General features: G+C 41.5%; 2 protein-coding genes across 3 annotated transcripts in view; one reads left to right on the plus strand and one right to left on the minus strand.

Moving 5' to 3' along the window:
* Positions 1-2,691: 2,691 nt before the first annotated feature.
* On the plus strand, positions 2,692-55,152 carry HSPA12A (heat shock protein family A (Hsp70) member 12A). 2 transcript variants are annotated; one of them, XM_033065714.1, is made up of 13 exons: positions 2,692-2,773; positions 14,581-14,731; positions 16,514-16,599; positions 18,432-18,559; positions 24,741-24,927; positions 25,777-25,881; positions 27,726-27,842; positions 42,616-42,787; positions 45,769-45,855; positions 46,382-46,486; positions 46,883-47,141; positions 48,752-48,855; positions 50,041-55,152. In XM_033065714.1, exons 2-13 carry the CDS (start codon positions 14,716-14,718, stop codon positions 50,673-50,675), a joined length of 2,001 nt encoding a protein of 666 aa, XP_032921605.1. In that variant the 5' UTR covers positions 2,692-2,773; positions 14,581-14,715; the 3' UTR covers positions 50,676-55,152. The 2 variants fall into 2 exon arrangements, with proteins under 2 accessions (XP_032921605.1, XP_032921606.1); XM_033065715.2 differs by lacking the exon at positions 2,692-2,773 and adding an exon at positions 3,568-3,826.
* A 10,120-nt stretch (positions 55,153-65,272) lies between these two features.
* LOC116999535 (inactive pancreatic lipase-related protein 1-like) overlaps positions 65,273-67,886 on the minus strand; it is a 10,931-nt gene continuing 8,317 nt past the window's right edge. Inside the window, exons 10-12 of the mRNA XM_033066341.1 lie at positions 67,027-67,138; positions 66,545-66,712; positions 65,273-65,336 (exon numbers count right to left, since the gene is read on the minus strand). Of these exons, the coding sequence (XP_032922232.1) occupies positions 65,273-65,336; positions 66,545-66,712; positions 67,027-67,138 (344 nt within the window). The remainder of the gene's footprint in view (positions 65,337-66,544; positions 66,713-67,026; positions 67,139-67,886) is intronic.

A 67,886-nucleotide genomic window follows, 5' to 3' on the forward strand; every position in this document is an offset into this window, starting at 1 on the left:
ACACTTGGTTGTCTGACACAAAACCACTTTGATGTTTCAGGGTCAAAAAAGGTTCTTCCTTTCTGCTGCTGCTCCCCTGGAGTGCACTAAGACAGCTGATGTCAGTTCCCTGAGAAGGAAAGAAATTCTTTGCAGACCCACTCTAAAACTGACTCTTGAGCAAGGGACAAGCTAAGGTTTGTAAGGACAGGTGTTCAGACGATGCAGATGCCTACTTGTGGCATCCTTTTCAAAATTTGACCATCCATTTCTACATTTTGATCACGATATTTTGACTCCTTTTCTGTGATGCTTATAGGATAACCTTTAAAACCATGGATTCCTTGGAAACAACCTTGCAAAATGACCATAAGAATGACAAACTTCCTATCGAGTAAGAAACAAAAATGAAGCCTCTTCAGCCCCAGAGCAGGCTCACTTGAGACCTTTTCATAAAGTCTTTCACATTAAATGTGTTTATTTTTTTATTTCCAAGGCAGAGAGAGATGACAAGAGAAAAAAAATGCAATATTGTATTATTCTATAATTTATTTTTCTATTATTTTTTGCCTTTATAAAACAAAATTAAATTTAAGGGGCTTTAGTTCTTAACTTTGTATTTCAGATTGAGAATCTAATTTTACTACACATGTGTGGGTTTTTTGTTTTGTTTAGTTTTTTTTTTTTTTTTTTTCATGTGGTTCATCTCATTAGGATTTAAAAGGACATACTAACTCTCTGGAAAAGGGCCTAATTTCTGAAACTAGCAGTCAGTCACATGCCTTCAAATATTCTCCTTCTGCATTATTCAAAACACCTACAGATGAGTGTGTAGCTTAGGCAACCTGGCTTGATATTGAAAAATGTAGTCACTGCCGTGGCATTCGGAAAGATGTCTGCACCCAGAAAATGTTATTTTTGTGTGTTGTCCTGTTGCTTGATGGAACATGAAAAACTAGCCTGAGTACTATATGTTTTTTCCCAGAAAGTCGATGATTTGGATATGTGTTTACGAGTTTCTTGGTTGCTTCTTTTCTTTCCCTCAGCCTTTGTTAATTACCTCAATAGATGTTTAAAGCCTAGCATTAATTGCTATTGAAGTGCATTTAATCTGAAGCAAAAGTTTCTGCTATTTAAGTCTCTTGTCAGGAAACCAAGTATTAGAGTTGTTTGGTTTCTTATTTCCGAGGCTGTTTAATGACAGCATAAATATTCAGCCTGACTCTGAATAGGTAATTAAAGCTGACTCTTGGCCAGATGTTCCCCTTTGTTGCCTGGCGTGGAGCTGAGGGAAGAGCAGGAAGCGGCAATTCCAGTGCCCTCTGTCCCACTGCCCGGCTTTGGAGGCTGCAGGAGGGATCCCCACGTTACTGAGTGTCCCCAAAACCAGAAGGTTACTCCGTGAGCAGAGGAATGAGCTGCTGTCCCACCATCCCAGTGTGCTCCTTCCCTCTCTCCTCCTCAGTAGTTCAGAAAATCCCTTTGTGCAGCGGATTTTGGGAGGTGGAGAAATGAGATTTTCCCTGGATTTCAGGGTAAGACAGTCTTTTAAGGGTGTACAGTGTGAAGGCTTTTGAGTCAGGTGTGCAGATGTGGAGGAATTTACTGCTTTAACTTTTGTGCCACACCTTGGGGCTGCAGAGGTGATAAAGCTTACAGGGAACGGAGCAAATGCCATGAGAGCAAGAAACCAGGGAACAAACGGAGGGAGGTGCTGAGCAAACACCTGCACTGTCAGGGGCTTTGCTTCAAAATTCCCTGGTCCTCAGGGGTTTCACAGGGATCCCACCTTGTGTGAGCAAAGCTTTGGGGAGGGGACTTGGGAGAACTTTGGGAGATTTTACACTGCCATGAGTATCAGTGACCTCCTGAGCCCAGGAGTCAGCAAGGAGCTGAGGCTGTGCCTGGAGTGAATGCCATTATTTATTTCATGTCAAATGCTAGCACTGCTTTCAAAGTATGAATGGCTGAGGCTGGAAAGTAAAGGAGAATTACACCATGAAGCACGAGTGGACAAGAGGAAAAACCTTTTCTGGGTTCAGGATTGTTCATGGGAGGATACAAGCCTTATTTTTATTCTCTTGTGTTTGCAATGGCTTCTTACTTAGTTTGTAAAACTCTTAAACTTCATCATGGATCAAGTGACAGTAGAGGTGTCTCTCTCCCAGGTCCTGGAGAGAAGTAGCTGAAAATCACTGGAAGCACGAAGTTCTTGGCCTGACAGCACTGCAGAACCATGCGGGAGAGTTCACTTCGAAGACAAATATAAGGAATACCACGCCGTATAAGCCACCCCGTAACACATGATGTCCATGATTGCTGACTGTCCCCTGACACCCGGGGAACAGCCGGGGTAACCCTGGCAGCCTTCTCACGCTCCGTCTCCGCAGGACTCCAGCACCCTTGGCCGGCGCATGGGGCTGAGCCGGGGTGTCACTCCGCCCGCAGAGAGGGGTCCCTTTCTCTGGCTGTCACCGCCGAGGGGTTTCCGCTTCAGTGGCCGTGAAATCCGCATGTGGGGCCGGCCCCCCTCGAGCGGCCCCCCCGCCGGTGCGCTCCTTGTGCGGCTGCGGGAGCGGGCGGGGAGGGGCGGCGCAGCCCCGCAGCCGGCGCGGGCAGCCAGCCCGACAGCGCCGGGCGCTGCGCCTCGCTCCGCACCGGCAGGAAGGCGCGGCGGGGCGGGGCTGAGCCACAGCGGAGCCTCCCCCGGCTGGGCAGCAGCTCCGCCGCCGGCCCGTGCCCCGGCGAGCGCGGCGGCACCGGGCCATGCCGCAGGCGGAGAGCGGTGCCGCAGGTGAGGGGGCCCCGCCGCAATGCAGGAGCGCTGCCCCCGCGGGCGCGGCTTACGGGGAACCCATCGGGAACCGGAGGGAGCCCCGTCCGGAGCAGGAGGAGGCGGGAGGCGACACACAATGTCCCGGCTGTGGCCGGCGGGCGGGGCGGGGCAGGGCAGGGCCCCGCGGTGCCGCGGCTCGGGGGGATGCCCCGCGGGCCGGGCTGGCGGCGGCGGTGCGGAGCGCAGCGGGATGCGGAGCGCTGCGCGGTGCGGAGCGGGGCGCGGTGGGATGCGGAGTGCTGCTCGGTGCGGGTGCGGAGCGCAGCGCGGTGCGGAGCGGGGACTGATGGGGGAGCTTGGCCCGGTGCGGAGCTTGGCGCGATGCAGAGCACTGCTCGGCGCAGAGCGCGGCTCGGTGCGTAGCGCAGTCCGGTGGGGAGCGCGGTGCGGAGCTTGGCCCGGTGGGGAGCGGGGCTCTCTGCGGAGCGGAGCTCGGTGCGGAGCTCGGCCCGCGGAACCCCCGCCCGCCGGCCGCTCCTCCATCGCGGGCGGTCCCCGGGGAGCCGGTGCCGCACCGCGGGGGGACCCAGGTGACCGAACAATGCGGCGCTGGGCCGGGCGGGGGCGAGGCGGGGCGGGCGCCCTGCCCGGCGCCGGGCGCTGCGGCGGGCGCGGCATCCCCGCCGGCCCGGCCTTTGTGGCTCCGCTCTCCCCGCGGGTCGGGGTCTCTCCCTCCCCTGAGCGGCCGCAGGGAGGAGGGCTGGGACTGGAGCTCGGCTGCTGGCATAGAGGCAGCACCCCTGTGTGTGTACTGGAAAAGAAAGACCTGGCAGCCGGGTGGGAGAGACAGCGCTGCGTGGGCTGAGCCTGCCTGAGCATCCTGGCGAGCCCCGGGGACCAGGGAGCCCCAGCGAGGTGTAGGGGTGGGGGATCCCCCTCCGGGGCCGTTTTACCACGTTAAGGGGTAAAACATCTCCGATTCTGCAAACTTGACTCGAGCTGAGCTGAATCTTGTTTCGCCTGAACCAAGGATGCTGTGGGTTCGATCCCTTCGGGGTTACACCGTGCCTGGTGGTCTCTGCTTGTGTGGGAACGGAGCTGGGGGAGGGAAGAGGGTTCCTAGGATACAAATGATATGGGTGAATAACCCTAAGGGAAATGCAGACTCAGCCTGATCTCATTCGATCTCTCCATGCCTTCTTCCTCACTGCATGCTGCAAAGGCTTCAGGAAACCAATGCTGAGCAGAAATGTATGGGGAAACTTAACCTTCTAAGTTTGGTTATAGTAGGGTTTGGGGAACATTTCAAGTGACATAGCTTAATTTCAGTGTAAATGGAATAAAAGAGTCATAAAGTGTGCATTAAAAAACCCCAAACTAAACCAGAAAGCACTACTTAGAAAATAGTTGAATCTTCAGGATGCTCTGCTGGGTTCTTCCCCATCACCACATCTAAATGTTTTCTCAGTGCTTCTTAAATGAAGTCTCAAATGTCTGCTTGGTTTGAAGTAACCTGTAACAATTTTCTAGCATGCAGCTGACAAAGGGAAGAATAGACTGACAGATTGATTTGTCTTGCAGATGACAGGGTATCACGTTTTGTTTTCTGCTGAGTTGCAAGGTTGGTGCAATGCAATACTGAAATGAAGTAACTTGTGACACAGGGACAATCTGTGCAGGAGGGGTTTGGTTAGAAGACAGAAGACCAGGTAGTAAAGCAATGATTTGTGATGCCAGAAATCTTTATGTTCTTTCCATGCACTGGAATGCTGAGGCTGTCAGAGGAAAAAAAGGCTTCAGGGATGGGCTGTGATTTAGTGTGTGTTACATTGACAGTATTGAAGCTGCAGCCACTTCTTGCAGCACTGTACAATGTGTAAAAGAAATGTCTGTATGTAAAATAGCTGAATGCTGTATGCAGTGCCTGCCCATCATCTTTATAGCTTCACTTAGCACAGCACTGCGGTATCTGCAGCTTGCTTAGTGAAATTGTTCATACCCGGGAGCTATTGCATGTAAAGCTTCTAATTATACTGATTTTTGGCATTTTTAAAGCCTTTGGCTTGTAATTGGGTGATGCTGGTTGAGCTGACAAGTTTTCCTTTATGATAGGCACCCTGTAAAATTTCAGAACGTTTAGTTCATTCCCATGGGGACAGCAGTTGGTGTTCAACAGATCTGCCCTGCTCTATGCCTGCAAAGTCTCCCCAAAGCTTCAGTCAGCTGTGGAGAGGCCCCAAGAGGTCTGTTCTGTCCAGAGGCATTTTCAGCTGATGCATTTCTGCATCTGTAAAGGGGCTTTGTCCTGGTCCACAGGGAGTGACCAGGGTTTCTCTCGAATGCAGCTGTCACCAGGAGCTGGAAGAGGATGCTGCAGCCTTGGATGTCAGCTCAAGGCAGAGCAGCCTCTGGGTGGCCAGTTCTGTGCAGCAAGACCAGAATGCTGCCTCAGCTGTAAAAGACCTGATCCCTTCATGAACATGTCAGGGTTTAGGATAGGTTTTGCTTTCTGACTGTGCCACTGGTGGTGGGGGTTATATGGGACTTGACTGGTGTCTCATCTTGTGCTTTTTTCTGCCAAATGCACCTTTTGTTGGCTGAGTTGATGTGTCCTGCCATGGCCAACTTCTCCCACTTTCATGGCAATGCAGTTGAAAGTTTTTAGGCCCCTTCAATTAAGTCCAGATTTATTTTTTTTTTCCTTTTAAAGTTACAAATCTGGTCAAATATTTTAAAATTTCCAGTTACGTACTTATTCTTCTAAGATGTTCCAGGGGATTAATTCCTTTTTGCTCCCCTGTACTAAGATTTCACCTGTTCTCTCTATAAATGCACAAAGCAACCATCCCTTTCTTTAAAAAATCTTAAGAATATACTTTTTACTTTAAAACAATAGTATTGAAAGTGTCCCATTGTGTCAGTTTTCTCTACCTGAATTGGTTCTGCCTTTTGACAATGTGTCAGATGGGATTTCACAAGTATTTGACTTCAAAGAGCACACCATTTATGGTTTTAGAAACTTCTCCCTGTGGCTGTTTTAGTCTGTAGGTATTGTGAAGAAGCAAATTGGCTTTTTTTATATTTAAAGAAGCTGTGCTGGCTCCCAGTACATGATAATGGAGAATGTGAAAGGAATAAAAAACAATGCACGAAACAATGCTACTTTCAATTAGGAGAATGAGAACAGACATGACCTTAATTTGGTATGAAGCAACGTGACCTTTTGGGGGAGTTTGCATCTATTCCTTTTAAAATTTCCCTGAAGTGTTGATATTTCCTTAAGCTGTTGTTATTTTCCTTATGCAGCTTTAGTGAAATCTTTGTCCACCCATAGATAACTTCTTACTTAATTACTCACTTTCTGTATGGCACTTGTCACGTTTCTATTAAACAGCTGGTTGAAAACAAGGATGAGTGAAGCTCCAGGTTGCATCAGGTTGATGTTTCTGCAGTGGTGAGAGGTGCCAGGAGGACTTGGAGATGCTTCAGGGGTGAGCTCTCAAGTCCATGGGCTGTGGCTGTGAATGGTGCACTTGCTTCACAGATGTTGCTCTGCAGAGTGTGCAGCTGTTTGGTGCTGTAAGGTCACAGATGTTGGTGTTGCACTGAGGGAATGCTGCTGCCAGGGCTGAGCCTGGTGATCTGAAGTGCCTGTGACAGATCTGCAGGCTTCATCTTCCTCGCTGTGACAAGTGTCCTGGCTGCTGGGTCATTACATCCAATCTGCCTTTCCTCAGTGACCAGGCATGTTTTTGATATTGAAAGAACATTCCACAGCTCTCATTATTCAGAATGTGTCAGCTCTGGCCCATGTGCTGTGCTGTTAAGAATCACAGTGATATGCATTTAAAATAAATAAATGCAAGTTTAAAATTTTGCCATAGTTGCTATTAAAACAGTAACTTTACAGTGTTTTAAAATTAGTGTGGCAGTGGTGATCTGTGTCAGTAATCAGTATTAAAACAGGAAATTCCTGCAAAGGCTGTCTCAGAGGGATTTGAGAAACGTTTTCATGTAAATGAAGAGGAAAACACGTTCAGTTCTAAGAAGTAAGCAAATAAATAAACAAAACTCCTCAGAATATGATGGCCAGAAAGCCTAGAATGCCTTTGTTCTTCACTCAGGGCTGCAGGAGGGTGTGTCAAGGACAGCAGAGTGGCTCTGTGAGCTGTGCTGGTGCTCCCCAGCCCTGGCTCACTGCTCTCCACTCCCCTGTGAGTCACTGGGTGCTCCCTGGCCCAGATCTGGAGCTCTGTTACAGATTTGCACACTCTAGGCACATGGATCAGTTCCAAGGGCACCTACATTTGCAAGAATGGGAGACCTGGCGAGGATTTTGCTGTCAGCTTTTAACTCAACACTCTCAGACTGTGCTCTGCAGATGCAGTTCCTGAGGAATACTGAGAGAGATTTCTGGTAATCATTACCAGTTGGAGTCCAGAAAAGTGTGGATGTGAGTGTAGTTCAATAATAGCAATTCCATGTCATCTAAGGGAGTTAATCCACATTCTCTCTGTGAAGAAAATCAGTTCCTATAGCAGGAGCCTGCCCAACCTGCTCTAGTTTCCTTGGGGAAGGAAGCAGAGATAAGTTATTCTCCCTCTGCTACTTCCTTCTCCCAGAGGGAATAATCTGGGAATACAACTTCAGTTTGTCCATTTCTGGATACATCTCTAATTCTCAGGGCTGTTCAGGACCAGTCTCTAGGTTTGAAGCAGTTTCTTTCAAAGGGTTTTACAGTCCTGTGTACTCCATATCCATGAGATTCTGTGCATTCTGTGCATGCTTTCTTTTTCCCCCTGTTCCCTGTGACGTTGGAAGAGTATTTGGGTGTCTCTTTCTTCTTTACAGGGATGGGGATATTCTTCTCTCTCAAGAGATAATAACACCATTAAAATAAAAGTTCTTCAGTACATCCTTGCCTCCTCCTTTTGTCATTGTTTTGTAAATGTGACCATTTCACACAGTTTCATCATCAATTGAGGACTCTTGATTCCATCCCCATGATTAAGGATCAAAATACCTGTGGTTGGACTGGGCTGACTGGCAACTAGTCCCATTCCCTGGTGCCAAACAGATCCAACAAATTTAACATCTATTTCTCAAGTTTCCATGGATACCTGAGTGGAGCACTCTCAGTAATCAGAATGGCAGGGCATGCCATTTACAAAAGCTTTCAGCATTGTCACTGTGGAAGTGCTGCATTCAAAAACCAACCTTTTGTAGGAGCTCTCTTGCTTACTCAGCTGCACTCCTGTTATGATTTTAGCCACAGGGACCCCTTTGAAGGTTGTGGCAGGGGCTTGTCATTGTGGCAGTGGAAATTTGCAGTTGGTTTTCTGGCTGGTCACGGTGGTCTCTGTGGATGAACCATCCTGGCATTTAAATGCAACCCTGGGTGTTAGTATAAAAACCTCTGAAAAGTGGATTTTGGTTGGTGGTGGCTTGATTTTGTGATCTACTCTACTAGTACTAATCAGGTAATGTCTTCTTTTCTCATAAGGTATTTTTTCTTTAAGCTTTCCTTTAAGCCTGGTAACTGTGTTTTTTCAAGACCATCAAATAGAAAGAAAATCTGGTTTTTGATATAGCAATGAAATGTTGCTCAGAAGCTAAACCAGTAGCCATAGACTATGGTTTCATGGATGAGTTTGCTAATGACTTGTCAAATGTGATACCAATTTTTGCAGTTTTGTCACAGTTACTATTCTTTTAGTTTTCCATCTTTGAACAAAATTGGGTTTAATAGTCTTGAAGAATATGAAGGGATTTAAATACAGCATCAATCATGCTGACTACTACAAGTAATGGCAGTTCTAGTTTGGCTTTTCTTTTTACCCTGCCCCCTGCTTATCCTTTTTTGTTTTTCCTGTAAATTGATGAGAGTGGTTGGTTTTCTCTTGTCAAGACTGTAAATGTGTGAATCATGTTAAGCCTTCCAGAAGATTGTCAAAATGAAGACAAGCATATTCAAATTTTTTTCCGGATTCATTTTTTAAGAAAAAGGTGTCACTACATTCATCCAGCTTGATGCACTGCAAGATACTCTTTAAATCTAGGAGTGCTCAAAAACTAAATAACCTTTTTGCCTTCTAAGCAAACAAATGCCCCTCAAATGTTCTTATTCTGTGTACTGGATGCATAGTCTGAAAAGCTGAACATTCTTTGAGTAATGTTCCTTTGAATATCTTGATTGAGGAAGGTAGGATTGCATTCTTTTCAGGATGCAATTGCATCTTGAGATGGTTCTTAAATAGAAACTTGTAGTAAAACAGGGGTTTATGCTGTAATATTTTGATCTTATTTTTTATTTTTTGATCTTATTTTTTTAAAAGGCAGTGAACCTGTCCAGCCTGAGCTGGGAAATGATGTTTTTCTCAAAGAGAGTGATTAACATCACAAATGTTCTGTTTTATGAGTGTGGTCCTGGGAATTAGAGCATAATCTCAGTAGTGCCATTCCTGACAACCTTGCAGTGAGCCAAGCAGAGGAGGTAGATGAGGACAGGGATGATGATGAAGGAGAGGCAGCAGGAAGCCTTTTCCAGAAGGTATATTTTCACAGGACCTGAGTTCTGTACAACTTGTGTTTTGTTTTCTGTTCCTTACGTGTTCCTGGAAGCAGCGAGGGAGGAGGTGAGAGATCCAGGAAGACAATTCTTGCTCAGAGGCAAACGGGGCAAGGAAGAGTGAAGGGAGCAGGTTCAGAGAGGAGCTTGTTGAAGGAAGAGAAGTTCAGTTAGTGTGCACTGAAGGTGTGTCCTACAGAACTGTGTTGGGGAATATTTAGGAAGATCACAGAAATTGTCTTTGACCCCTCTCAGCTGGCAGATGAGTTGTTAACCCACCTTTAGGACAACATGTTGCCTGCCTTTTGCAACAGGTAAAGCAGGATCAGAGTTGTCTCTCCTGGCAGTAGTGCATGGCTGTGGAAGAGCTGGAATGTGGGAAGAGAGGGATCACTGCAGGGCATTCCTGGTGAGATCCCCATACCCCATGAGCAGGTTTGAGCACACTGGACTTACATCAGGGCATGGGGGAGGGAAAAAGGACTGATCACAGAATCTGGAAAACTCTCAGGGTGGAGCTGGATTTGAGACCTTAGGGTGTGGGTAGTGGAAGGGTTTGAGTTGAAGGCAGACTGAGCTGTTGGTGAGGATCTGCTGGGGCACTACAGACCTGGTGAGCAGGGAAGTGTGATTGCTCAGCTTTAGTCCATCCTACCAAGCATTACTGAGCTCAGGTCAAATGCAGGTAAAGTACTTTAGCCTATGTCCTGTCAAGTAGAGGAGAAGTGAGCATAACCCATGTGGCATTTTCAGAAGGTTGTTGTGAGTTCTCGTGTGTTTCTTTCATCTCAACTTAAGTTCACAAAAATTGGTGGCGTCTTTTGGTCTCCCTTTGCTGCTGAGGCTCAGGAAAATGAATATTGTCCACAGGGTGAGTGATAGGATGAAACTAGGGTTGTTTGTTGATACTCTTAACAATAATGGTAAAATCCTGAAGTTACCTTAGGGTATTTATAGTGTAGTAAAAGTGTAATTCCTCTAGTGAAAGCATAATCGTGATGGGAGACAATATAAAAGCAATACATGGAAAAGGCCAAAGTTGTAATGACAAACATGACTTATTTTTAGAGTTTTATGAAAGTATTGGGAGATTATTTTTTTTTTTTTACTTAGGAAATCCTTGTGCTCTAATTAGTATCAATGCAATGAACTCCAATTCTTCAGATATTATGAAAGGGTATCAGGAAACTTGGATTTGTATCAGAGATTAGCTATGGCTGTATTCATGGGAGAGAAGTGTACTGCTGTCTTCAGCAAACCAGCTGGATGCCTACTGGCATTTTAAAACAAAGAACTCTAATTCCACTGATGGTCATAACAGTGGTGCCATTGGTTTCAGTAGAAACAGAAGGTTCTTCTGATATGAAATATGGGATCTTTTTATTATGCATAAGAATGTTTTATGATTTTTTTTTATTTGCTTCCCTCCATCTCTTTTTTTTATTGTTCTGTAATTGTTTTAAAAGGCCATCTTTGTATTTACAGTAAAATGCTCTAGGTTGTCACGTTACATTTGGAAGCTCTGACATTTTGTTCTTAATGCAAAGGAAAATCTCAGCAACAGGAAAAGCTGAACAAGGTTTTCTTCATCTCTGCAGCAGTTGCCAGCTAATAGCAATATGGTAAACCCTTCTTTTCTTTTGCAAACAACATTAGGAAGGTTTGCTTGTGTCAAAATTATTTTGATGCTCAAAAGGTTATAATCGTTTCAATGAAAAATAGTGGGTTTATTCAATTCTTTTGTTTCCTATGTTTGGTTCAATACATCCTCCTTTTTCCGTTTTTTTTCCCCTTCTTTTTTCCTAAATTTTAAATCCAGATATAGTGCCTGAATGGGAAATAAAGAATTTGGCTAAGATTTTGTTATTACCAGCAACCTGACTGAGAGCAGAGCAGTGTATACACACATAGCAGCAGTCTCTTTTACCACATGCTGGATGGCTGGAAATTCCAGGAAAGTGGCCAGAGATGTGTGCAGGTGTTTGATTTGTGAAATGTTCCATGTGTCCATGGTGAATTCAGTTAACATGGGTTTATTGGAGCCACAAGGATCAGCTGCAATAGTGACATTTTTAGTAGGTTTAATGCATCCCAACTTCCCCTGTGCACCTGGTTCATCAGCTACAAATAGCTGAGCACTCAGGTGATTTGGCATTTGGAACAGTGGATGTGCATTACACAAATGAAAAAGAGTTATTGCAGCTCTTTTGAGCCAGGGTGGTGTCCTGCAGCCATTCTCAGCTGGGAGTTTGGGAGAGCCTGGAAAAGGCTGTGCTGGGACCCACTGGTGTCTGTGTTGTGAAAGCACTTATTAAAATAATGGAACTATGATTGGAAATGGGGAATGGTCTTGATCCTGTTGTTGATTCAGAAAACTGTGGGAAGAGTGTGTGTTGGGTTTGTGGCCACTCTGTCAGGATAGAAATATAAATTAACTTGTGTTGGTTGGGATATAACACACACTGGTGTTGAGGCATGTTCTTACAGAGGTGATACCATTGAGATGCCCCTTTGCTTTTTCTTTGATTTGTGAAAGAGCTGCAGGGGAGAGATCCAGTCACATGGGAGTGAGGTCTGGGAAGGTTTGGAAAGTGCAGCTCCTGCTCTAAAGTAGTGCAGAATGTGCCTGAAATGGTTTCTGATGGCAGACTTGGGGCTTGAATCCTTATTCTTCTTCCTTAAAAATTTGTTTCTTTTCCACACACAGAGCTGGTGACATGAGGCACGTTCAGAAATGTCCCCCCTTCCCTGGTGTGACAGCATTTCTGGGCATTATGCTGCAAAGCCCCACACCCTGATCCCAGGTTCCTGATTTACTTGTCCTGATAATTCTAACTGGAGAAAACCCACTTTAGCTTATCCATTGTTTATGGCATTTGGGTTGCAGGGAACCTTCTGTTGGACAGAATCACTGCTCTGGCATCTGCTTCGCTGGGGAGATGAACAAGTTCCATAATATGTGAAGCAGAAAATTTTACTGATGGCTTATGGAGCTGAATTGTATACAGATGAAATATTTAATAGAGAAGATTTTGTGTGGCTGCTGAATTTTTTTGTTAGTTTGTTTGAGTACCACCTTATGGCTTGTGACTGGGAGGTCCAGCAGTCACCCTTCTCTAAAGGTGACTTGGAACTGATTATCTGAGACTGTATTGGTCCATGTCTGGCTTTTTTAGTAGTTCCCTAAAGTTCATTTATCCAGTCCTGAACAGGAATGTGTGGCAGGGGCTCTCAAATATTCAGAACAGACTGATGGCCTTCCAGCTGCCATTAACTGATCTTTCTAATTAAATAATGAGCTTGGTCCTGCTCTCCAGATCTGTCAGAAAATCAGATTCAGCTGAACACACAGTTAGTGAAATATCCACACTGCATCAACAAAGTTTTTACAAATGTTCTGGCCTTTGCTTTTAGTCTGCATTCTTTGACACTTAAAGGTTAATCCTTCATTGCATTTTGTCAAAATCTACAATCTAGAATCATTTACTGAAAGACTGAAAGAGCTAAACAGATTAGGCATTGCAGGAAACCACAGAAAAAACTCTTGCATCTGTTTAGATGAAAAGAAGGAATAATTTAAATGAAATCTGCTAAACCAGCAATTTGAGCTAATGTGATAATGGACATGATTTCATTATTAATACAATATCTTCTGATCTCATGATTTCACCAATTCTGAATTGTTTGGGAATCTGCAAATCAGGGTCCTTTGAATTGTTAAAAAAACCTCCAAAGTCTGAAAATGGGAACCTTCTCTCTTTTCCCTTCAGCTTCTGATCACCTTAAAAGTGCACAAGATGTTCTTTGGCAATTGCTTAGGTTAGGACTAAAGTCAGAAATCCTCATTTGTTCAAGTTTAGTCTGTACACATTTATTGAAATTACCCAAGCCATATTCCAGGTTAATACTCATATCAGAGGTAAATACAAGAATTTTTATTCAAGAAGTTTAGATCTTATTTGGAAGACTGCTTTAAATGCTGGTATGTTTGAGGACTTATTTAATTTGGATTCTAAATCAGGTTCCTCCATTTAATTTGGTTTTTAAATTGGCAAGAATTTCAATGTTTATTTAAAGCATACTGTTTACCTGTGTTTTTGTCATAGGATGTAGTTTGACAGAGATAAAGATCCTTAGTAAACACAGAGATAAAGCTGGAACTTGAGCTATGTAGAACATTACTTGATTATGTTTTTCTGCTGCAGAAGCCATAATAAGTCATTCTAAGTCATTCTGCTTTTAAGAACTGTTCCAAAACCTCTGATCCCATCCAGGACAGTCTAGGCACCATTTTTCAATTTTGTGATTGCAAATCAGGTTCCTTGCAATCCTTTTCCCATTCTCTGGCTTGGAACAGATGCTTTTGTTTCTGTCAGATCAACCAATCACAGTGCTTTAGAGATAAGGGATTTTTAAAGATGCTGGAATATCCATGCATTTACTGCTCTTCAGAGCACAGCTGTAAAAATTGTTGCACATGCACATTTTTTTCACCACGGAAACACTAACTCAACAAAATATGAAAGCTCCCACATGGACAAATACGTTTTAACACCTTGCAGTTCAGATGGGGTAGATTGTATAATGTTACAAACATCCTAATTTCAATTGCTTTTAACAGTTATTTCCCAGTTTTGGCATTAGATCCACGATGCCTTGTAGAATTATTTTATTTAGCTAGGTGTTTGCAGGAGGAACCATGAATGCAGTGCAGGATAGTCATGGGTTGGGAAGGGTCTTTTTTATTAATTACCTTGAATCAGTTCTTGGTAGGACACCACCCAAGTCAGTGGTTTCATTGGATGGATGTCAGTGTTGCTCTGGATATTTATTCACTGCTCTCTGAGATACAAAAATGTGTATCCTGTCACACAGAATTTTCTGAGTTGCACACAGAGGTATAAATAACTTTTCAAGGCTGATAGCTGAAGACAGGTTGGAAAATGCATCTTAGAAACACAGAATAGTTTGTGGGGTTGGAAAGGACCTTAAAGATCATCTTGTTTCAGCTCCCTGCCATGGGCAGGGACACCTTCCACTATGCCAGGCTGGTCCAAGCCCCATCCAGCCTGGCTTTGGGCACTGGCAGGGATGGGGCACCCACAGCTTCTCTAGGCACTCTGTGCCAGTGCGTCTCCACTGGCACAGTGAAGAATTTCATCCTGATGTCTAATGGAAATCTGCCCTTTTTCATTTTAAAGCCTTTGTCCTGTTGTTACATGCCCTCGTACAATGCCCTTCTCTGACTCTTTTGTAGGTCTCCCTTAGGTCCTGGAAGGTGCACTGAGGTCTCCCTGGAGCCTTCTCTGCCAGCCTGTCTCCAGAGCAGAGGTGTTGCAGCCCTCTGATCATCTCTGTGGCCTCTGGAGCTGCTCCAGCACATCTCTGAAACATGAGTGCCGAAACAGGTAACCAAAAGAGCTAGAGGCAGAGTGAAACACTGAAAACACATGGTTTGATGTCTGCATTTTGTGCTTCAGCTCAGCATCCTGAGTGTGGGTAAAGTGCTGTTTTCCCAAGGTGTTGAGTCAGTGTTGTAATGTCCTGGTCTGCTCAGGAAGTCCTGGTTCAGATCCAGCCAGGAATGACAGCAAGATGCAAGGAATGTATTTTGTTAGTAATTTTCTTTTTTTTTTCTGCATTGAAATAATGTTCTTCAGTTCTAAAATACCATGTTGCTGGTGCAAAAATGAAGAGGCAAAAAATTGCACAAAGGAGGCTGATAACAGCATCTGTTCCAAAGATATCTTAATGAACCGAGCAGATTCTGTGCTTGTCGCATTTGACCTGTGACTTTTTGTACTTCACTGCAAGAGGAGTAACTTAATATATTCCTGGAGAACTTATGCAGAAAATGCAAATGCCGTGCTTCTGCAAATGCTACTGAAAATCAGGCTGAACATGCATGTTATAACTTCAGGAAATAAATGAAGTTACAAGAGTAATATTAAGATTTGGAGGAAGATTTTTTTTCCTGCAGGGAAATTATGTCATACTTGTCCACTGCAGGGTTTTTGAATCTTCCCTGGGAACCAACACATACTTGATTACCATTCTTCCCTAGTAATTCTAAGGTCTTGGAGAGCAGCTCCAGAGTCATCTTGGTGTGATGCTCTGAATTGTCAGTCATGTCTAGGAATTACATGCTATGAATAAATGTGTGATACATCCAAGTAAGTGATAAAAATACACTGACATGTATTACTTATTATTTAATTATTAATATTAATGTTCAGAGACCTATTACATCATTCTGCTTTACATCTAATTATAGCTTGCATTCTGTGGAAGAGAATTCAGTAAGTGCTCAGGGCTTAAATTTTGGAGGAGAGGATTATGAGCATGGATGGAGTGTGTGGTACCTTTTCTATATTCTATTTTGATAAATTATTGCATTCTTCATAAGAGTACAGATTATATATCAATCTGTCTAAAGCCATCAGTGCTTAATTGTTTTAAGCCATTTCCTTTTCTGTCATCAATGATGTAAACTAAAAAATGAAAAATAAAAAATTGTGCATTACAGTGTTTGTCACTCATTTGGTCTGTGCCTTTAAATGAAGTTTTGGTATTGTATGCTGGGTAGAAATATTTCTTTGATGACTTGTTAATAATGCTTTCCTTTTTCCCAGCTGGATTCTGTCCTGCAGTAGTATTAACAGCTGCAAGATGTTCCAGTGCAGAGTGTAGTGAAGGATAAAAACAGAGACAGTATTGGGAAAGTTTCAGAATAAAGGCTCAGGATGGATGAATTGCAGCTTACTCTTCCTGCTTTCTCCGATTGCTCTCAACTCCTTTTCTTGTAAATGAGTCTGCCTTTCTGGATCTCATGGCTTGTGTTTAGTTTCTGCATTCATACATTTAAGTCCTAGGCAGTGTGTGGTGCTCAAGCTGCTTGTACCAGCTATGATTTCTGAATATATTTAGGAAGACTTTTAAGATTGTACATGACAGTGTAATAAAAGATTGGTAATAGTCATGAAGGTCAGACAAACATTTTAAAACCGAAACAGCAGTTGTGTCTTAGCATGCTTTAAAGGCAAAACATGTGTTTTACATGGCAGCTGTGGAATTTGCTTTGTGTTTTAGCAGATTCTTTACAACTGGAAAACAGTTTAGCAGTATGCAAAGTAACTGTTGTATCCACTCATTCTGCTTGCTGACACTGCTGGGTGTTTGTTTCCTTTTAGATGCAGTTTCCACATCTGCTTACTCATCACCAGCCAAAAGTTTGGGAGACCCTGGAATAACTCCACTGTCTCCATCACACATTGTGGTAAGAAATGCACTCTGAACATATACTGCATGCTTACATTACTTTCTCCTGCCTGTTGAGTGGGACATAATTTCTTTAGAGTTGCCATTTCCTCCATACTGATCCCCTTTATGCTATCCATAGTATTAGGTGAGATTTTGGTCTCACTGGAGTTGACAGAGCTCTGATTCCTTTCCTTGAGATCCTGGTTTTGCTGTTTTTTCATTTGCTAAACTCATAGACTTGCTCCTGCATATTTTTATATCAAACATAGGGACTTCTTGATCCTCAGGGTTCCCACAGTCAATCCCTGTCTTTATCACTGATTGGTTTAGGCAGCCCCTGGAAAGCTGTCCTGCTTTCAGAAAAAAAAGAAGGATATATGAGGTACTCAACAATAAAGCCCAAATTCTCAGAGAAAAGATTCTTCTCTGAGAGAGAGAGAGGTAGAAGCTCAAATTAAAACTAGCAGGTTTTATTTCTTAAGGAACACAGCCACTTCTGCAAGCTTTTAGAACCAAGAGCATGTCCCATAGGTAGTGTGTTATAATTTCTTGTAGTAATTTTATTGATAAACTCCTATTAAAACTAAGTCCCACCCCTTTTTAAGATCACCTGTATGAATTGTGACACAGTACATGCACAGTGTATTTTATGTTATTGCTGGGGATTATGTTCAGAACACATTTTTATCCTTGTCAACCTTCTGCCTTAGCTTTCTGATTCAAGTTCAGAATTGTGCAAAAACCCATCTCCAGGATTTCCAGTGCTCTCTCTCTTAGTTTTTGGCTCTTTTTGCCTTCTTTCTCTATATACTCTTGAAATTGCTCTTTTACTTCTATCATGCTGATGAATTACATCATATTTCAGTTAGATTTGCTCCTTAAACTCTTTGAGGAAGACACTGTCCTAGCTGAAAACTTTTTTAGGAGAATTTGAACAAGTATTTTATAATTGGAGATCAAAACTTGCTGCTTTTGTTTCTCCATTTGAAGTAGCAGGTATATGGAGTGATCTTGGAAAATGCAGGGATGCAGTAGAAATGTGGGAGGTGTGGAATTAACAGAGATCTGTGGTGGAACACTGCCCATAGAGTGACCATGTGGAACACAACAATTGCTTCAAAGAGTTTCTGGGGGTACAGGCTGAGCAGCCCTGGTGGATTTGGGGCAGCAAGGCTGGTGAAGGGTGGTGAAGGGTCTGGAGCATACTGCCCTTGGCTGTGCTTTTCAGGGATTGCAGGATTACAGGTAAAAAGCAGGGACTAGGATTCAAATTCATAATTTGATGAACAGCTGAACAGCTTCCCACATTCTAGCACAGGCAGGAGGAATGCAGCATGTAGCATTGGCTAAAGAAGTGTTGGATAAATTTTTCTTTATAACATGGGATATAAAACTTACTGCTGTATTTTGGTGTTTTTGAATGGAATAGTATTTCATATTCATATTGATGACATAGTTCACTCCTAAAACCACCAAGTCCCAAATATATCACACTGATGCACATATTTTTCACTTGATCAGTTTAAGAAAAAAAAAGCAACAAAACCAAACCCCAAACCCATAAGTTTTAATAATACAGGATAAGAAATATTCAAAACATGAGTATGAAGGAAACTTTGATTAGAAAATGAGGTATAAAAGGCTCTAGCATATATGTTGAGTCATGTACTGAATTTCCAATTCCATTGGAACGTGCAGTTTTCTGGTGTCAACTTCAGCCACAAATTAATTACAGGAAGTGCTCATTTTCACTGAAGAGATTTGCAGGTCTTGCAGAGCAGAACTTGTGACAGGTTCCAATGATTCTGACCAGTGACCCTGTGTCTGTTTTGCTTCTGCTGTTAACAGAAGGACTCTGATGCAGACGATGCTGTAGAACAGTTATTTCTTGTTGTTGTGGCTATTGATTTTGGCACCACATCCAGTGGCTACGCCTACAGCTTCACCAAGGAGCCAGAATGTATTCATGTAATGAGGTAAGGGCTGCAATGCAGTGGTTTGTGACTGTGATACCATGGGTTGCCTGCAGTAGCCATAGATATTTTCTGCAGGAGCCTGAAGTGTCTGGGTTTGTCTGGCATTAACAGTGTGCAGATTTCTCATGGTTATGACTTTTTGTTGCACCTTATTGTATTCTGATTTGCTTTAGTAGTCAATGGGAGCACATCCCCTCTCTTATTTTGCTGAGTTTACAAGATGACAGAGTGAAAGGAGGAATCTGAGGATTCAGAATTGTTCAGGGAGTTAATTCAGCATGGCCTTGTCTCTGAGACTGATTTTCTAAGGGTCATGGCATCCAGGAGCTGCCCATCCCCTGGAATCACACTGTGGGTAGTTGGGTGTACAACGCCTGGTTACTTGCACTGGGAGTTGGTTTGGCTGATTTAAGCTTTGTGGCATTAAATCTGAATCAAATCTATGATAATGATCCATTGATATTGGGAAATGAGCAATCAGAAGGCATGAATGTGAAAATGAAGGTTTGATGTGAAATCTGCCTGTGTTATATGTGTGTCAAAGACAGGCTTTAGATGCTGTGATGTAGAGAGGGGTTATTTAATTTTTTAAATTTCTTGATTAAATCAACACAATATAAGTCTCTGCAATAACAAATGCAAAAACTGTTATGGCAGCTACCTGAAAGGTTTGCCCTACAAACCATTGTTATAATATTTTATAGTCTTTTTAAAAAAGTTACAAATAACTTCAAACATATTCAATTCTCATTAAAGTATATTTAAAATGACTATATTGTAATGAGAGCAAGATACAGATAATTTTAGACATAAATAAAGTATATATGAAAAGCTCAGCCATAGATGTTCTTCTAAACAACCTTGCTGTTGCAGAAGTAGGTACTGTGCTGTAACACTGAGAAGAAAAGGTCACAAAGCCTGATTTGCTGCAGTCCACTGTGATGTGCTGCATTTTTTCCAAGAAAGGTGGTAGCTGAATGCAGCTCCCTAAATCCCAGCAGACACTATTGATTGTGCAGTCAGCCTGCATAGCTGGTTTGTGTATGGCTGCAAACTAATGCAGCTGAGGGATTTAAAATACTGACTAAAGGAAAGGAAATTCAGAAATATAAAAGATAGCTACCATCTGCAGGATGGACAAGTAATGCTTTCCAGGTCTTTTCTGCATTTCAGCCATCTCTTGTTCTCTGAGCAGCACAGGAAGGTGCACAAGGCTGGAGGTCAAAGGACAGGTGCTGTGTTGCTGTCTCAGACATCTCTCAGGGTGGGCAGGTTGGAACCCATGATTATCAATTCCTATTCTCTTTTGGCAGCAAGTAATTAATATAAGTTCTCAAAGAAGTTGGATGGAATGAGGGGAAACATCTCTGAAGCTGTATCTGGGCACGCCTAAAATGTGTTCAGAACAGCTCTGTGTTGTTCCTGTACATGCTGGAGATTTTACTGTGTGAAATCACTGCTGTTTCTGGGGAATCCTTAAAGTGCCTTGGACTCGAGTTTTACCTTAGGACCAGGTTTTGCTGCTGGATTCACATTACAGATTAGATTCTCCTTCCCTGGAGAAATCCCTTCTCCTTACCAGGCTTCCTGCTGTCAGTCACTGGGACACTGAAATCCAGGTGCTGAGTATATTCCAAATCTTAATTGACATTTTGCTACTTGTGGTTCAAAACATGACATTTTCCTCCTTATGCAATAATGGCAGCATGACTGTGGTTTCAGAGCTATGTAGCTATGATGTGAGACACTGATGTTGAAAGAAATGAAATAAATTACTTTGTGTGTTTCCAACCAAAGGGGAGGACCTTTTTTTTTTTTTTGAGGAATGTGTTCATATTTCCAACAGGTATTTCAAGCAATGGAAAATATTTTAATACCAAGAATTATTTTAATTTTTTAAAAATAGCTATTTCTATCTGGAAAGGATTTTGGCAAGATATAATTGAAACAGACTTATCAAATAATATGTGTCATATTTTTATTATATATTTATATATCAATACTCATGAAATCATGAAATTCAATTAAAAGAATGGTGTATTTATTAAGATAAGTCTTCAGTAGTTCAGAAGGTATTAAGGGGCTCAAACTCTGTATATAATGAGGCTTACATGCAGGATAACTTACAAATATTTCAGCAGAGTAAATGTAACTTCCCGCCGGCACTCGAGAATGTTTACATTAAAATAAAGCATACCAGTGATGCATGGTCCTCTCTACTTCCTAACATTTTTTCCACCTTCCATCCTTAGTGTTGATCCTTTCCAGATACTTAGGTTTCTGACTGCCTTGTAACAAAGCTGCTTTTCTCTAAAAGGGTGAGATGGGTTTATTTAGAAGGTCCTGCTTTGGGAAAGAGTGAGCACACGGGGCTTTAGCACCAGGTTGGAGTGTAGTGCCAGCAGTGCCACGATTCTTGTTGTGTCATTAGGAGCAAACAATTTTGACTGTGTGTGTTTATTAGCTCTGATGCTCAGTGCTAAATAAAAAAAAAAGGTAGTTTATAAGCATTGACTGAACACAGTTCTTTACACATATATTTATCTTAAAATGTATGAGTGGCCTCACGCAGCATATTTGGAGTTGGGTGTGGGTTTGTAAATGTTCAATGAATGACTTCACTTTGATTGTAAAACACTGGTTACTGTTTTATCATTTTTAGTAATACTGCCAGCTCTTGGTAGTTGCTTCCAGTTCTGTTACAGGTAGCTGTGGCTCAGATGCTTTTTGCAGAGTGGATGTGTTACCATGAGTGCTGCTTGCAGCATAACTTGAGATGGGGTAAAGGCATCTGAGCTGCCATGAGCTCTGCACTTCAGTGAGCAGGGCAGTGCCAGAGCCACGTGGAAAATTTACTGCTGAACAATGAGTTAATAACATCTCACTGGGAGGGAATACATGAGGTATTACAGTTCTGAAAAACTCCTCTTGATATGCACTTACATGAAGTTACAGATGTTTTGGCTACTGGCTAGATAGCATCCAACTGAATGGGAGTATTTAAAAAATGGAGAATAATAAATGAAAAAATGCATGTGACTGTGAAACAAATTGCAGTCTGTCTTTGGAAGGAGGGAGAATGTGGTCTCTTTTCAGTGCAACTTCAACCTTCAGGTTTTCCCCCTTTCCCTCTCTTCCTGTATGACTGTAATTTTTGGGAAACACACACTTGCCTTTTCTCTGCATATACACACTGCTGGTGGCATTCAGCTGCATTTTGATGACCCCAGTGTTTCATTTCCTTGACTGTGGTGCTGCAGCTCTGGATCAAATTTTCATCACTCTGCACAAAGTCACTCTTAGGTCTGTTTTAGCCAGACTGAAGTGTGAGTAAGGGCATTTCTCTAACCTTCCTATAACCTCCTGCTTCTTTCTGCACTGACTTCTACTATAAGTTAGATGCTCTGTGGCTGTAAACAAGTCTATGTTATTTATATTTCTGTTCAGATACTCCACATCAGCCTAGGAACTCCTATGTCTGCATTGGGAAACTTCTGTTGGGAAGTTTTTTAAACTGTGATTCTGTACTGCAAAAATAATCCCCCACATGGATATAGGGCAGTTGTGGCTTGTTTAGATTTATGCTTTTGATAGGCATTTCCTTTTTATTTTTATTTTTCCTAATTATTGCCATTATTTTGCCAGTATTGGTATCATGAAAGGAAACTGCAAACAAAAGTATTGCAGTACTACTCCTACTGACTAAAATCCTTCCCTAACTGGAGTGAGGCCAGGGCCCCACCTGGCAAGGGTGCTGCAGCCAGGAGTTGAAATTCCTGTGCTTTTGCATCTGCTTCTCTCTAGCAAAACATCACACAGGAGTATTTTTAAATCTCTGATTGCAAATGGTGGAGTCATACTTCCCCTTCTCTTCCTTACTGTGCTTTCTGTGGTAATACAAGCTAGGGGCTTTAGAACATGCTGAGTAATTACTGTGTCCAGTTTCCATCAGAATCTCATCAGGAGGCGAACATCCAATTCTCCAGGTGGCTTTGAAACTTTCATCCTGCAGCACTGAACATAAATTTGTCTCCATTTAAGCTGCACCTTGAGCGTGCTTGTTCCGGAAAGAGAAAATGTGCCTGGCCATAATGAAAAACAAAGAGGCATTGTTATTAGCCACAGCCTATTTATGGCATTTCCCACCAGTGACTCAGAATGAATCATTAATGATTCCAGGCAAAACCCATATCAGTCTGTCTCCTCTCTGCCTGCAGCGGGTGTGTGGGATTTAGCAATCTGGTGGAATATCAGTGTTTTCTGCTCATGAGCTGTGAGATCCCAGCTTCCTCACATTGCAACCATATGTTTGCTGTAACACCTACTCAAGGATTTTGGAGTTGACCAAGTGCATTTCTAGCAGCAGGTTAGAAGAAATGACCTGGAGCAGAGCCCTTGCTAGCTGATCATAGCTCAGGGGCTGAGCAGCTGAGCTAGGCAGATTTAGGAAATTTGATTTCAAGTGGATGAATGTGGAAATCATTCCACTCTTCATCTTGCTGTGTCTGCTTTCAGGGCAGGGGAATTGTCCACTGCACTGAAGCAAGTTCAGACATGTTATTCTCTGCTGCTTGTGCAAAATAGAGATTTTGCTCTGTTTGATCCAGTTGAATGGTCTGAAGGGGTCCCAGCTCTTCAGAAGATCCCATTGCTTGTTACTTTGCCAAGTAAAGACCAGCCCCTTAGATTGCAGTTTTCTGCCTTGGTCTGGAGGTCAATTAATTTTCAGTGGATTCAGCAATTTCTGAGAGTGAAATGAAAATTATTTTTTCTACATACTCTTCCTATGTCACATAAACAGCTACCACAGAGCAAGGCAGACTTTTTTTTATGCTTCAGAATGAGTGCTTTGGCAGGAGAATGTTCTGCAAGTGCGTTTTGCTATCTTTAGAAAAAGCAATCGACATGTAGTTTAATAATGAATGCAGTTGCCTGTGTGATCTTAACTTGGCTCCTGGTTGAGCTGTGTTATGATTATGTCTGGGAGCATAAACAGATTTTCCACTGATGCCTTTTTAAGAAAATGTTTTCTGGTAAATGTTTGTTTCTCATACAGAAAGTACTTGTGTATGGTGGGGGAAGGAGCAGTAATGTGAGTTTCTTCCATTCTGCCTTTTTTTTTGTGAAGGAGAAATGAGGGGCCAGGAATGCTCACAGCTGTTTCTACAACTTTCCACTGTTTGACCTTTTTGTCCTGCCATGCCCCCTTTCAGTTCCTGCTGCTGGGTGTTCCCATATTCAATGTTCTTATTTATTTCCTTATTTATTTCCTCATCCGTTCTGTGAAAGCAGCTTTGGATTACTTTTGCCTTAATACTTTCATAGATATTCCCCAAAGATACATTCACAATCTTGATGAGTTAGGATAGTTTTATTCACCAGTGCAGAAATATTTTGGTGCCTTTAAGATCTTTGGAGGTCAGGGAAGTCTGCTTCATTTTTGACAGTTTAAGACTTGTACAGGATTTTGGGCATTTGAAACATAAAATCCATCAACTTCACACGAATGGAAAGTGCAGTGCAGAGAGCTCAGCATCTGCAGGCACGGATGCCTTCAGAGTTTCAGGTGTCTAGGAAATGAAGCACATGATCAGATGTTGGTTGAACTGGCTTGTCTTGTTTCACAGAATATTCTGGGACAGAAATGGTGATTTAATCAACCTCCCGATGGTGAGGTTGGATGACTTAAACAGATCCCTAATTAAAAATGGGAAAAATATTCCATGCAAGTAACCATTCATGAAGTCTGAATCACAGTTGGAAAGGCCGTATTTGAGTTTTTATTAATAGTGTTCTCAGATAATAACTGATTTATTTTTTCTCTACAATATTTATTACATGTGTTGGCTTAGGTAGAAATTTTAAGTACAAAACTATTTCCTTAATTGTGTTTGGCTTACTTCAGGGAACCTGTGTTCTTACCTGAGTGTGATATATCCTTAAAAATTACACACTAACCACAAAAATGTGTTGAATGACCTGAAATGAAAATTGCACTCCTTTTTTCTTAGGTGGGAATAAAACCACTTGATTTTGGTATTATAAGGTTTGAAATGACTGTCTTTGGAGGGAAAAGCAATCTGTGCAATTTGCCAGGTGGCTTTTTCTCGTGATACACCTGTTTTTCCCTGCTGCTCTAACCTTGGGCATCACTTATTGGAGCTGTTTCCCTTTTTGCCAGACGATGGGAAGGTGGAGATCCAGGTGTTTCCAACCAGAAGACCCCAACCACTATCCTGCTAACCCCAGAGAGAAAGTTCCACAGCTTTGGCTATGCAGCAAGAGACTTCTACCATGACCTGGATCCCACTGAATCAAAGCACTGGTTGTATTTTGAAAAGTTTAAGATGAAGCTGCATACCACTGGGGTAAGTAATACCCAAACTGTGTTTGCCACTCAGGTTGTTTTCCTCTGAGCACTACTAAATTTTTGTCAACTAGAAGTGAGGCATCTCTACGTTTAGAGGGTAAATTGAATAAATGAAACTCTTCAGCTAGCATTGTGATTCATGTTGTTTCTCACTGCATTTGGCAATTGTGTCTTGCCAGCCTTCCTTGTAGATCTTAAAAGTTCAGCATCTGCTTTGCTTAGATCTTCATGTCCTGTCTGGGGAGTGTGCATGAGATTGGTTTGTTCAGTAAATCTGGTCAGCAGAAATAGAATATAAGAACCTGACTTAGCTCTAGAGCAGCTGAGCAAGTTCTCCCAGAATTTGTTGCCAGAACTGCAAGTGCCAGTTGGGCTGTTAATTTGGTATTATTCCTGTGATTGTGGTTTTGTCTTTAATCCATTCTGGAGCTTTGGGAATTGGCCAGTACTTTCTGTTTTGAGGTGTTTTCTGGTTTCATCTGTTGGTGGGGAACCAAAAATCTGTACTTTTAACTCTTAACTTGGATTAAATATCCTGCATGTGCAACTTTATTGCAGTTATTTACAGATGCATCTCTTGCAATTGTTTTAATATTTAGTCCATATTTCTTTCTCTGCCTGCAGTTATCTGTAGGCATGGTAAGTGTTTAAAAACAAAGTCTAAAATAAGCAGCATAATGTCATGCTCCAGGAAATTTAAGTGATGAGTTAAATCCTCTTCAGAATAGTTTTGTCACTTTTTCCTAATCAGGTGAATAATGAAGAGTTTGCTGTCCTCAAGCAGTGGGAATTAATTTGATGTTTGCCTTTTTCTTTAAATAACTTCCAGTTATTTTCTCTCTTGTAGAATCTTACCATGGAGACAGACCTGACAGCTGCAAATGGCAAAAAAGTCAAAGCACTTGAGATATTTGCTTATGCTCTGCAATTCTTCAAGGAACAGGCATTAAAGGTGGGGTAATACTTTCTTATCAAGATTTTCTGTATTTATAAGTAGGATAAATATGAGTTTAATATTTTTAGCCTTGCTTTGACCTGAGTTGTATTTGATGTAAACAAAACAAGGCAGGTGTAGAAACTCTGGGCAGGCTGTGGGCTCTGGAGAGCTCAGAATAGCCTGAAGTAATTTCCCCTTGCACAGGTCAAGCTTGATTCACTAATAGCATCACTGTGATGCAGAGTTCTGAATACTGGCTTAGGTATTTTCTATTGTATTTTTAATGGGGGAAAAAAAAGGTAGATAAGGTAGATTTGACAAGAAAATTTAAAAGCTTATTATTTTTCATTTCTGATTTGAAATGTTGCAGTGCTCATTTCTTGCAGTGTTCTTGGATCACAAGATTGTTTTTCTTACTCTCCAGTGGAATACATGGCCCCAGTAAACAGGTTTTGAGATTTTAAAATCTTGTGTAAACAGTCAATTGTGAGTTAAGTAAACATTGGCTTCCAGTGTGTCACTATAATGTCAGTGTGAGCAGAGCAGTTCCTGGGTCAAATCAGAGTATCCATCCAAGCAAGTGTTGTTTAAAATAGCCTTGTGGTTGAAAGCTAACCTACTTTTTTTGAATGGGTTAATTTATTTTCTCTGAGATCCCAGTCTGTTCCTCATGGCTGCAGAGAAACAATCCTGCCACTACAACTCAAATGCCTCACCTTGTCAGAGACATTTTTAACTCTGCTTTTTTGGGGTTGGTTGTGGAGTCACAGACTTGGACCTGTGCACACACTGGGGATATTCTTAGCAAATATGAATGTTGGATAAAATCCCATATATTTGCTGTGCTGCCTGCTCAGGGCTACATCCTTTTCCTGATGTTAATAACTAAATCCCTGGCATTTGTGAGTGAATCCTGGAACTAATTAGACAAGCCATGTAAGTGAGCTGTTACTTTGGACTGTGCTGTGTCTGTCTGTGCCCTGTGCAGTATAAAGGTGCTACTTTTCCAGCAGGGATTTTTGAACTGCAGCATAGCTAAATAAACACAACACATGGCTCAGCACATGCAGAAACTTTTTTTTTTATATTCTAAAGGCCTGTTGTCCACCTTTCTGAACCTTTCTCTGTTTGGATGGAGATTTAGGTAGGACATATGGTAATGACATTTTACTTGGAACCTTGCCCAAAATATGTCAGTATATCACCTAATTTGCAAATGCAGTACAGGCTTTCCTCTTTTTTAAGGGGAGAAGTAAAAGGACAATAAAAGTACTAAACTAGTCTTGAATGTTTGCTTAAAGCAAAATTTTGAAGGACCAATCAGTCATTTTTTAAAAGGGGTTAACTGTAACTTCCCCTTGTTAACTGCATTATAAAAATTTGATTTAAAGGTAATTGGTGTATAGAGAAGTCATTGAAAAATCCAGGTTGTAAAACATAAATGTTCATCAGTGATACTCCAAATATTTTTCTGTGTATTAATCAAGATGTAAGTGTGAATTCTTCAGGCTAACAGTAAATCACACACCATGGCTAAGAATGTACATAAAGGTGCTGTAATATTCTGTAAATTGCTGCTTTTGCAAAAACTAACGTTTCTACTGTATTTTGTGCAGTAAACTTTTCTATAGGCTTCCTTGAGAAAGCTTCAGCTGTAATCCCACCTTTTGGCCTAGTAAAGCATTCTTGGCAGGTTGGAAGTAATTCTGATTTGTAGCATGGATGTAACAGGAAAAAAAATTGAAAAGAGGGTTACTGTTATCAGAGCCAGCAGAAAATAATGTTTTCCTGTAGACACCCATCATTTTATACTAATCTCTATTTTCCTTTTTTTGTTTTTGTTTTTTTTTTTTTTTTAGGAGCTCAGTGACCAAGGAGGCTCAGACTTTGAAAACACTGAAGTAAGATGGGTCATTACAGTGCCTGCTATTTGGAAGCAGCCTGCAAAGCAGTTTATGAGACAAGCTGCCTACAAGGTAGTATTACAGGCTAAATGTAGAAATGCCCCTTTAAAGCCCTAGTTCATAAGCTAAATGATAAAATGTATTTGGGGCAATTTAGTATAAACTCTATAAATACAGTCTAGAAATCCTGAAAGAGGAGTTAGCTTTACCAAGCAGTAGCTGTAAGTTGTATGTATTTACCTCTTAAATGCCTTTTTCTTACTATTTACTTTCATATATTGGTGTCCCTCACTGCAGACTCTGATATTTTAGTCATCTTGGACAGTGTATTATTCCTGCACATGGAGCAGATGCAGTTGTGAGACCCAGGGAAAGTTGAGTTTAAAATACTGGACACAGCTTTGTTTTGTTACTTTCTTTAGGACAGACTTTTAAAGTTAAAAAAAAAAAAAAAAAGGAAAAAGGAGGGAAAGAAAAGAGCCTCCTTGGTGGGACTTCTTTTCCAGTGCCCATTTTCCCACAGTAGGAATGAAAGGACTGTGAACTGGATAGTCTGGATATAAAATTAAATTCAAATGTTATTTTCGCCAGTAAGAGGTTTAACTGCATTTAACTCTTTCCACTCCTCAGCTATGTGCACTTTCCATATGCATGTCCTTTATTTCAGATTCAGTTTGTGTCTCTAATACATGAGATGTACACATTCTTCTTTTCATCAGGATTTTCATTTTTAGTTTGGGGTTTTTTTTCCATTTTTGGTCAGAGACTTGCGTAACCCATTGGCAGCAGCTATGCAATGCACAGTTTGTAAAATACCTTCTAGTTCATGAGTAACTTGCAGAGTGCTCCTGGGAAGCACCCAGATTTTTCTAACTCTGTTTCTAACTATCTCTAATGTTGAGCAACGTTTTTCTTAACAGTCTGTATTGTGGGATTGCTAATGCTAGTGCCAGAAGTTAAAGTTCTGATGGAAGGACACGGTTGTAGGTAAATCTGAAACACTAGAGACCCATTCATTCTCTCTGTATATTGTTGTCTGCCTGCTGTCTGTGTGCATGTGTGCTCGTGAAGTGGGAGCTGTGCAAGGAGCAGGGCAGGGTTCAGGTAGATCTCTTGGCATTTCTCATTTGTGGCACAATGGAATGTTGTTAATTAGTGTCTGTGTCTGTGGTTGTGTCTGTGGTTGTGTACTTCTATGGGCAAGCTTGACAAACAGCAAGGTCTGACAAGGCTTTTAACTTGGGGTGTGTGATCCTCTGCAGGAAAACTCGAGTTCAGGGAAATAGTTCATGTCAACTTCACACATGGCTGATTTTTTTCAAAGCAGTGGGGATGAAGAAACAAGTGCAGGAAACAGAATTCTGAATTGTCATTCAGTCTTTCAGATTCCATTGCTGGACCCAAATGTTCCACATGGATGGATCAGAAGTTGCAGCTCTTGTTGTTAGCCATTGGAAGATGGATGCACCTTGAAAATGAGGGACATCATGTAGAGAAAAGTTTGAAAAGGCAGTGGTAGAAACCTTGTAACAGGAGACACACTAAAGTACAACCATCAGTCTGAGCTGAGAGTTAACTTGCAGAAAATATTAATGAGCTGTGGAAATGTGCTGAGCAATCTGTGTCAAAGGAGGTAGCTCCAAGACAGCTAAAATGCTAAAACAGCTTCAGTCACAGGTTCACAGTGTAAAGCCCAGCCTTTCTGGAATGGTTAAGTGGTTGTCTAGGCAAAGCTAACAGAATTAATAAAGTGAGAAGTGTTGGAAATCTGCTGCTGTGTTCAACACCCATCACTTTTGACCAGCCTATGGTCTCAGTGCATCTCTGATGTCCCCTCATCTCTGCTTTGCCTTAAACAAAACATTGCCAGCCTGGAACTCCTCATCTGCCCAAGGGCTCCTGCATTGTCCCCTTCCAGCTGCTGTGCTGCTTTCTCACTGAATGAGTAATCTGTGTTCCCTTCAGCTCACAGTTCTTCCTCTCTTTCCATGCAGCCTATCAAAACCCTGCTAATTCTGTCTGCATGACAGCTTTGCCTGTCTCTGCACACTGCTGAGCTTTCATCCAAGCTGTCAGGGATTTTGCATCTTGCAACATCATTTCCTGGGCTTCAGCAGCTGTAGTGTGGCCTGGTTTGTATATTCAGAATATTGGCTCTAAAGAGTTCTGTAGCCTCTCATTTGACAGGGAATCAGCTCACATTTGACTCCATCTGTGTCATCTCAGACAATGAGCTGCATGTCCTGAACATGAACATCTGTATTGCTCACCCATTTTCCTCTTCTGAAACCCTTTTGAAAATGCTGGGTTTTTTCATGCCTACAAAAACTTCACTGTGATTAAACCACTTACATAGGAAAATTACTCCTCATTGCTTCTTGCTGTTACTGTGCCTGCCCTATCTGTATTCATCTTCTGTGCTTTTGTATCCTGAACAATTTTATAGCTGAGTTATTACCTCTTTGAAGCTGGTATTTGTTTATTCTCTCTGGGGCCTTCTGAGGAACCACATCTGGCAGGTTTTAGAGAGTTCCATATCTTTACAGAATATTTTGCTGAATCAAAATTACTTTATTTCTGAATAAGAGTTTACAAATGCTTTTTCCTGTCTCTCATGCTTAATTCCCATGTGTCCAGAGATGGTTCTAAAGCTCTGAGACACTTGTTGAGGTCTGGTCAGAACTGGAGTGTCAACTCTGTAGAACTCACTTAGCTTTAAGTTTCCTTTCCCAAAACATGTCTGCTGGGATTAGTGTGCATTGCATCAGTGTTCTCTACATCCTTAGTAATTACTTTTAGGGTTTATAGTCATATTTGCCATTCTCCCCACTGGTAAAATGTGGGACATCATAAATAGAATCAGCTTTTCTTGTTTCTGTGCCCCAGTTGTTCTCCTTCACATTCTTTGTGCACAGGAAGTGCAGATTAGAATCTGCAGGCTGGGATTCCTTGAATAGGAATAAAGTGTTAAGGGCCAATAGGAGTAAAGTGTTAAGGGAGAGTTTGGAGTGGGACAGGAACATGTGAAAGCAGAAGCTGTCAGATAAAAATGTTATACATGGCATAACAAATGCACTCAGGGCAGGGTGAAGGAAAGGGAAGGCTGGTGCATTTTGTGCCCAAAATACCCTGGGCTTTCAGACATCAGTCAGTTGGTCTAGTCTTAGATACTGAGGGTTTCTTTTTCATATGAACTCTTGAATTCTGAAATTGAGCCCTAGAGCTCTAAAGTAGATTTATTTTTCAAATTTATTTTTCAATTACAAATAGCACATAAAGTAGTCTGCATGGTAAGCTCATATAAACAAAAAGAGAGGCAGTCTAGGTTATAGGATTAAAGCATGTGAGCCTAAAATTCAGAGGCTTTATTTATCCAGCTCCTATGCTGAACATTTATTGCTGTTTACACATCAGTTTTGTCATGGAATGTGCACAATGAGAATTATTTAACATGTTCTGGGGTCAATGACATTACATTGATCAATACTGCTTTGCTCTGGAGAAACCTTTGGAGAAAAATAAACAAACTTGGTAAAAGAATAATGTGACAGCACAAGAAATTCCATGCTAATAAAAATGTGATATGAAATATGCTTGATATTTAAAAAGATGGCTTGGGAGGTTTAACCAGATTGAAATTTGTGAAGCTGAGCTGCTCTTATTCCCTCATAAGTCTGTTCTTCTGTACATAAAGCACATGGAACTGAAATTTATTTCTGTAGAGACAATGTGACAGGCTTCTGCTGTAAACTGCATAATAAGGTGTAAGCTGGTTATTTTTCTGAAAGAGTACTTTTTGGAGAGGCAGATGAGGCAGAAGTGTGTTAATACATCAACCACCCTGATTATTTGTAGCTTGTTGTAGTCTGTTGAGTCTCTGATTTCACTTTTGTGATATTAAGATCCTTTTAATCAGGCGGATTAAATTGTTTTATCGAGTGATGTTGGGGAGGATTCTGCATCTCACAGCGATGTTTAATTAGGAAATAACTAAGTGAGGGGTGAAGATTACAGAGTGGAAAATGTGTACTAATTGATCTCTACTCACACATTTAAGTTCCTCAGCCAGGTTCTCATGAAGCAGAGGCATCTCCCAATCCAGTTCTGTACATTTGTGTTTGTCCACTTTTGTGGCAAAAGTTGGGGCATTTAGAGTTTTTCCTTTTGTTAAGCAAGTAAAACAAGAGGATTTCAGAGCATTCTGTGTAAGAGTGAATCTGTGCCCGCTTTACCAAGTTTTGAAACATTTTCAGGTTCTTAGAAATTGCCTGAAAGCAATAGAGATAGCCAAAACATAAAATCTTCATTCTGCCTGGTGGAAAGGCTGTGCTAGATGGCATTTACCAGCCCAAAAGGAAAATAATTGTCTGAAAGGCTGTAAACTACAATGATTAGGAAGTGATAGAAATCCAAAAATGTAACTCAGTGTGGACAGGGTCTAAAACTAATGGGTTTGATTGTAATAAATTCATAGAAAAGGTCAATAGATTGGTCTAAAAGGCATCTTAGATGCCAATATTCAGTTACAGAGAAAAGAAACACGAACTGAAATTGGAACTGTGGTGAAAAATATTAAGGGAAAATCAGAAAGCCCAAGATACAGAACAAGATATAACTTAGAGAAAATAGCAAGCAAGTATTTTTCTCAGTGCAAATCCTTCTCAGTCAGGGCCACTTGTGTCTTTTTACTAAAATCAGCCTGAGCCATAAGGACCCACAATGAGGATGTTTCTAAATTAAGGGAGGGAGAAAGCCTGAGACATTAGGAAGAGACCTAAATGGGAAGAGTCAGGCTTTGCTGTTGTGGTAACTGGTGCCTGCTCCAGGTACAAAAAGCATTTCTAGAGTATTATAACATGAAAAATTGAAAAGCTTATGAGAATTTAATGGCTTCATTTTTCTAATGCACGCTACTCATCAGACTTGCAAGTAATGTTCTCCTGCACCTTGGGGGATATAATGTAATGCAGCAAAAAAATTCTTGGTTATGCCACTTGGAGCTAAACTTTCAGTTAGTGCCCAAATGTGATCTGTGACAAGAGTCCCTTGGGAAGGAGCTGCAGCAACATCACCCTGGAGAAATATGGACCAAATGCCACTGTGGTCCCATTTATCTTCAACTTGTCAAAAAACATGAGGTCTACTTGTTATTATTCAGCAATATGTGACTCAGCTTAAATAATGCTGATTTGGATTTTTTGTGGTCCCAGTACCTGAGAAACTTTTTGAGGAATGAGAGGGCAGAGGCACAACAAAACAAGCAAACTGTGCAAAGAAAAATGTTGGTGATTTCAGTCTCTTGTGGTTATCCCTTACCTAATAAATGATCCAAGATTCTTCTCCTTGGGAAATTCTGTCTGGGATTACTTCTGAGACTAAAATGTGATAGACTGGATCTAATGTCCTAAGTGAGGGCTGCTGCAATTACTGTATTCTTTCATGTCTCACAAATACAAGAAATACTTTTCTCTCTCATGATGACCCAGAAATCTCCTGCCTTGCCTGTGTGTAGCAAGAAATTATCTTTCTTATAAGCAGTTAATAAAAGCTTTTTGTCAAATAGGCATAGGTAAACTCCAGAACCTTCTCCATGAATTGTAAACAAAAGTGCTGCTTCATGATTGGTAGCCAGTGGTCATAATTCAAATATTTCCTGCCTTATGTTCCACCTTTCTTCCTTAAAAAAAATAGTTTTGTAAATTAAAAAGGGGAAATTGTAATGCAAAATCCAAAAGACCTGGTAAGTATAAATTTTATTCATAGAGTCAAACAGTGTCTACAGTTCCAAAGAATTCCAAGCTCATGTTGAAAATAGAAGAATAGATAATAAAAGTAATGTATAAAATACGAAGTTTAGAAATGCGAAGGTAAAGCAATTTGTACTCTTAGCTTTGTAATAGCAACACCAGAAGAATAAATTGAGGCAGTCTGACTGTGCTTAGCAAAGGCATTTATCTCAATCACACAGCCTAGCTGTCTGTAACAAGCTGGTTCATCTAATCAGTGGCCCCACAAATGCAGCAGTTCTGGCTGTAGCCAGTGCAGCTCCACACATTCATTATTTTAAGTGTGCTGAAAATAAAAGTCACACTTCATTATGGTTCCAGGTGCCTCATTTGTTTTCTTGCTTTTCAGAATGAGATAATGCCATGGTTTCTAGGCAGCCATTAAGAGGGAGAAATATTCCATGTTATTTTTTATCACAGGAATAGCTTTACTGACAGGTTAGTGAACAGAAGTGAAGTATCAAATGGGTTCTGCTTTGGCCCAAAGCAACTTGTTAAGTAGCAGGATCAGGTATTTGCATGCACAGACAGCCAGAGTGATTATTGAGAGCCTGAGCACCCCTCATTCCAAAAAAATCCAGCAACAGCTCCACTGAAAACCTTAGTATTGATTTGGGTTCTCAGAAGTTGGTGCTTTTTCATAAGTAGGTTGTTTCTCAAAATTTGTTCTTAGTGATTTACAAAATGTTGTATAGGAAGCTTGTGGCAGAGCTGAATGCAAAAGTTGGTTTCAGGTCCCTGTCTGCTATTTGTATCCTTGTGTTTTTAAGCATAAAGACCATTTTTTCCTCTACAACCAATGAATGAATTAATTAGGAACTGAATTTACTTCTCTGACAAGACACTGGACTGAGGCAGATAATTTTTTTGAGTGCAGATTGCATTAGTGTTGTAAACTCATCCCTGATGCATTGAACCAATTGCTTTCCATATGCTGCATCACTTTTTAACGTGGCTCTTGGCTGATGTTTAGGATTACAGGACTGCTGGAGGCTGTTGTGCCCTATATATTTTTAGCTTTAAAAAAAAAAAATATGCTGTGGCAAATGTTTTTTTTTTTTTTATTTCAAGACACTTGAACAAAAGTTCTGATTACAATCCATACAGAGACCTATGAGGAGCTGTCACTGCAGGCTTGCAGCATTGGGGCTGGTGCTGCTGTCAGACACAGTGGGCTCCCTCTCACTGATACATGCAAGGTTTTGACACAGGAGTCACAAAAACAAGGAAAGAGAAGGTGTGTGGGTCCTTAGCCTTTGGAAGGATTCCTTCCTGCAGTTCTGTAGCATACCTGCAGCATCTCAGAGTCATGGGAGCATTAATTGGGAGTGCTGGTTGTAGATCACCCAGCTGAAGCAGGGTTATTGCCAGCAGTGGGTCAGAAGTGGCTTTATTGAGACAACTTTTAAAACTCTCCAAGGACAGAGATGCCTCTCTGAGCAGCTGTTCATGTGCTGCATCAGCATCTTAGTAAAAATGGGGTTTTAGTACCCAATGTGGACCCCACAAGCTGCAGTATGAGGCTTTTGTCCCTCCTTGTATCTCCTTGCAAGACTGAGAAAAATTGTGTTCTGCTGTCTTTGGACAGAGAGCTGCAGGCAGCTGTTCCATGGCCTGCAAGAGTTTTGTTCCACCATAAAACTAATTCTAAATGTAAGTAAAATGCCAATCTAAACCTCTTGGTCCTTCAGCATGCATGGTCATGCACAGCTGTTAAAGGGGGAGTAGCATAACTGTTAAATGGAATTAATTTCTGTGTTGTCTGGTGAGGTTCACCAAACATCAGGTGCCAGTGTGAGGTGCTTATCATCCATCCTGACTGGCTGCAGGTGAGAGGATTTCACCCAAAAACCCTTCCCAGGAGCTTGTGGGTTCCCTACTGAAGTGGGAGCAGCAGTAGGCTCAGCCCAGGTTAAAACAGTGGGAAATTTGTGAGTTTTCTGTGGGTTAAGATCCTTTATACAGGCTTCTGGTATGGGCAAGCCCTGGAAATTCAGAAAGCACTGCCAAGCCTACACCATGGTATTTTAAAAGTAGGGAAACAGTGCATAAATACATAGTGACAGTGTCTGCTTCCTCATGGCAGGAGGGAAAATGTCTGAGGCCCCAAAAGAGTCCTCAGGATAAACCCAAAAATCCTTAGGAAGGTTTAAAGGCTGACTTCTACTTTAGATATCATCCTTTTATGTCTTTCATATTATTTTATCATTTATGTTTGTGCTAAGTGAGTACATGAAAACTATTACAGGGGTCTCTTAGCTTCCAGTTTGTGCCCCTCCAGTAGTGGCTTTTTCATCCTCCATAGCTTGTATTCCCCTTGTCTGCAAAATGAAGTTACTACTATTTTCCCATAGCCTGAGATGTCCTTTGTGCTTTCTCAAGCAGTTTTCTCACAGAGAGATGAGTATCTTTGTCTTGTCCCTGAGCTGTACGGATGGGGAAGCTGACACTGAAAGAATTCTGCAGCTGTGGTGATTACCCACAATGTTCTCACTTGTGAAATGCAAAGTACCAGTGGCACCTGGTCAGACTAGGACAGCCTGTGCCACAAGTCTGATTTTAGTTCAACCAGCAATAACAGTGTGAAAATGTTTGCATTCATGTGTATCTGTTAGGTGTATTCATGTGTGTGTAGTGAATATTATGAGAAAGCAAAATGCTCTTGGGTTCTGTAAAGCAAAAAGTGCCTCTGTGACACTGTAGGTGTCGGATCTTTGCAGGATCAACCACCCAAACATTCTGTTGAGTTTTAATAAAAAGTCAATATTCAATTTCCATCTAGGCTCTTATATCCAGAGCATGTATTTTTGAGAGGAGGGAAGCACCCAGCAGCTCTTCCTGCTGCCTTTGGCAAACCAGCCTCTTTACTGTGCTCACTGAGAGGAATCTTTGAGAATCCTGTTTATTTTGTGGCTATTGAGTAATTTTAAGAATCTGTCTTTGAAGAGATAAGTGGGCAGAGCTAACTGGGCTGTCTGACCTCAGTCTATTCTATTTACCCACAATGTTTCCTGTACTGCAGCACTCTGCATCACTCTGAAGTCTAAGGGCAAAGCATCAGGGTATATGATGGTGTAGCGAGTTTCAAACATTTTTTTTGAAAGCTTCTCCAGGCTGAAGATCTGTACTTTTCCTGCAGCTTTGTGGTACCCACTTGCCCCACTCCCTGCCAGCCCTGCTTCCCCTCAAGTGCCTCTTTGGGAAAATGCTGGGACCCTTTTCCCATGTTGCTTGTCTTCTTTCCTGGCACGCTCTGCCTCCGTAATTAGATCTCAGTCGTTTATTTGTGACATCCCAGACTGATGCTGTAGGACTGGAGAAAGTGCTGGCTAGTGAAAAAGGAGGAGGATTAGAGGAGCTCACTTACCAAGGCACTAAGTGGATGGTGTTATCATGAATCCCTTAACACAATGAACTGATTAGTTTAAACAGTGGAAGTTTCACAAGGCACTTCATTTCCAGCCACTGTTTTGTCTTGCCTTGATTCAGCCCAACAATTCTTTCTTCGTGCTTAACTTGCAATCATGCCTTTCCTGTTGTTACTAATTATAATAAGTATCTTGGAAAATAGAAAAATGTTGATGTTAACTCTTGGCTTCTCTTGTTTTGGCTGAATGATGTTGTCCTGCAGAGCTTCGTTTCCTGATGAACCCCAACATCTTTACAGAGCTGTTTCATGGGATCCAACTTCTCAGTTTTATCTCTGGTGCTTACAAATGGGGCTTTAGTGGGATAAAACAGGTTTAAAGGGTTTTTCTTACCAATGGATCATTGCACTTGTCTGGTCTGCAGCATGGCTTCAGAAGTGATTAAAGTAGAGCAGTTGCTGGAGGTGACAAACTGGGAGAGAAGATTGGGGACCCAGGGCTGTGGTGGAGCTGAGATGAAGCTGTTCCTGCAGCTCCATGTGCTCCATGTGCCATGGGCAGGAGTGGAACATTGCTGCTTGGGGAAGAGTGGGACTTGGCTGTGACACTGAACTGGAGTTCTGGGTTGTGGAGGGAATTCCCACCTTGCTGTGGGTTCCTTTGCAACCTTAAGGAAAGCCTTTTAGTCTCTGTGTCCTGTTTCTCCAACTGTGTGATAAGGTGGCTCTTTCTCACGTGTTTATCTGTTTATTTTATTTATGCTACATTTTTTTATCTGGAAATACTTTATTAATTGTAAGTGCAGTGCTTACAGCCCTGCAGCAGTACGGAATTAGGTCTTAGATGACTACAAAATATATTAAAGCAGAAAAAGTAGAATTCATCCCATCAGTTCTTTTCATAAGTTTTATAACTCAACAGGTGCACTCCATGTAAGGCATGTTCCTTGTGTTACAAATCAGTGGTCAGGCTTTTTTTTCCCCCTTTAAAAGTATATGTGTTGTATCTTTCTGAAAAACAAGAAAAAAAGGAACTTTACCTGCTGCTTTCAGTAATTTGCAAGGATAGGAATAGGAAGCAGGTATCTTGTCAATGATGGTGTATTTCCTAACATGTACTTCTTTTGAAGTCACTGTGGTGTAATAAATAAAGAACACACTGGTGTTCTATCTGCCTGTGGAGAACTGCAGCTAAATGCTGATGCTTCTAATTACAGCAGCATTCAGACAGGACATTTTCATCTAGGCCTACCTTAAAAAGACTGACTGCATGAAATATTCTATTAGAATGCTGTCTTTAAAGTCATATACATTACAATTCTAAAAAAAATAAAAGTGCATTGATTTTTATTTTTTTCTCTGTGTTGTGGCATGTGAGACTGGGTTTTAAAAGCAGTGTCTTTAAATCTGTAGTAATGATGATTCTGCATGTGGAATGAGTGAAAACAGTTCTCTGGAGTGCTCAGACTGCTGTAGTGAGCTGCAGTCCAAACCTCAATATTTGCCAGTGGGGAGTCAGTCTGAGAGCTGGCAGCTGATGCTGCTCTGGGAGTCAGGAATGTGTTGTGGTCAGCTGGGGCTCTCTGCTGGTGACACCTCCCTGGCTGTAAAAACAGAGCTGGTGGCCAGGGTGAGAATTCACCTGCATCTGCATGGTAAAGTTATTTATCTTCAGTACCTGAGACTTTGAAACACTTTGAAGTTTGCTGTTGATGATGCATCTTGGCAAATGAACAGCAATGCACTGGCACCAGCACACAGACCTGTGCTACTGGAGGGAGTGAAGTCTGGGAGCTCTCTTGTCAAAACATGAAATCCTAGTCCTCAGGCATATGAGTAAAGTTGAATTTTAGAGCAGTTCTTTTCATAGTGTTCTTTGCTTCTTCCAGGTGTATAAATGCAGCAATATCTTGCAAATTAATTTAAGAGTTTTTTTGTGCTCAAAGAATTTTTGTAATCCCATGATGAGTTTTCCATTTCTCTGTTCTTGGGGGAAACTGCTGTCTGCTTCCTTCATGTTCCATAAGTGATGACTGCTAGTGAGTGTTATGGGAGCAAGAAAATCTCCTTAGCAGGCTGGAGTCAAGACACTGCTCTGTTCTAAAGTCTGCTGAAAGCTGCCCTGGGCAAAAGCAAATTGGTGTGTCTGTCCCAGTGCCAGAATGATCTCTAGAATGCTGAATATTGAGACATTGTTTAGATCTGTCTTGTTCAGGCCTATTAACTTGTGAATCCCTGGTCTTTATTACAGCAGTGGGCAAGAACAGGGAGGGAGGCAGCCAGAAAGCAGAAAGTGTAAAATGCAGCAAATTCCCAAATGCCTGCAATTAATAATTTTAACAAATGCATTACTGTTTCTTCATGTTGACTGCCTGCTTTTTCCACTCCTCTTTCTCTGCATGCTCAATATTTTTCTCCCATCTGTCCCTTGGCTGTAATGATGGGACAGATGTACTGCCTAAGTCTTCCTCTTGGAGCTTGTATTAAAACAACCTCATTGCTCCATTCCTCCCCAGCAGTATTTATGTGCTCATCTTTCCTTATCATCTCTCCTCCCCCCATTTTCTCTGTGCCCTGTATAGATATATATGTAATGTGTTCTCTTTCATGGTCTGGGTAGAAATAATATATACACAAGGTATGAAATATTGATTGCTACATATGCTTATATATATTTTTATATATAAATATGTATGTGTGTATATATGTACATATGTTTGTGTGTCTACATGTAAAAATATGTGTTGGATGCCTTGTACCTTTCACTGTAGAAGATTCTCTGTATGGTCTTTTTATGATGTGAAACAACACATTCTTCACTTTAACTAGCCCTTCAAACTCTGTAAGAAAAGCTTTTAAACTAAAAACCTCAGCATTTTCTTCATGAGGTTCTGTTAGGATCAGCTGTGCTTTGAACTGTTAAAAACTGTCATTTCTGCTGGATGTTTTCCTCAGGAGATATTTTGGGTATGTTAAAATCATAGCTAGAGAGAAAAAGGAGCAGGAATAGCATCTGCTGTGCACGGAGGGTCTGGGAGCACAGATCCGAGTCCATCCGCTGCAGGTCACTGCCTCCACAATGTGAAAAGTTCATGGTACAGGCTGCTGCTGGAGGAGGGGAGGAAGCAAATGTTATTGTTAATGGTTTACTGTTTGCTTTTAGCAGGACCAGCCTTGGGAGTTTGGGTTAAAATTCCCCCTAGAACAGATGATTTGGCAATTAATACAATCTTCTCCCCACCACCACCTCCAGTTAGGAAATACCAGTGCATTCCACCTGTGTGCAACTCAGTTCTTGTAACCTCTGCAAATGCTTTGTGTTGTAACCTTTAGATTTTAATATCCTTAGCAACAAACAATTTTTTCCCTAAAATACAATTTTGTCTTTAGAGCGTAGGTTGGACTGACTAAGAATTGTCTGTGCTGATGACACATGCCCAGCACAAGGAGCAGAGCACTCTTGGGCTCATCCACATTCCTGGATAGTGAAAAAAAACCCACTTGATGCTCAGATTCAGAGCTCTCAACAGCATGATAATGGATTTAATACAAGTGAAAACTGAAGCAGGGTAGTCAGGAGCTATTTTTTCTCCAAGCCTTTGTTGGATAGAGCAGGAAGTGCTGCCCTCAGAATTGCAGCAAGGTCCAGATCAGGCTTTTAGCTAAACTCTCCAAAGGCAAAGACAGTTTGTGTGCAGAGACCATACATTTTTGGAATTCTTCAACAGATTAGACAAATCTGTTTGTCAGGGACCCCAGTATTGATTCATATCTGGAATGTTACTCTTTCCAGTGCAACAAACCAAAACTTCCTGTGTGGAAAAGTTCAGCTGGAGATAAGTGATGTTGAAGTGAGCTGGCATGAAACCAGCCCTGCTTGTCCCTACTACATTCAGATGTGTCACAGGAGGGAGTGGGGTTATCCTAAGGCACATCTTCATCCCCAGTACAGCTCCTGGGCTTTAACCTGCATCTCCCAATATGCTCACACACAAGTGCTGTGATGGCAGGAGAGTCTGTGCTTAATTGAGACTCTTTTTGTACGTTTTAGAGTTACTCTGGCTGCTTTAAATCTGTATTTTCCAAAGTTTGAAAGTTTGGTTGCAAACATTCTTTTTGATATGGTATTTTTTCAATATGAGTTGCCACAGTGTTGGCAAGGTTTGAAATTCTGTAGTATTTGCACAATATTTTCCTTCCCACACAGTTCTGCTAATTTTGGATCATGCTGTTTAGTCCAGTGGATGTAACTGAAGCAGAAAGGTTTGCCCAACAGCAGTAAAGGCTGTAAAGTGACCATAATCCCACTCATGGTGTGCTTGTAAAATAATGAGCAACCATGATTTAAGAGTTTAACTCTTTCTTATTTTAGAGCTTACTTCTTGTTGTTTTGCCTTTTTTTTTTTGTTACCAATAATGAGGAAGATGCTTTCTTTAAGAATCTGTTTATCTTTCTTACTAGGATGGAGAGGGTAAAATGAGTCAGTAAATACGAAGGACAGTTTTGTGTCTCCAAGTCTTATCCTGATGCAACTTTTTAAATCAATTTTACTTTGAGTTTCTGGCTGCAGGTGTCAATGAGGCAGCAATTCCCACAGCCCACAGTGTAGCTGTAGTCCAAGTCTGCAGACTTTCCATGAGAGTCTACCTTCTCTTGGGGATGCTCTGAAGACACCACAGTGTGTGTGTGTGTATGAGTTGAAGGCTGGAAGACTGACTGTGGAAGCAGAAAAATGTTCATTTTGTTTTATTTGTTTGCTAGCAAGCTTTAGTGCTGAAGAATAATAGCAAGTAACCCAGAAGTTGGCAGAAAGAGTTGAAAGATGTCTATTTTAACAGAATATAATTCAGTAGGCAGAAGTGCTGAGGAAAAGAAATTAAAACAGAGTTTTGTGAACTGTTCTTTGAATATTTTTTTTTAAGCCGAGTTCTGAGAGTGATGTAGTTACATAAGAACTTGTGTCTTTTTGAAAATATCTGTATCTGAAGGCTGAAAATCCAGTAAGAAAATAGAAAGAAAGGCAAATGCTGATTTTACAATGTGATGTTATTTTTAGGCTTGCTCTCATTACATTTTAGGGAACCTGCCCTGTTGTATTTTGCCTCCTTGAATATGCTGAGTATTTTGAAGATGTTATAAAGGCAAATGTACTTTAAAGCAATCGATTTTGAAATAGAAAATGTTGGTTGTAAGACAGAAGATGCATTACTGGCAAAGTGTATTGTATATTCCTATACAGTTAAACAGTGCAGGAGCCTCATTTTGGCAAGGACTGAATATCTGGGACATAAAGACAGACACACTTAAAATGTTGTGGCAAGGAGAGGCAAAAGGAGGCTGAGAGAGGCTGGGCCCCCTGTTAGCTGCCAGATTCACAGCTTAATTAGGAGTTCAGGTTTTAGGCCAATTATTACAGGTTTCAAAGCGATTTCCTTCGTTTCCCCACCTGTCATGTACACGAGTGCTCGGTTAGACACTTAGCATGGTAAGTGCATGCAAACCTCCCTGTTCCAGCCTGTGCAGTTGTGCTATCCAGTGTGGGCAGGACAATTCCCAGACACAGAGCTTCAGCCCCTGGCAGCAGCTCCTTGCTGGGGTGAGCTCTGAGGGGTGACCCAGGGGCTGGGACAGCCTTGTGCTGAGAGGGTGTGCTGGGTGTGCCCCCCTTCTCTGACCCCTTCTCTCTCGCAGGCAGGAATGGCATCTCCGGAAAATCCCGAGCAGCTGATCATTGCCCTGGAGCCCGAGGCTGCCTCCATCTACTGCCGAAAGCTGCGCCTGCACCAGATGATAGACCTGAGTAACAGGGCACCTGTCAATGGCTACAGCCCCAGTGACACTATTGGAACTGGATTTACACAGGGTACTTCTGTTCTTTCGCTTCTCAGATTCTCGTGCCTAAGCTTGCTCTGTCCTCAAGGGCTGGTTTCTCACCATTTCTTGTTGTCCTTGTTCTCTTGAAATGTTCAGGCTGGCAGCAGTTTGCTTTTATAAACTGTTCTGCTGCTTACCAGAGTTAGACTGTTAAGCCAGCAGATATCACAGAATGATTTGGGTTGGAAAGAAACTCAAAAATTATCTAGCTCCAACCCTCTGCCGTGGGCAGGGACACCTTTCACTAGACATGTCCTGTCCAACCTGGCCTTGGACACTTCCAGGGATGGGGCAGGCACAGCTTCTCTGGGCACCCTGTGCCAGGGCCTCACCACCCTCACAGAGAATTCTATATTTCTTCCTAATATACACTTGAATTTTAGCATGCAGGTAGCTTCCTTGTCTTGCCTTTATTTGGATGTTGTGGGAGTCTTTTAGTATTTCCACAAGATTTTTCTACCTTAATTTAAGTTAGTACTTCATGTTGGATCACTTTTTCATTCAATTTGTTGGCAGCAATTATGTGTTTGATATCTGCATTATTGAGACAGTGCTAAATAACTGAATCTACAATGAAGATTAGTCAGAGGTGTTCCAAAGTATTGTCAAATGCCTTTTGATGTCATCTTTATGAAATAATGACTTCCAACACTCAGTGGAACACATTGCATTGGAATGTAGCAGTGAATTTATCTGCATGTTGAAGAGCAACAGGATAATGCACTTCTGATTTATTGAGCTGGGATTTGCTGCTACTGTCACTGTTTGAAGGGGAGGGACAGAGATTGGGCTGCTGTAAGTCACTTGACAGAAAATCCTTCATCAGCAGAGTTTTTTGATGTTGGCAGTCTGCTGAAACTGGAGGGAAATATAGGGGGAAAAAAAGGAAAATGGCCTGCAGCAGTAAGATTTGATTGCTGCATAATGTGCATATTTCTCTATATCTCTGTGAATTGTAACATCATACTGATGGTAGTGTGACAATCCATCCTAGAAGGAGTTTTTCAGGGGAGTCTGTATTTTATCACATTTGCTAGGTCAAAACAGTAGAGGCAAGTGGGAGGTTAAGCTAGTAGAGCTATTCCTGCATTTACCAGAGCATATTTTTTTTAGTTAGGCAGAGTGACTACACCGTTCTCCCAAATCCATGGCTCTCTAGCCAGCACTTGTCAGATGTGTTCAGTGTTTGGAGGCCCACGCAGAGTACAGGACACAATCTGTTTTCAGGATTCTGTCCCTTCAGGGCCCCTTGGCTTCTGTCCCCCTCATTCGTGCCCTGAACTATTCCAGTTCCATGTGATTTTACATGAACTCACTTTCAGACAACACAGGGATTTGCTTCTGGGAAAATAATAAAGGAGTTTATCTGGTTAAGGTTTTGAAGCTGGGCAGAATCTGGCAGATCATGGATTTCTGCTAATGGGCTTTTTCTTGGGTGGGAGTACCACTCTCATTCTTGACTTTGTATGGTAAAAAGCTATTGGGGATGAGAAAGGTTTCATGTCAAAATTAATGAAAACAAAGTTTGGAGTGAATTAATTTGGGGTTGGAATTAAAATTTCATAAAGGCATGGCAAGCACCCAAGACAAGCTGAGAACAGATTAAGGAGAAAAACCCTTTAAATATAAACAGAGAGAAGCACTCCAAGGACCATATTATTGCTGTGAAGTCAAAACAAAAATTCTAGTGTTCATAGGAGCAAGGATAAGCTTGCTTCAGTTGTAGTTAAAGACTGGCTCTTGTGTTCACTTGTAGCCCACAGGAGGGAATGAAAGGATTGCCATTGATTTCTGTGGGCTTGACAGGCCCTCCCTAGGACCTGGTGCTTGTCCTCTCATGGAATTCTTCATCTGGGCTCTCCCTGTGCTGCCAAGTCAGTGCTGAGGCTGGGGCAGCTCTCTGCATCGTGGGGTCTTTCTGGGGAGGGTGCAGCAGCAAGTGGAGCTGATGCTCTGTTTTCTGATGGCAGGCACTATAGGAATAGGAAGCAAAGTGCATTCTGTGATTTATGTGCTGGTATTTTCAGAAAAAATTTCCACTCATGACAGGCTGCCTCTCCTGTAGTGTTTTATGAAGTGCCTTTGAAGGTGACTGATGATAACACAAGGAATGTAGGTTTTTTTGATTGTTATAGAGGTTGATTTAGAAGCATATATAGCAGAGGTTCTCACTACTCTGCTTTCTCTTGACAGGCTGTTCTGCATCTTTTAAATGTCTAAGTAGCAGTTAAGTCTTGTAAGTGAACAGCTTGACACTTAATTTTTAATGGGTGTACATTTTAAATATGATGGGGGTCAGCCCTGCTGATCACTGTGTCCTTAAGAAGTTACTAATGTGGGCAGCAGAGCTTCTGGCTGCTGCTTTTGGGGTGGGCTGGCATCCTGAGAGGCTGGGGAGGTGTATTTGCCTGGGCTCTCAAAATGAGCAGTGGCTTTTTGGAAATGTGGGGATGTTCTCCCCTGCAGGTGGTGTGGGGCTTGGCTGGGAGCGGGCTGGGGCTGCCACCTGCTGGTGGAGGCTACTGTGAGCACAGCTGGCTGCTGTGAGCACAGCTGGCTGCTGTGAGCACAGCTGGCTGCCAGCCCCCACCCTGCTGCCAGCACACACTTTGCCAGCGACAGTGTACTAAAAAACTGCAAGTCAAACCTGCTTATAGCTTTCTTATTAGATTACTACTGTATAAGATTAGTTTGCATTATTTTTATTAGGTAATCAGTACAGATTAAAATACAAATAAGTATATATAACAATATCAAGAAGGTCAGGGTGGCTATAAACCATTTTTCCTTCTTTCCAGGAATGACATTCTAACGTTCCTGGTCCCAATGCAGTAATTTTTGTACATTTGTTTTGTTAAGAAGTGATACATACAACTCTGTCAACCTGCTTGCACTTGTTTCCTGTATTTTTAATGTTTATTTCTTCATGCTTTTTTATGCTCAGTAACTTTTTTTTTTGTCAATCTCTAGGGAAGGAGCATGTGCGCCGGAACCGGCAGAGCCGGACCTTCATGGTGGAAAACGTCATAGGAGAGATCTGGTCTGAGCTGGAGGAAGGTACTGTCCTTTCCTGAGCAAACTTGGCTCTGACTGGTTCTGTATTGCAAGCAAATATTGTGTTTCCCACAAAGGTGCTGTGCACTGCATTGTTCTCACGGTGGTTATAAAGGGGAAAAGGAAAAAACCACAAGTTCATGTGCTGCTCTTAGTTACAAGTGCTGAATTGCAATTCTGCATGCTCCAGCTTAATAAGATTTATTAATGAGATGGTGGAAAGGCATGCAACTCAAATATTTTCCTCAGAACAGGCATTTTAAATATGTTGTAATATTTGGTAGCCCACTAGGCTGTACACCAGCAGCATGAGCAGTCCCACTGTTCAGCTGTGCTACGTCAATAACTTTTGACATCTATCTCTAATATTTGTTATTAATCATTGTGCTGTAATTACTGGCAAACCTCAAGTCTTCAGCAGGGCCACTGCTGGCTGTCTGTAGGCCATTATCTCCCCTGGTGCCTTTTTGCAGTGAGCTGTGTGCTCACCGTGGTGTAAATGCCCCTGGCTCTCCCCTTGGTGTTCCAGGTGATCGGTACATCGTGGTGGACAGCGGAGGAGGCACGGTGGATATGACTGTGCATCAGATCAGGCTCCCTGAGGGACACCTGAAAGAACTCTACAAAGCAACAGGTAATGTCCCTTCCACTGCTTGCTTTATGTAATTAGGTTGTGGGTTATATATTTATGTAATGTTTTGGCTTGTCAGTGAAAGAAATGTATACCTTTATTGGATTTTACTGACAGTTCTTCCTGAAATGAGACCAGCACTCAAAATTAGTGTAACCCAGTGGAATAATTAATTTATAGTGGTAGTGTTACAGTGGCTGTGATGATACAGGGGTAACAATGAGACAAAGGTAAGACCATGTTGTGTATTAAACCAACTGTTACATTTAGGGAAGATCCTTTTTTGTGGACCTTCTCCCCTGACAGTGCTGTTCTGATGTGTCTGTGATCAACTCAAAATGCCATAAGAATATTAAAGAACATCCAGAATATTGAAACTGTGTTTTGTCTGTGCTGCAGGTGGGCCATACGGTTCTCTAGGTGTGGACTACGAGTTTGAAAAGCTGCTGTGTAAAATATTTGGGGAGGATTTCATCGAGCAGTTCAAAATCAAGCGCCCTGCAGCCTGGGTGGATCTGATGATCGCGTTTGAGTCGCGCAAGCGGGCGGCAGCTCCCGACAGGACCAACCCCCTGAACATCACCCTGCCCTTCTCCTTCATTGACTACTACAAGAAGTTCCGAGGCCACAGTGTGGAACATGCCCTGAGGAAAAGCAAGTGAGTAGGCAATTGAAACCACATGGATGCAGAATTAACTACTGGTAGCAATGACAAATAATTAAAATATCCTAATTACATTAGGACTGAAAGGCATTGGTGTAGAAGTGTTGCCTCTGGTGCAGTTTCCAGAATGAAAAGTTCTGACTGATCTCTTGCAAAAGCTTTTCTGTACAAGGCTTGCACTTTTCAGATATTGCTTGCTATGACTTCTGTTAGGCCACCACTGCATCACTCTTTCTGACAGTATATTGTGAGTCTCTTGCGTGTTAATTAGGAATGTCAGATCAAACACAGAATTTGTTGCCTAGAACCTTAAATTTTAGTGGTTTGGATTCTGGAAAATATCCAAGATTGTGAGATTTATAAATATGTTCATGGCTTGAGGGAAGTTATTAACAGTATCAGATCACTGGAGAAAACATACAGTACTACATAAAACTACAAGGGGGGAGCCTTTGGCTTTTGAAGTGATGGCAGGCTTTTGCTTCTTACAGTATTTTACAAGTTTGATAATTTGCTTAATAGGCAGGGAGACATAATCCCCTCCAGAGATTTTAATTCTTGATTTTCAGTATCAAGAAGTCACCCTAAATGACAAGATCATGGGCTGCCGTAGAAAAGAAAGTGAGCAGAAAGTAGAAATGGGCATTTTGCATCTTTTGGAGTTATATATTACAGAAAACCTGGAGTTTAATGGTGTAAAAGAGAATGAACAAGAGAACCTGTGAATCTGGGGCAGAGGGCTTGGGACTTGAGAAGGGATGATTTGCTATTTAGTATCTGTACCTTAATTTTTTAAACCAGCCAGTGTTGACTGTAGTAGCCAGGCTGGAACTCCTGCATCTCTTTCAGAAGTTACTGGTAAATGTACTGTAAGCTTAAATGACTTGGAATCCAGCTAAAAGTAACTTTCTAAATGAGACTGAGGTTCCAAAATGATTAAAAATTTCTGTAAGTACTCCCCCTCACGAGGGCATCTCCTTTTTATTAGTAGTCTTAATGGTGAATGTTAGAGGAAATGCTAAATGCTTCCTTCAAATGAAATGAAATTAATTGGATAACAGGATAGAAAGAGTGTAAAGGTTGACATATAATGTGGGTGAATGAAAGGGAGATTACTGAGCTATACAGATGTGTATCATGCTAGAACAGCATAATGCCTGTGTTCACTTAATAAATGTTATGCCTCATTAAAATGCTGTTCTTTCTTCTCCTTCTGAGGCTTCCCAACTTGCTTGTTTTCCTTGTGTGTTTCCAGTGGCTTTGGCCTGCCACTGCTATAATCTAAATGTTGCCCTTCTGGGGATGAATCAGTGCTGTTTCAGATGAGCGAGCACTGCATTGACTGCCAGCTGTTTCAGAGAGCAGTTGAGCATTGCTAATGCTGCAGAAGGCAATCAGGCAAAGAAAACAACAATTAGACAAGCCAAAATAGTAATTCTCCCTTCAAGTTTTACATAACTGGAGTTGGTATGGGGCTAGGGTGAGGTGGAGCACTTTGTTCCAAGGAAAATGCACACAGATTCTGTAAACTCATTAATTCATTTATTTAATGGTGGTTGTTTTGCAGCTCAGCTTTAATGTTCTTTCTCACTGTTCCTTTGCAGTGTGGACTTTGTGAAGTGGTCCTCCCAGGGAATGCTGAGGATGAGCCCAGATGCAATGAATGCTCTTTTCAAACCTACAATTGACCAGATTGTTCAGCACCTGAGTGAGTATCTGTGTGTGATTCCACCTCCTGGCTGAGCTGAAACTGAGGCTTTGCTCACCCATTTCAACCCAGTAACAGCCCTCCTGGTATGCACCAGTTGTGGACAAGGAATTCAGTTCTGAAACTTGCAGCTCTCCACAAATCAGCCAGGAAGATAATACAAATAAAGGATATGTCCTGAGCACATAGTCCTGCCTAGCTCTGGTGCTAACTATACTGTGGGATTCAGTTCTCTTACTTCCTAAGCTTCAATTACTCTGCTCCCAGGGCTGTGCAAGCATTTACAAGCGCTGAGAAACCCAGATCCTGCAACAACTAAATTATGCCAGAGTTGTAACTTGTTTCTGACCATTCCAGCTATTAAGACCTCCAATTTGTTCCTCCCTAGTGGAAGGTCACATTTGTTCATGACCATCCAAATCACATCTCTAAAGCACAAATAGTAAATGATGCATCATGGTAAAAGTACTTCCAGGCATGGCTTAAGCAGCAATGAATTTATTTGTCCAGTAATGGAAAGTGGCATGTGCTCATTGGCAAAGTTGCTATTTAAAGTCTTCCTAGTGCATCTAGTAGAGTATAATGCTTGTGGTGAGAAAAGTGTTTCTTTCTACACATTGCAAAGCACTATTTGAAATAAATATCCAGCAATAAATGTATTTACTCATCATATGTGAGGGATTATTAGCTAAATTTCAGAACTTAATCAACAAGTATAGAGTAGCTTGTATGTGAGCAGAGAGGGGGACCTAGGACTGCAGCAGTTGTGACAGGTGACTTGTTTGAACTAAAAGAGAGCCTACAACTGAACTGCATGATTTTCTTGAAAGTAGATGTGGGCTTAAGCTAAGAAGGAAAATCTGTAAAAAGGTAAAGGGGGATTATTTCACAGATGTTATTTATTGTGGTTAGCATGCTGGGGTCAGAAATAATAAGATGGAGTGATTTATATGGACTGCATTGGAGGTCGATTTTAAATGCCACTTCAGAAATTCTGTGTGCTTTGGGGTGAGTGAATTCCCAGTGAAATACACTGGAGGTAACAGGAGTGGGACTGGTGCATGCTGAGGGTGGCAGTGTGGGCACAGATGTGGCAGTTTCAGTATGGAACACCCAGTGCACTCAGACATTGGCATTTTCACTTGTTAAGGTGGGTTTTACTGAATGCTCTCTGTTTCTGTTCAGGTGAAGTGTTTGACAAGCCAGAGGTGACCAACGTGAAGTTTCTGTTCCTGGTGGGCGGCTTTGCCGAATCCCCCTTGCTCCAGCAAGCCGTGCAGAGCACTTTCGGCTCGAGGTGCCGGGTCATCATCCCCCAGGATGTGGGTCTGACCATCCTCAAGGGAGCTGTTCTCTTTGGCCTCGACCCTGCTGTCATCAAGGTGCGGCGCTCCCCTCTCACCTACGGCGTGGGGGTGCTCAACCGCTTCGTGGAGGGCAAGCACCCCGCGGAGAAGCTGCTGGTCAAGGACGGCACGCGCTGGTGCACCGACGTCTTCGACAAATTCATCTCAGCCGACCAGTCTGTAGCCCTGGGAGAGACTGTGACCCGCAGTTACACACCTGCCAAGCCTTCTCAGTTAGTCATAGTGATCAACATCTACAGCTCGGAGCAAGACAGCGTCAGCTTCATCACCGAGCCCGGCGTGAAGAAGTGCGGCACGCTGCGCTTGGATCTGACGGGGACTGACGCTGCCGTGCCCAACCGGCGCGAGATCAAAACGCTCATGCAGTTTGGGGACACTGAGATCAAAGCCATGGCTGTCGATGTGGCGACCTCTAAAAGTGTCAAAGTTGGTATTGATTTCTTAAATTACTAACGGCCCTTTCCCCCCACCGCAGCCTGTTTGTGGGACTGATCTTCCACTGTTCCGTTTTTTGACTTTCCGTCTGTCATGTCATCACCTTGAATTTCAGCAGGCTACATGAGAACAGCTAGTAAGGTGGGGTGTGTTGTGTTTGTGTCCTTTGGTGACCAAGGACTGCATCTTGAAAGACCTTTAAAAAGTTTTGGGAGCAGAAGTTCCAGAGGTAGTAAAAATTACCAAGTTATTCAAGCATGCTTAAAGATCTACCTTTATAAAGTAAACACTGATTATTGTCGGGTCCTGAAGGTTAGTTAAAAAAATGCCAAGTTGTAATCTCTTTGCCTTGTTCTTCTTCCTCTTCCTCCTGAGAAAAACTCACTAACCCACGTGGCCGTTATAGGGGGTGTATCTGTGTGGGATATCTGTTTAAACAGCACCATCCTCTGGCAATGGGAACAAATTAGTAGTTTTATTGTATTATTTTGATTTTGCCCGGTGCTTTCAGAATTTAAAGTGCTGAAAATCAATGACTCAGAGAAATAGGATCTAAATTACTTAAATTCTGTGTAAAGAAAATCCCCAGAAATCCTTAAAATCATATTTAGGAAATACATACGTGTTTTGAGGGCCTAATGTTGATTGCTCCAGTTTGAAAACAAGGCCTTTCTCGTCAAAGCTCTCAAAACAAGCTGCCAGATAATTAGCTAGCATTACCCTCATCATACTTTGGAAAATAATATTAAGAACAAACCTATTTCTCTTTTGAGTCTTCTAAACCTATTTTTATTAGTCCCATCTGAAACCACAGAATCACAGAGTAGTTGAGCTTGAAGGGGACGTCCGTTGACTATCTGATAAAACCTCTCCATTCTAAGCAATATCAGTCAAAACAAATTGCTTTTCCCAATCTTTATTCCAAAATGAAGATTCCTAAGCTCTAGGCAACTTGTTTGACAACCCTCACTGCAAATTATTTTCTTATGCTTAAAAGGAATTTCTTGAGTTTAAATTTGTGCGCGTTGCCTCTCTCTTGTTCCTTCACTGGATACCTCTGAGAACTCTGGCTCCATCCTCTTTCCTGCCAGCTCCCAGGCATTTGTACACATTCCTAGCATCCCCTGAACCTCCAACAGCCCTCCAACTCTTGAAAAAATCTTGAAAAATCCCCCAGTCCCTTCCTCCCCTTGGTGACCCTTAGCTGGTCTCAGCGCTGTGTCCGTGTCTCGTCCTGGGACGCACAGAGCTGGAGCTGGCACTCAGACTGCTCTGAATCAGGGCAGCAGTGGCTCTGCCAGAGCTGCTGACAGTGCTGTTCCCAGTGCAGCCCAGGAGGCTGCTGGCATTCTGCATGGCAGGGGCACACCAAGGTGCTGCTGTGCTGCCAAGCTGCTTCCCACACACTTGTGCCACAGCTTCTCCTGCTGCATGGGGTATTCCTGCCCAGCTTCACTTTGCACTTGGCTTTCCTGAACTTTGTGAGGTTCCTGTCTGCACTTTTCTTCAGCCTGTCAGCATCCCTCTGACCCATCTGCTTTATCAAGCACTTCCCCAAGTGATCCTGTTTCTTTTCTTGTTCATTCCTGTGTTAAGATTTGGAAGCACAGCCTGATGATGACTGTCCAGAAACATTTAAACAATTCAGAAGAGACAAAACATTCAGATCAAAAGTACCATAATGTATTTTTTGTAACAAACATTTTAGTTCAGTAAAATATATTGCTGGATTGAGTTGAATGGCCAATGAAGTGGAAGGCAGAAGCCAATAGAATGAAATTACATTAAATAAAGCATTCCTTACCTGGCAGTGAGCACTGAGCTCTTGACACAGGAGAAATGCACTGATGGCCATGGTAGCATCTTGTTTTCTAAATAACTTTGTGGAAATGTTTCCTTAAACATGCTCACCTGGAAAATTTTTTTTGCAACTGGAATAGTTTGCAACTAGAATAGTTTTTATTTTGCAAAATGCTACAGGAGGAAAACTTCTCAATCCTACATTCTGTATCTGCCATTAACTGACAACTTCAGATTCAAATCCTAATTTCACTCCAAATTAGCAGGCTGGTACCAACCTGCAGAATCACTCTAAAGTGCTGACACTTTCCAAAGCATTTATACAGAGCTGCCTGATTACCTGCTGGAATTCATTACATTTTCAAAACTTTGCCACATTAATTATTAACCTAAACCCTCCTTTTTAAAAAGTTGAGCATGAGTTAAATCCATTACTGACACTTTTGGGAGATTAAAGCTTTATCAGTTATTACATTAATTTATGTTCCAATCCTGCACTTAAACTTTCTGTGTTTATCCTGGAGTTTTGCCACCGTAGAGAGCTGCAGAACTGATCCGCTGCATTTTGTCATTGAGTTTTCTGTGTCTCCTGCAGAACTCCCTGGTTGAATGGGAAATGTGTTCTGCATTCAGCTTTAAAATAAATAAATAAATAAAGGACTATGAAGAATGCTAGTCACAGTATCCTGCTGGATACTTTCTATAATTACAAAGTGTGCTTGCTAGCAGTCGATTTCCTGCTGCCTGCTAAATGCTTTAAAAGCTAAATACTGGGATTTTTTTTGTGTGTGTTGCTTTCCATGGTTTACAAACAAGAGAAACTTTAAGATGAGTTATGAACAATATAATTTTATGTATATACAATATTTAAATATTGTACAGACTCTTTCTTTCTACAGTGCTATTTTCTTGTATAAAAATGCACTTTGCCTCTGTTGATTTCATTCAGCTGTTAATTTTAAATAACACAGTTTCTCAATCAGCTTCTGTAATTACAGGCTTTTAAAGATGGTAAGATATGAAATGTAAAAGGCCGATCTTATAATAATAGGAAAGAAATGTTGGTGTGTCAGAGAATACAACATTCTTCCTGCAATGCAAGTCAGACCAGCTAAGCACATCACACAAATGCAATAGTCTGTTGCTGGAGTTTCCATTTCTTTGTTTCAGATGGTGACCATTCCATCTCCAGCAATTCTTCATAATAATGGATGAATCCTCCTGTAAAAGCAAAAATCAGATTGTAAAATCTGGGTATACAGCTTCTTCACTGGGTTTTGGGTTTTTAGTAAGGGTCTTCTCTAGTTTAAAAAACAACAACAACAAATGAAAAACTACCTTCCAAAGTCAGGCAACACTCTTGTATTGTAGCTGCAGGTAAGACACAGTCTCTGTCGACCACTTCCACCTGCCAAAAAACTGTTATAGAAAAATAGGCTTTGCTGTCTTTGCATGCTATGTTAAGCTGAATCTGTCCAGTTCTGCACAGATTTGTTTTCAGTGGCCTTAACACAGGATTTAGTCTAATGAGTGGCTGCCACCCCTGTCTCCCCTGTGAAGAGGAGGTGACCTGCAAGATCAGGTGGCCCCTGATTTTTGTGCTGTTCCCAGCCTGCAGGGAAAGCTACAGGTGTGTTCTGCAGCTCCTCTGAAGCACAGTTCCCTGCACAGCAGCGATTCTCTGCCCTTCTGATTCACCTTTTGTAAGATCCCATCTGGATCCAAGCAGGGGCTTGTTGCTGAAATCCCTGTGACTGTAAAACGTGGTTTACATATTTTTTGCACTTCCTCCTTCAGTCTGATGAGAACACTGTCAAGCTTATCTTTGCAGAGCACTGAACTACTGAACAAAGTCCCAGCTGTCCTTGTTGCCCTCTTTCAGAATGGAAAAGTAGCTTGTCTCTCTAAGGAATTAGAATTGTTAAGTAGAATATTAAGCTGTGGTCTGTAGTCTATAACCAAATTAAACAACTTTACATTGTATAAGAGGCATGTGGGTGCCCATTTTGGGAAAGGATGTTAGGCTGTAAAATTAATAAGAAATTGATTAGGAAATGAGGGATTTTTAGAATTGTAGTTGTGATACTTTAGCAGGACAATCCCCTGCAGAGCATTTTTTTGGTAGGGGTTTCAGATGACATTGTGCAACTTAATGTTGAAGAGACAACAAGGCCAGCTATCCATAGGGAAAGCAGAAGGTCTTGGCAGGAGTTTTGCTCTAAGCAGCAACTTGCAAGTTTGGGTCCAAGTTACTGAACTCTTGGCTGAAGTTTAGCAGCTATTTGTGATGGAATGATAAATTGTGCTAGAATATGATAAATGTGCAGTGGTGGTTAGGACAGTTTGCATTGGTATGAGTATACCAATATTCATATACAGGAGTTTTAATGCATTATTATGAGAAGGCTAATTATATATTGCAGAGATTTAATAGCCAAGATAAACTGCATATTTATGATATGAAGTGGCTTAAGCGGATGAATAGTATAAAAGTTGTTGGGCATAATGTCACAGTACTCACCTGCTTGAAATAATCTTAAACTATATTATGAAACCAACCATTGTGGTCTTGTTCACCTCTGTGCAAGATAAATTCAGATTTCACTGATACTTGGAGCTGTTCACAACTTGTCTGGATTGTATCTTGAGTGTTCTTGTGTCCTCAATCATGTCAAATAAAATACCTTAAAACCCATTTCTCTTTTTGGGTGCTCCTGTTCTTATGAAAATGACTATAAAAAGGAACCTAATTTGTTACAAAAGTAAGACAGGCCAAGTGGTTATGCTTGGATTTGGTTGCTCCTTCATGTGTGTAAGTGAGCAGAAGTGGCACCAAGTGTCTGTACAGCTTCAGTTCACTTGTGTGCCCAAGGTGCTTCACTGCTGCTCCTGACTCAGCTCCCAGCAAAACTAGTGTGGCTCTCTGAGTAAGGTGTTTGTTGGAGTTCAGGCAGAAGGACTTTGGGCACTACCAAAAGTAGATCAGGTATTTCCTGTAATGATGCTCTCAGAGAGCCAGGAAATCAAATACAAAATCTGATATAGCAAAGGTAACTGTAATCTCTTATGTCTTGCATTATTAAAAGCTGTTTTATAGTTAAAAATGCATTATCAGGCCAGTATGCTGGCCAATAATTAGGTATATTAGCATGAGAATGTGGCTCTTTATAGATCTGGGGATGTTCAGTAAGGTCCAGCTGCACTGAAAAAACCCTTGCACAGCAGTTTGTGCAGTATTACATTTATCTGCTAGCAGTTGTAGGCTGTGTCCTCTGAAATTCAGCAGTGCTGGCACAAGCTCTGGAGGTGATTCAGTGGCACAGGTGACCTTGGTCCATGATGCTGCAAAGATGCAGAGAGTGAACTGAGATGCTTTAGCAGCCACTACACCCAACTTCCACCCATTTGCTGCAATGAAGGTGTTTTACAAGTGCTTTATGACTATAATTATAAACACCATCCTAATAGGCTAGGTACTGTATTTAACTTGTAATGAACTTGATTTCAGCTAAACATTCAATTAATGTTACTAGTACAATGGGAAATGTAATTACAGTCTTCAGAGGCACATTAAGAACCAAATTTTGCTTTCGGTGTTCTACCACACTGCTGAAGATTCCAGTGGAGTTTCATGTATTTGCATTCAGAATTTGGTCCTTACACTGGACTTTTCTAAATCTTAAGGCTTTCTCATATATTTAAAGCTGCAGCCTCATCTTGATAGAAGGGGTACTGAAATTTGCAGATTTTGTATTCATGTGGATAGCCATGGAATAAAACAACTTGTAAAAGGGCCTCCCTGACAGCAATGTCCAACTCTTTGTTTTAGGGACAAGGCATTCAGAGCTCCTTTAGTCAGTGCAAGAACTGCTTGACTTTAAGGAGATGCAGCTTGGGTAAATTAGTAAGAAGTGCAAATGCTTTGTGTGACTGGAATTCAGGCCTGGGTTTTGCCAGTCTTGTACTTAATTTTTTTAGGAATATATTCTGTTTTATTAGTTCTCATTCATGCCTTGCTGTGTTCTAACAATCAAAAACATTTTTTGTGGTGATACCAGTGCAGAGTCACAATAAGGTGTCGTGTTTTTTTCCTTCAAGTTAAAGAACGTGAGTATTCAAAAAAAAGGAGAAGTTTCCACCACAGCCTGTGCAGTTCACAGACGCAAAAACTGTCTTGTGCCATCCTTAATGCTATATATTGAGTCAGTTTACTGCAAACATTTTTCTGCAAACCCAGAAATTTTGTGTTGTCTTTAGTTAATGTACAATTGATTAGGTACTGGCTATGATTTTAAATAGTATCTGTTTAATAGTGCCTATTTTCTAATTTTTCAGGGATTGCAATAATAGGGAGAAGTTTACTAGATGCCATATCCCAGGAGCTCTGGCTTTGTGCCCAGAGCATAAATTACTGAATCAGGCCATGGGGTTCATTACCAAGCAATGGCAAAAATAATTAAGAACTTGATAGATTGCAGCCACCATGATCCTTCTATCAGTGTCCACAGGTGAGCTGACAGGAGAAATGAAAAATAAATCTAGGCTTACTCTGGGAATATTGTGTGCTGCAGTGGAGCCAAGACATCAAAGGGGGATGATGCCATACACAGTGTAAGGAAACAAAGGAATTGGCTGGAGAATGTGGAAGCAGGACCTGGATGTGCTGGAACAGAGGCATTGGAGTGCTCCAGCAGTTACAAGGTCAGGGATGGTTTCAAAGCAGAGTGGTGAGATAGAGCTGTGGCTGCCAGGGTTTGTTGAAGTGCAGCAATGTAAGGAGTTAGAAAGGTGACTCTCCCTTTCCTAAGGGCAGCAAGGAGTATTTCCTTCCCTTTGAGGAGCAATCTCTGCACCTCTCGTAGGAACTTCCGTCTGCCATCAGCTGATAAGAGCAGACACCAGGCTGAGCACATCCTCTGCAGTCCAAAGAGCAGCCTCGGTGCTGCCCTGGCGCTTCTCACCCTGCAGCGAGCACTTGGGAACACTCACAGGGCTGCAGATAAAGCACTGCAGAGAAGGGATGGCTCTGAGGGTTTCTTTTTCTTCTTGTGACAGCATGGATCTGTTTTCTCAGCCTGTGTCCCCCCGCCAACACTTTGCCTCGATGACTCCTCAAAATGAGTGAAGGAAAGGAGCTCTCAGTAGAGCAGAATCCAGCAGAGAAGGTGCTGCTTCTGCATGATGTATGCAGGAGTTGTATATAAATGTCTTTTTTTTTTTCCCACAAGCAACATTCCAGCATCCTCCTTTAGATGATTTTCTCCCTCTGCTCTTTGTGTTGGCAGAGGTCTGGAGAGCAGTACTGTCTGCAGGGTGTTGTGAACACACAGCCTTGTCCATGAAGAATTCCTTACACAGTGGGCAGGAGAATAGATTTATCTGCTCAGGAAACAAGGTCAATGTTTCAGCCTGATAATTGTGTAAGGCAGCTGAAGAATCAGGTAACATCACTGAGGATATTCCAAAACACTTTTCAATTAATGCTGGATTTCTTTTGTTTTGTCTTAAAGGTGAAACACAAGAGATTGGAGATCAGAAAGTACCACACACTTATCAAGGATGTTACAGGACTGGGGGGATGTGACAAACTCCACTGGTCATATCCCACTGAAGCAAAATTTTAAATTTCTCCCCTTCAGAGTCAAGTAACATATAATAATTCAGGTGTTTTCCTGTTCAGATCCACTCAGTGTTTTTGCTGACTGCAACTACACATAGCTGGAAAGGACTTCAGGCATCAATCATATATCACCTTCTGCTGCAAAACAACGTTAGTTCTGCCTAAACTACTCCCAACTTTGTTTTTTAAAAACTTCTGATGCTGAAATGGTGTCACCTGCTTGGGCAGTGTGTTTGTTTCACCGTCCTCATCTGTCTGAAGTCTTACATAATGTCAGCTTTGACTCTCTGGGGCTGTCCTACCCCTAGAGAACATGGGAACAGTTCATCTCATTCCTGCCCTGACAGCTTCTGACATATCTGAAGACCAGTTTCATTCATGCCCTGAATCTAATGATCTAATTAAATCCCAGGTCCTTCAACCATGTTTTAAAGACCTGTGATCTTTTTTTATGGCTCTGTTGGGAGCTTTGAGGATTAGGCAGAGGATGCTGCTTTTCTGGCAGATAAGCATCTTATTGCTGGGAGGAGATTTGGAAAGTGATGCTGAAGTTGTTCTGTGTGAGCACACGTGTTGGGAGCACCTCTCTCCAAACAGCCCTGGTGAAGCATCAACAAACAATGGGATGGGATGTGGGGATTTGAGACACGTTGTGGTTTTGTCTTTTGCAAACATTGATTAAAGGCCTTCTTGTGTTTAAGCTCAAAGGCATGTGTTTAAACCTCAGGAGTTAATGTTATATGGGCTGGGTGTGTTTTGGATAAATGGCACTTAGGAGGTTACCACAAGTCATGGTTGTGAGGCAGACTATGAGTTTTCCACTCACTTTGCTTTTGGAATTAGCATCATTAAAGCATTTTCCTTGAACTCCTGTACTGTGGAGGTTCTGATAAACTACTTGTGCTTTGCTGCCTGAAGTGTGTCGAGCTTTTCAGCTTCATGGAAAGTGCTGCAATGAAAAACTTCAAAGAGGGTGAGAAATCTCTGACTTCAAGAATGACTTGAGGGGGAAGTTTTGGCAGGGTGCACTGAGCTTTTTACTCTTTAAAATGCAGGAAAATACTCCAAGCACAGAAAATTGGGTTCCACTCTGAGTTAAAGATTAATTTAATCTGGTAGTCACCCCTACTTTTGACTAGAAGTCTCCCTTACACACCCCTGCCATTAAAATCTCTGCTTTTCTCTCTGTGGCTGTTATGGGACATCCTGACCTTTGGAAAATGAAGATCCAAATGGAGATAGTACTTTAGACTGGGTTATTTAATAGGTGTTTTACTCAAACTGATGGCTGGGGAAGAATCACATAATGTCTTGGGAGATTCCCAATGCTCTATCACCTAAAACTAGGAATGGTTTGATGCCAACAGTGAGTGATAAACCTTGTGCATCACTGTTTCCTCTCTGCTTAACCAGTGGAGAAAGCAGAAGCGCTGTAAACAAGAAAACAGCTCAATGTAGTGCAAACTCTGCACACAAGATTTGTTTCATCTGCTCTGTTCTACTACTCCAAAGCTGAAATGAAGCATTATTTACAGTCTCCATGCCCAAAATACCTCACAGGAACAGAGAAGATTGTGGGATTGGTATGAGCAATTTGGTGTGCCCAGAAAACCCTAAAAGATCTGCCCTGTAGATGAGCAGTCCTGGTTGGAAACACCTGAACAGCTGGACCAGTTTTGGATACCAAAGCAAAGCAAAAGTAACTGGAGAGACTCTTCAAATCTATTGAACCTTCTGGGGGCTTTTTGTGTGTGAAGTTAAATTCATCTTCCCAGAGTACTATTAGCATATTCACCCACATTTAAATAATTAATTTCCTTGTTATACGCCAACTCTTAATTTTTTGTTCTTTCAGAATTATTGAAATGTGTGACAAGAGGTAGTGATACGAGGAAATGCTTCGTTTCTGGTTTGTTAATCAATTCCATAATATCTCATTCTTCACAATTGCTTTATTTAATAGCACCAATTTCTGCTTTCAGGTCTTGACTTCCCTGTTAAGCATTTAAGTTTCAGAATTTTTTTTTAATCTTTTAACCTTTATCCCTTTGATTTTTTTTTTCTCAGCCTATAATTTATTATACAGTCTCCTGTCAGAGGAGGAGGTAGACTAGGTGATTTTTACTGTATTGCAAATTATAATTATTATAGTTATTTGCATTAGTAATGGATTCATTCTTATCACTGAAAACAATTCCATTATCTGATCAGACAGTTATCTTCACACTGTCCGTGATCATATACTTTCATTAGGCACCTCTTTCTCTGTGGGTCAAAAGGAGAATTATTCTTTGGTGCAGTCACTCTGTTCTCCACTTTTAATATTTTTGCCTGGTTAAATAAAAAGTTTTTATTACCTTATGAGAGTCCTGTGCAATAAAAATGTGCTGCTTTCTGCTGCTGTGCTGCCATCCCTTCAGAGCCAGCACAAGAGCAATGTCCCCTCTGTCACAGCCACCAGCAGAGGCTTCCTAATTCAGCTTCTGTGGGAGGGAATGAGAGGCTGATTTTCATGACCCAGCAAAGATATTTTGGCTCCTTTTGGAATTAAGGCAACGGCTTGAGGACCTGCAGTCTGTCCTTAATGCAGGGGAGAAGCCTCCTTTGCCAAACCTTCCCTGTGTTCTGTGGGAGGTGGGGGTTTGGAGCTGGGTGATGGCAGAGGGAGGGTGCAGAGGGGCAAACACATCCTTTAGCAGGGCTATAACAGGGTCAGATGAGCTGATTTCCAAACTGCAAGCAAGGGGAAGATGAGAAAGGTTGGCAAGAGATGTGAGGTCAGGCCACAGGGTCCCCCAAGGGACTGAGAGCACCTTGGTGAGAGCTGGGGCTGCTGGAGAACCCTTGCACACTTCCCTCCTGAATTTATTCCCCTCAGAAGAGAGAAGGCTGCTGTTTGTAAAGAATTAAAGACAATACAGAAAAGGTTAGTCTGAACTCAGAGTTTGTTTAATTTATTTTTAAGCAGCTCCTGTGGTAGTTTCTGTAGTCTGGAGCCAGAAGACAGAGTGCTTTGTGTTGGGAGAAGGAAGGGCTGGCTCCTGCTCTTCCATCACCTCAGGCAGGACGAGCTTATCCAGTATTTTGCATCCATATAATTAAGGTGATGACTGTATATATTCCTCCTCCATGAAGAACCTCTTCTGAGTGAGAAATGGTACTGCACTTAGGAGTGCACTCACTTTCCAAAGAGGATAATCAGGACTCCCAGAGAATCCATCCTCTGAAACTGCACACCCCAAGCTGAGGCACCCACACCACCAGTAATGTTCATTGCTGTTATTTTTCATATGGAATTGAGACTTGGGTTATATAAATTATATGCCAAATTACAATAATGTGAATTATTATCTGAACAAATGCATTACTGTGGAGTTTAGATCCCTTTTATTCCCCTTCACCACCCTAATTGGTTAGATGTGAAGCATTATCTACTTAATGTGATTAAAGGTAATATTTTTCATAGGATAAACACTCAACAATAATTCCATGGGCCAGAGCACAAAGAGGGACTTGAATGCAACTTTTGTCTTTGGGTCTCACAAAATATAGGTCATCAAAGTGATAGCAAGTGCAGTGGCCACCCAGTTGTTACTGTGCAATTGAGCACAACATTTAGACTGATTTAAAGAGTCCTTTGTTTCTTGTTTCTGTTTGTCTGCAAGTACAGTTTAGAAGTAAGTGCCACACAGGGCACTATTAGTTTTTTGATTTGGAGCTGTGGAACATCACATCAACCCTTTACTTTCTTCCACTGCCCTCTGCTGACCCAGTTAAGAACGGGGATACATCTCACCTTTTTCTTGTCTTCACATTTTAGAAAAAAAAAATATATCTGAAATGAGTATATAATTTCTTTGGCAAAAATTGGTATTTTTTTTCCAGTGAATATCTCTTTTGTCAAAGAAACAGTTTCCAGCTTGTATCAGCAACAAGATGTTAACAAATTCACCTTGTTTTTCCACACTTTAATACAACCACACACAGTATGTATTTCTGAAGGATCAGGGCGGGGCAGAACAGTTTGGGAATGACGCTTAAATCAAGAAAAAACAGCCTCCAAGGCATAACATCATAAAATTCCTATTTGCAACCTCTGAGGACACATCCCAGGAAGGTATGGAAATAAATACGCAGCCATAACTCTGTCAGCTGGGGCTAGGTGATGAAAGCTCTAACATGACAAACTAGATTAAAAAAACCCTCCAGAGATTTGGGAAGGAGAATTCATCCATGCCAAATTAAGATACACTCAAATATTTCTTGAAAGATAGAACCTCATTATGCTACTGATTTATAGAGCAAAGTAATGACTGTGGACAGCATTGTCTAAAGACAACAATGAGCACTGCTATATTGCAGTAATAATTAGAGTCACATGAAATCTTCAATTTTTTTTTTCTCTAATTCTAAGATGATTTGTGATAAAGGAGGGGAAATGAATTGCACAGGGTATACTAAAATGTAATGGAAATACGTGGCCCAAGTCATTCCCATATTTAAAATATTTAAAATTCTTCTTGCAATGCTGCCCACTAACAAAATAATAGTAATTTCTGGCAGGAATTATAAAACCTAAACTATAGCACAAAGCATTTTTCACCAAATTACTCACTCTATATCCACAATTACAGCTCATTTTTTTTTCTTATGCTGATAACAAAAGATACATTTTAAGATCCTCGCTGTGCTGCTCTTCCTTTAATAAATAAAGTGAGCTTTTCAAAAGCCGCAAAACGATGCAGATAAAAATCAAAACATTTCTACATTTAAGGATGCAATCAAAGACTTGCCGTGAATGGTGTGATATTAAAGTTTAAAAAAAAAAAAAAATCAATTTGCTGTGTATTTTTGAGCGTGGTTTGTCACAAATACCATTCCCAATAGATAAGAATGATTATATGGTAAAGAGCGTAATTTATATATCTCGAGCGTTCTGCTTTTGTCACCGCCATCGTTAAGGAATTTGACACGTTTGCAGGAGAACAATATATGTCAACTGAAATATATACCAATTAGCCCTAAATGGGACACTGAAATGAATGATGCATGTGCATGCTATACTTACAAGTAATAACATGTGGTTTAAAGTCGCTCGCGTTTTCAAACAAGAATTCTTTTTATGTTGTCATTTAAAAAATCTAATATTTCAAAAGGTCAGGAATAAATAGCACCATTAGCATTAAAAGCTAGCTAAAGGGAAAGTAATTTGTTGTTCATTTAACATTGCATTTTATGTAATAGCTTTGTAAAGTGTTCGGGAGGGGGGGAGAGATTTTACTCTGCTAAAACAGGATGACGGCAGCTCCAGTTCATTATTAAAAGGAGATTTTTTATTATGCTATTGTCAACTTTAACGTCTTGATTCTGTTAGGTGTTTGTTAAAATTACATGGGCTGCTGAAGTGGCTATGGCAAAGGATAATGCTGAGAATATCATAACTGTCAAAACAATAGTGTAGGCAAGAATCTGCTTATTCCAAGGCAATGGAACAAAAGACAAAGGAGAAACTCTTCTGCAGTGTTAGGAAGTTAATAACCCTGTTGAGGTTTCCTCAGCAGGAGGCACTGAGATCAGGACACCAAATCCTAGGAGAGACAAACAGGGAAGGCAGAAGGGAGCAGGAGATGCCAAAGGGATGGGGAGGACATGAAAACCCAGCATCAGATGCCAGCTCCTCTGTCTATGGCTATTCATAAACCCACAACTATTTATCTAGGACTAAATGAAGTGTGAAAGCCTCTATTCCTGTGGCTGGATCCTTCCTCCTGCCCAACTCTGGCCATGGAAAGCCAAGGAAGGCTTTGCAGGAGCAACCCAAAACTGGACTTACCAGAGCCTGATGCAGGACAAAAAACTCAAATGACTCTATTATTTTACCACTATAAGGCTGATCACATTTGGGAAAAACTGGAGACAAAATAAATGTCAGCTTTTAAGTGTCCTTCTGGACAGCATAGTCTGGGAGGAAAACACACAAAGAGAACTCTGCTGTGAGCTTGCTGCACTTGCTGCTGCCTGAGGAGCTGTACAGGGGTAAAAGGAATGGAACAGGGGGAGAAGGGATGGAACAGGGGGAATACTCCAGGAATTCAGCAAATTCAACCAGCCTGGAGTCAATATTTCCAGAGATGGGGCACTTACCACCTCTCAGGGCAACCTGTGTCAGTTTTAACACTCCTGTAATACAGAATTTCTTCCATACATCTAATCTAAATTAAATAGTACATTTTAATCTGGGCAAGAAGCAGAAGTGCAATTTTAGAAGCTTTTTAAACATAAAAGCAAGCCTGCATATCTCTGACTAAAATTGAAATTGCTGGAGGATATTCTCTTCAGTTGTGTTAAAGCAAGGAATGCTTCAGTTTTTATATAAGGAACTTACTTCAGCCCAGAGCATGCCCATAGGTTGCTAATCTTTAGTGCTGATGGTTCTTTGTCTATTATTTACATCCCCTATTTCCTTCCCATCACCCTGTGAGAGCTGGCAGAATGCACTCAATTAAAAAAAAAAAAAAAACAACAAAACCAAAACCACTGGGTTTTTTTCTATACTAGAAAAGTAGGGCTCCAGCACAAAATAAATTGGTTTCCACCTCCACCACTGCACAGAATTTAAAGCCTTGCTGGGGGATTGATGTCCTTCAGGACAGGGTGTTCTGAGAGAGAGAAGAGCAGAGCTCCCAGCCTGGGGAACCTCAGGAGAAACTGAGAGAAGGTCCCCAGGACCAGTAGATCTGTGTAGCAGTAGATCCCCAGCAGTTCTGTGAGGTTTTATCAGTGAAGAGAAACTGAGAGAAGGTCCCCAGGAGCAGTAGATCTGTGTAGCAGTGGATCCCCAGCAGTTCTGTGAGGTTTCATCAGTGAGGATGAGCTTCCTCTGGCAGCAGAGGAGACAAAGCCCCTGAGAACGCTGAGGGACGTGAGGCAGGATTACATGGGGACAGAAATGAATTTGTTTCTGTCAAATTATTTTGAAACAGGCTGAATTCCTCAATGGGTTTTGGCACATTCACTCCTAAAGCTCTAAAAATTCTGTTTATAGAGAGGTATCCACAGACTTAACCTCTGCCTCCCAAACCAGCAAAAACCCACCCCAAACAACACACACCACCAGTATTACAGCTGCAGATTCCAGTGTTTTCTGCATGAGTAGCTTTTATTGGTAGCAAGGATTTGGGGATCTGAAGGTGCTTTAGCAAGCAGTCAGAGTCTGCAGAACATCCTCCCTCACTGTCCCAGAGCCACAGAAACGGTACCTGGGGATAAAGGGAATGAAAGCACCTTGAGCTGTCAGCAGCTGTTCCAATTGTACCAGTGGATTCACTTTGATGCTAACACAACCTGATCTGTCGTTTGAGACAACTGAATGGAACAAACTTAGGGCTTCTAAATTTGAAATATTACTGCAGGGGAAAGCGTTGATAGACTGTATTCATCCTGCTTCACTGCTCACCTTACTTTAATGTTACAGTTTTGGGGTTTTCCCCAGATATTTTGCTACCATCTCTACAGAGTTGGTCACAACTAATTGTGCAAAGACCACAAATCAGTAGAAGGGTGAGTTCTTACCCACAGAAATACATTTTGTTCAGCAATGTGCTTGGGTGATTGGAAACTACAACCAGACTTAAGATCTCTGCTTTAAGGTGAGTTCAAATGCTGCTTGGCTGTAATTATTTCACTTTGCTTGAAACTGTTTCCACCTCCAATGTTGTCTTTTAAGTAATGGAATTTTAACTGTGCATTTGAAAATAGGTTCTAAAATTGAAACTGTACCTCCTGTCCTCGATACCAACTCATGCTGTGGATAAGAAAATGAAGGAATTCATGATCAAGAAAATGAAGGAATTCATGTTTAAAAGTCCAGGAAAATTAGTAAAACCAGATCAGCAAATCCTGCTTCTATAATCTGAACACCCAAGCCATACTTTACAAAGTCTACTCTTTCCCTCAGCTCTATATATAGCTTTTGAGTGCAGGCTCCAAGTGATAGTGTTCCTCATTGGAAGGATGGATTTATTATCACCATCCTCTTTAGTCAGACATGACCTTAGGGGTCATCAAAACCAATGGAATACTTGGCTGGTTCCAGCTGACGGTGAATCAGACCCACAAATAATCTGTTTTTGTGGACAATTAGGAGCTTGGCAAGAATGATGCTGACAATCCAAGCCAGCATTAATTTTTCTCACCCAAAGGATTATACAGAAAGTTTGCTCTTCTAAAGACTGGGGAGATTTTCAGTTTATCTTTGAGTTTATTTAAGGCAAAGAGTTGAAGCAGTAGTGAATAGAACTACGGATGAACAGAGTCTTGAAAGGAAGGAAAGAAAAGGTTTCCTTGAGGATCTTTTCTTTTTAATGCCTTAAATAGCTTTTCTTGTCAAAAGGCTTCCAGTCCACTTATAATTTTGTCACCCATTTTCTCCAGTAACTTACAGGATTTTCACAATGGATATACTTACACTTTTCTAGTTTCTCCAGCTTCTACTGTGATAGTTGCAGCTCCCAGTTTAGGAAAAGTTGGGTTTATCCAGTTGTTGTTCCAAAGAAATTTAACCTTGGTAAGTTCTCCTACATTAACTTCTGCATCAATATAGGCTGTGTAAGTGTTGTCTGGTTTGAGGGCACCACTGTGAAAAACAGCATTTTATGGATGTGAGGCATGGCAATATTTAACTACCAGTCTTGTCAAAGGCTCTGCCCTGGTGGCAAGAAGGTAGAAATATAGCAGAGACAATGTTTATCCTCTTTTATGATGGCAACATTATTGCCAGATTTCTGATGTAATTCATCCAAATCACTGTTTTTCAGAGGCAGCAAAAGCAGGTCTGATATGCTGCCTTTTTGTCTCTTCATAAGATCAAATTAAACAGAATTATTAATTACAAATACAGATTAAGAGTTCTAGAAGAAAAGTCTCTTTTGTATTGAATTTTTAACTTACTTGGTGATCTGGTGCTGCCTTGTGTTCCCATCACTGCCATACAGGGCAACATTTACATATCCTCTTACTTGGCTCCTTCCAGAGAGGGTCACGGTTATTTTATACCTCCAAACTACACAGAAGAAACACAGTGACTCAGACTGTACCCAAGGAGAAACAGTCCCCAAAATATCAAATTCTAGGTTGGTTTTGTCCTGCTTGTTTTCCTGTCTGTACTGGATAGTTGAGAGAAGAAGATAGAAAACACCAGTGAGTCAAATCTGTTGTTATGTCCAAATGAGATCAGCATGAGAAATTGAAGACATTTGGGTTACTTTCTGGGACAGGAAAAAAGAGAAAACGAGTCCATATAATAGTAAATATAGATCTCAGCATTTTGGCCATGAAGGTTTTCATACAGAGCAAAGCTGGAAATAAAGGCGTGTTAGGGATAAACACAGAATAATCTAAGCAGCCCAAAAAACTTCTGAAGCTCCAGGAAAATAATTTTTGTGGGTGGGAACTTCCTTTTATTGTGCAATTAGAAAAAGGAGCTCAAGAAGATTCTGATTTGTGCTTACAAGGGCAAGCTAAGCAGTGTGTTGTGAGAGCTGTTGTTTAGGATAACTGAGGTTGTAAAGGAGGTCATCTTGTCCATCCAGTTCTGAAACCAGCTTCTTCTTGGCCTTTTCAAATGGAGTTTTTGTCATCTCCAGTGATGGAGATTTCCCAGCTTCCTGGGCCCCTCTTCCTGCATTTAACCACTGCCACTGTGACTATAATTTTCATCCTGTTTAATAAGAAATTCCCTTTCTGCAATCTCTGTGCATTGTCTCTCCTTCCTTCTCCTTGAACCTTGCAACCCACTGAACATCTCAGTA

This window comes from Catharus ustulatus, chromosome 8 (genome assembly GCF_009819885.2).
Source record: "Catharus ustulatus isolate bCatUst1 chromosome 8, bCatUst1.pri.v2, whole genome shotgun sequence".
Taxonomy (NCBI): Eukaryota; Metazoa; Chordata; class Aves; order Passeriformes; family Turdidae; genus Catharus; species Catharus ustulatus.

Excerpts from the sequence above, each read along its gene's own strand:
- HSPA12A (XM_033065714.1), top strand. Across the intron at positions 18,560-24,740 it reads GAATGTATTCATGTAATGAG|ACGATGGGAAGGTGGAGATC; the intron begins GTAAGGGCTGCA and ends CCTTTTTGCCAG. Across the intron at positions 47,142-48,751 it reads CATGCCCTGAGGAAAAGCAA|TGTGGACTTTGTGAAGTGGT; the intron begins GTGAGTAGGCAA and ends GTTCCTTTGCAG.